This window comes from Lynx canadensis, chromosome C1 (genome assembly GCF_007474595.2).
Source record: "Lynx canadensis isolate LIC74 chromosome C1, mLynCan4.pri.v2, whole genome shotgun sequence".
NCBI lineage: Eukaryota > Metazoa > Chordata > Mammalia > Carnivora > Felidae > Lynx > Lynx canadensis.
In genome coordinates, this window is record NC_044310.1 from 109,859,260 (window position 1) to 109,931,348 (window position 72,089).

The 72,089-nt window shown below is 48.7% G+C and overlaps 1 long non-coding RNA gene across 1 annotated transcript; it reads right to left on the reverse strand.

The window, feature by feature from the left end:
- Positions 1-7,383: 7,383 nt before the first annotated feature.
- On the reverse strand, positions 7,384-36,262 carry LOC115521909. The gene is made up of 3 exons (XR_003971204.1): positions 36,184-36,262; positions 23,095-23,556; positions 7,384-10,468 (listed from the first exon to the last, which is right to left on the reverse strand). It is a non-coding gene; the product is annotated as an uncharacterized LOC115521909 (long non-coding RNA).
- Between the last annotated feature and the right edge of the window lie 35,827 nt (positions 36,263-72,089).

Sequence of the window (72,089 nt, forward strand, 5' to 3'; positions counted from 1 at the left end):
TGGCCATGAGACTAGATGCCAGGAGCATTTTCTTTGACCTGTGTGCAGATGGGGTGGGGGGCACTGATGTTCTTTAGGGAGAGGGAGGAGGAGAGCCAGAGCGCAGAGGCAGCGCACTGGGACCCAGCCAGCAGACTTACAGAGCACTGTTGCAGGACCTGTGACACGGTGTGGCAGGACCAGGAAGCATGTGGTACACTTGGACACAGGACAAACTCCACAGGTTGAGTATGCCTGGGGGCAGCCAAAAGCAGGGAGGTCTCCTCCCAAAAAGGTATATGGAGGCTCAAGCCCATAGCTGGACAAATAAAAGTGGGAACACCTGTTTGCATGTCTTTGCTGGAGAGGTGGGCATGTGACAGCTTGCCCAACTCCTGTCCCTGAGGCACCCTGTCCCCTTGCTCACTCCAGCTTCTCCACTATGGAAACCCAGTCTCAAGAATCATCCTGTTAGCTCTCACAGTGGCAGACAAGACTGGTATTAGATGAAAGGCTATTTCCTCCAGGAAATGTATTGTTGAACATACTGAGACCAGAGGATGGGAGCTCTTACAGTGGCCTGTCCACAGTGAGAAGACAAGGGAGCAATGCTGGGGGCTGCAGGGTCCTTCCATCTGCCCACAGGAGCAAGCCTGGCTCCCACCCAGCCAGAGAGCAACAGAGAGTACATCCAGAGTGCACTTGTCCATCATGATCCCACTGGCTCCCCAAACACTTCTGTGCACCCGATGCAGGGATGCTGGGCCTCCCAGGAGCCAGGGTCATACTCAGCATACATTTCCACATCACCATCTTTCTCACCTCTTCCCCCAGGCTAGGCATTTAACCCCCCTGAGTTGCTGTTTATCCATCAGTAAAATGGATAGAATAATATCAATCTCACCAGGGTGTTATTTAGACTTATTTATTAATGCTGGCAATATACTCAGAACCCTTAAGATTAAAGCAATAGATCACCAGGAAATATTATCGCATCCTGTTGCCATAGAGATGGTTCCATTCTCCTGGCTCCTCCTTGGAGCCCCGCTGCAGCATTAGGCTCCAAGGGTCTGGAGAGCAGAGCTACACCAGCCAGGACATTAACACTAACAACAGTGATAATTAAATTACACAGAGAGGAAGCCCATGAAATATGTATGGGAGAGAAATGGATTTGATTCATTTAGGCAAATGGGCATGTTTTCCCATTAGAAATGGCTCCCCAGAGCCCGCGTCTGGCTCTCTACAGCACGCCTTCCTTTAGACAAGGCAGGGGAACTGGGAAGTTTGGGTAGGAGGCTAAGTTGGAAGCAGAGGTGGGACAGAGATAGATCCCAATACAATCTTCCTGAAAGCAACAGCCACTGCTGGAGCCCAGAGCTGTGGTGGCATCTCTGAGTGCAGAAGTCCTGTGGGTTTGACCCTCCTCTACCACTCACAAACAACTTCCCTAACTTTCCAGTTGCCTCTCACATAAGGTGGGGGTGGTTGGGGGCAGGAGGGTGACCCAGGATTGTTGGAATAATTCAAGGACAGGAATGAGGCACTGGCCTCCTTCACCAATGACCCCTGAGGGAATGGGGTCGCCCACCCCTGTGGTGCACAGAGGGGCTCCAGGTCTCAGAACCGAGTCAGCAAAGTTCTCTACATGTTGTCGGCTCTCCAGTTCACTGTTCCACAGGAGCGGGGGCAGCCACATGAACTGGGCCACGATGCAGAAGCACTGAAGCTACAATTCCAACCACATCTCCCAACCCTCCCTCATGCAGCCCGTCATCCTCACCCTCTAGGCCATCCCAATCTGGGTCACCCCTTCCAGGAGCTGTGTCCACCCTGAGTGGCCCTCCATAGCAGAGGCCCTGGGGACAGGGACCAGCAGTCTCTCCTTCATGCTCTCTTCCTGTCCAGCTTGGAAGTGAATCTTGGCTACAACTCTCTGAGCCCAGAAATAGAAACAGGTCACTGCCCAGTTTGGAGCTGGGGGATGCCTGAGGGAAGCCTGAGGGAAGTCTGATACCAAAGGCCTGGTTCCCTGAAGGGAGGGACTGGAAGCCCCAGCTTTGAGCCAGATGCACAGTGAGTACTTAGTGAATCCAGTATTGCCCCAGCGACCCTAAGAGGAATGCCCCACACTCCCCACCTCTGCCTACCGTCGACGGCCTTTCCCGAGCTAGCTCGGTTCAGTCCCTGTGGGCCAGGCACAGACAGACAACAGACATACAAGTCAACCCTGAGGGCTTCCTCTCCCCAACAACGGCAATACCATGGGCACCTGGGAAGATGGCTGGATGTGTCCTGAGCCACTGCCCTCCTTTCTTGGCTGTGGTCTCCTCTCAAGGTCTCGCCCTTCCAAAAGGACAGAAGAGCTCCACTACCTGTCATTTATACTGTGCTGTGAATTTAATCCCCATGATAATAACAAGAACCAGTAGTATTTAGTGAGTACAGTGCGTGCAAAGCGTGCTCTCCTGAACCTGAGAGCCCCTTGAGGCAGCTGGTGTTAACTATGCCCATTTCACAGATGAGGAAACTGGGGCTCAGTGAGCTTAGTCATTAGTTCACAGTCACAGAGCATGTCATCAGGGACAGGATTCAGACCCAGCATGTTCCCCTCTCCTGGGAAACTTGTATTCTTAACCACATTGCTCATCATTGCGGCAAGGGCTCTTTGTGCAGAGATGGGTGGGAGCGGGTGTCCTGACTTTGCCCCTTTGCACCCCACCTCCCTAGAAGTTTTATAGAGCTCTCTTTTAACTGTGTGCCCTGTAATATCCAGGGGAGAACAGCTCTCAGCTCTCAGGCCTCCCGGGGTAACATGAGTAAGGAGCCTGGGTCTCACAGACACAAACAGAGAAGGTCAGGGAGGAGCCTGCCCCAGGAGCTGCCACCAAGCAGCCATCCGAAGTCCCCAGGGCATCCCTTCCCTGGGAAGTCATACCAGGGCCTGAGTCTGGTGTCATCCTTGATGGCTCACCTCAGTTAGGCTTTGTGTTTCCCCCTCAGACCAGGAGCTCCTCATAGGCAGGGACAGAGCCTTATTCATTTGAGGCCTGGACCACACCACACCCCTCCCCCAAAACACACACACAGAGTGAAACCAGCTTCATCTTCATCTGATGCCAAGCCCAGAGTTTTCTGGGCCCACTTTACTAAGGCTCAGAAAGATTAGCAGAGCCCCTGCCACGAAGACACTAGGCCCTTATTCCTGTAGCTCTGGGCATTAACAAGTAGAGTGCTCATGCCCTTGCACAGCAAAGTTCATCTCAGCAGGGTCCCTTCTCCCCTTGCAATGTCCCAGGCACTGTCCCAGGCATGGAGGAGACCCAGGGAACAAAACAAACCCCAGCCCTCATGAAGTCCACAAATCTACACCAATGGCATTGTGCTCAGGACTGGGGAGGGGGTGGGAGAAAGGGGTCCTCACTGAGAAGGTAATAGCTAAGCAAGCATCTGAAGGGTGTCTAGGAGCTGACCACGGGGCATCAGGAAATAAGAGTGATCCAGACAAGGACACAGCACGTGCCCAGGCCCTGAGGCTCAACCTTCTCACTATGTACAGGTAAATGGAAGACATCTTGTTGATCTCCTGGTGGTCAGATGGTGGCCTGGCACTTGCCAGCTACTTTTAGAGTTATCCACAACCATCTGACAACCATTTTGCTCTTAAGAAAACTGAGACTCAGAGACCTCATATGGCTTTCTAAAGGTCTTTCACTAGTGTGTATGACTTGATCGCTGGTCTGCCTGGTTCCAAAGCTTGTGTCTGTCCACATGCCCTCCTGAATGCCAAGGGTCCAGCTTGCCACGGGCTCACCCAGCAGGCCTTGACTTTGATGTTCCTCCTGGGGAATGAATGAATAAATGAGTGAATGAACTAACCAACACCAAGATACCCCTTCCATGTGGCGGTCTCCTGACCCCTGCTGGCAGGAGAAGCAGCCTGGCTGGGCAGGGGATTGGCTCTGGGGCCATGGCCGGCTGAGCCTGGAGTCCAGCCTGCTGCCCCATAGCCTCAGGCCAAACCTGTGGAAGCAGAACAGTGACCCCAGGTCACTCCCCTTTGCCCAGCTCCAGGCCCAGGATAGGCATATTGGGTTGACCAGCAGGGGCTACACACAGACACCCACTCTTGTCTCCCAAGTTGTTCTGATCCACCCTGTACCGCAGTCCTTGAAGAGTGGCAGCAAGGAAAAGCATCAGAACCCCTAGGACCACCCCTGCCCACCTCTCTAGGCATCCCATCTCCCTCCTTCACCCTTTGGGTCCCAGCCACACAAGGCTTCTGCTGGTTCCCTGCAAAAGACCACTCAGCCAGGCACTGGGTGTGGCATCCCTCTGCCTAACATGCTCTGCATGAGCACTCTTACTTCTGAGACTCTGCTCAAATGCTGCCTCCCCCAGGTGGCCCCCTGACCCCCAAGCTCCATCAACATCCCCTTGGGGGCTCTGCCCACCATGGGTTGACCACACGTTATGACCACAGTACCCAGTGTTGACCTCGTCCTGGAAGCAGCCCCTGACAGTGCATCCCGGTGCCCTCTGTACCCAGACAGCCACCAGCAAGCTGTGCAGAAAGCATCTGGGGATGGAACCAAGCCCTCTTTGCACATCTTGGGCAATGTGTTTTCTTTTTCCGAGAGTGCTGCAAATCCATTTGCCCGACAGTGATGGGAATGGGTATTGTCAGTGGTGGGGAGAGCACATTATGAATGATTCCACTTGAGTCCATTTTTAAAAGGAGGAAATCAATATGCTCTTCCCGGCATCGTCGGCTCCCCTCACCTGACCTCTGTGCTCAGGCCCCAGCGGCTCTTCCCACCACCCTCTCTCTTCCTTCCTTCCCAGAAGGGGCCGTTCCTTTCTCCAAACCACCCACAGAGCCTCAGGAAAACAGGCTTCTCTTCTAGGGAAAGTGCTGGGTGCGGGCACCCACACGGGACACTGGGGTAGAAGCACTTGATCTCCAAGGATAGTCTGTGCTTGAGGAACCTCCACGGACCCCGGTGAATGCACTGCCCCAGCCTGGGGACTCTGAAATCACAACCAAGCATGGGCCTACCACATGCTGGACAGTGCCTGGCATTCCCACACAATGTTTGCAAAAACTCGGGGAACACCAAGAAACAGTCCCAGGATCCGCCCTAGCACCTCCATCTGATGGGCTGGCAAGAAGCAGGCTCAGAGAAGCAAAGTGGTGCCCAAGGACACACAGCTCAAATGTGGCAAACTCTGGATGCTAAAGCAGGCTTTCTGCAATAGCTCCATGGGCTGGCTCCGGGAATGCACAGGTCCTGGGGCCACACCGCCAAGGGTCAAACCCCAGCTCTGCCACCCGAAACCTGGACAAGTCACTTAACGTCTGTAAGCCTCCTCTAAAACAGGGCTGATACAACCTCCTTGAGGTGGTGCTGGGAGGCTGTCCAGGAAGGGCTCAGCCAACACGAACCACGAGCAAGGCAGTCCAGAGCCCACCCCTCCGGGCTATCGGCCGCTGGCCTCTGCCACCTCCCCTCCTCACGGACCTCAGGCCTGTCTGTTCTCTACACCCTGGGTACGAATCCATCCTGGCCTCACCTGGCTGTCCCTCTTTCCAAGAAGCCTGCAGCCTGTGTGGCAACAGCTGTACACATCTCTTGGCCTCAGGCTAACTTTAATAATGAGTGTTCAGTGAAGATTCCTTTTACTTTATTAACTCTCCCTCACCCCAAAGTCAGGCCATTCATTTTCCTGTTTTGCTTTGGAAGCATTTCCACAAATCCACTGTGGAGGCAACATGATTCAGCTAAAAAAAAAAAAAAAGAGTGGGGGGGGCCACCACAACTTGCAGAGACTGGATCCCAGCTATGTCACCGACAGGCTGTGACCTGAGATGCTGTCCTTCCATCTCCAGCCTCAGTTTCCCCCTCTGTAAAATGAAAGGGTTGAACTAGCTAAGTCACCAGGGCCCCTTCAGTGGCCGTGGCTCCTCCTTTCTGGGAAAGATGCAGTTTCTACAGGGCCTGTTTCACTCAGGATAGTGCCTGTCCTGGCACAGGTGACGACCCACATTTAGCAACTTACAAATCAGAGAGACGTAGCACTGCTCACACTGTGAAACCCACAGGAGGGCTTCCCTCATGCAGAGACCCAGGTGGAGGTGTAGAGCTACTTTCTGGAATTTAGCTGGCCACGGGAAGAGGTAAAGAACTCTGAAGGGCCTGACATCAGAAACGAAACGCCCAGCCTGGGCATGACACTCATCACTTCGGCCCTCAGTTAAGCCAGAACCAGGCACTGGGCCTTCCCTGGCAAACCACAAGGGAACCAAGGAGTTTCCACTGCCGTGTGCTGGAAGGTGGAAAGCCAGGCATATGAGGAATAGCCCACTGATCACCACCCACGCCTGAGTCTCCCAGGGACGAGGGGAGCAGATGGGTGCTGTATGGCCCTTGGATAGCATCAGGTCTGAGCCCTGGGCGGAGGGGAGGCAGAGGCTTGGCTACACGGGCCTGGAGTGTGAGGAGTACTCTGGGCCTGGCATCTTGGGTCCCCCCTCGTGCATCTAAGCATTCCCACAAGGACTCTATACACAGGGCAGCTTCATGGGGGAGCAGGAGTGAGAAGACCATGCTGGCAGACACCTGGGAGCCCTGGGAATCCCAGAAATGCAGTGGTGTGGGGGTGGGGAGGATGAGAGAGACCAGTGAGGTCAGAATTAAACCTTGGAAATTAGTGCTGTTCATGTAGCTTCCTCCTCACATGCCGGGACTAGATACCCCAACCCTGTCTGGGGAGGTTCTTCCTGACAGAACGGCAAGAATGCACAGGTGCAGGAGAGATGGCTCCAGGCAGTTAGAGTGACCATCCTAGGGCTGCATTTACTGCACCTTCTAGCATGCCAGCCACAGGCAAAACCCAATGCCTGTCAAAGACTGTTTATTCATTCACCCTTCACTCATTCGGCAAAATAGGTGTCAGACATGAGCAATACCCAGCCCCTTCCCTCAGACACTTGGGCTTGGAGTGGGGACCAAGCTCTTACTTACCCAGGACATCCCTGACCCTGTGGCCCTGACAGGAGCATCATCCTATGTTTTCCAGGACCTTTCAGGACCAGGCCTTGGGAAGAGACGTGGTTGGAGCCTGCACTGAGCTGCTGCCCACCAGCCTGGCGTGACATGGCATCTCCACAGGCCTCTGCACAATGGCACCAGGCTCAGGCCTGTAGCAGCAGGTATGTTACCACTCCGATTATACAGATGAGGCAACAGAGGCCTCCAAGAGTTGCCCAGCAAGGACTAGACCCAGCTGGCCTGCCTCAGGAGAAAAGTGAGTGCACAGCAGCCAGCAACTCCATGCACCTCCTTCAAGGAAGCGGGACAATGGCATGCGTGGGAGGGCCCACGCTGGCCTCAATCCCAGCAAGCTGATGAAATCTTTGGTTTGCCCCTGGGTCAGGTCCTGCTGGCACCTCTTCCCCAAGAAGCTTTCTCTGCACCCCCCATGCCACCTCTGCTCCCCTCACCACAGCTGGAAGGCCTTGTCTTTGGCCACCTGCCCCCAGCACACAGTGGGTTCCCAAGGGCCAGGCCCCACCATCATCCCCTTTGGCCTCTGAGTCCAGCACAGGCTCTGCTTTGATGTGATCAGGACATTCATAGGACGGGAAGCATGAATTCATTTATATCCACCTTATACCAACACAGTAACAGCATTTCACATTCTCTTTTTTTAAATAACTTTTGTCTTAATAGAAAATATGTAAAACACCAAAAAATTTAAAACCCATAAACGCACCGTTGACATATTCATATATTTCCTTCCAGGCTTTTCTCTGTGCTTAGCTTCTGTTTGTTCACAAAGCAAAATTGCCAGGATGGGGTATGATTTTGTAGCCTGGTTTTCGTACTCAGGGTCACATTGCAAGCACTTTATAGTGTTAATTCATGTGTTGAGTAAACCATGTAATGGCTGCATGGCATTCATTCTAATCGCTCCATAATTTAGATGGCCATTCCCCTAATGTGGACGTGAGGTAGTTGACAATTTCAGGCCACATAGAAAAGGCTGCAGGGCCTCTTTCTGGGCGAGAATCGTGGTCTGCATGCCCAAGGCACATTCCCACCTGGCCTCCTTGCTCGAAGCCCTGCCTTTGTTAAAGCCTGTCACCCAGCATCCCACTGGCCCTGTCCCAAGAGGAGGCTCAGGAATCCCTCCTCTGCAGGACCTCCCAACTGCTCCGGGCCTGCTCCCACCTCCAGCCTGAAGAGGGCTGGGTGTTCAAAGGCAGTGTCTCCCCAGCCTGAGCTCTCCCTCGGCCCCCCTCTCCCCTACTCTCCTCACTCCCTCCACAGAGGGCTGGCCCAGGCCAGCCATGCGGGGACTGTGCAAAAGCCGTACCTGACAAAGAGCTGGTTACTGATTTGAGAGAAAACCAAGGCTGCCTTGGGGAAAGGTCTGGAATGCCCTTCTGGAAAGCACATACAGGCCCTGGGAGGGGGGCTCCCTGAGGTGGGCATTCCCCGGCCTCTGGGTGTCTCTCCCTCTCTGTGCATCTCCTCTCCTGCCAAGCCACCTACCAGAACAACAGCCCACTCTCAGTCCCTTTCTCTGCACAGGCTCTGTTGGCTTCTTCAGTTCAGTGTCCACTCCGGAATCTGACTGGCCCAGCCCAAGCCCTTGGTAGCTTTCCCTGGGGCCTAAGTCTCTGGTCGGTCATGGATAGGTTCCTGGTTCAAGCACCCTCCACTGGTCACTTATCTCAGGTGGAGGGAGAGAAGCAGCCCTGACCCCAGCGACCTAGGGCAGTGGACACCCTGAGGAAGGGGCAAGGGAAAGAATGCAGTCAACCACAAGTATGATAGGCAGAAGACACGGGTCTCGACGGTGGTGGCACCAAGGGCTGGGAGGACACGCTGAGCAATGACCAGAGCAAGGAGTATGTCTTACTCATGGTGGTGCCCAGCAGAAGGGACTGTGCTCCTGGGTAAGCAGGGCAGGACCAGCAGAGCCCACAGAAGCTGTCACAGCACCAAGCACTGCCATCAGCAGATTACTGGTCCCACACAGCTAAGCAGGCACCAGAGGCCTCTGCCTGGGGCACCTCTGGAGAGAGGCAGGGCTCAAGGGGAAGAGTAAGATGCCAGACAAGTATCCCTGGGGACCCCTGTGTACTGGGGGCTGGAAAGTGGAGGGCACAGCAGAGAAGGGGACGGCAGGATCAGGGGCAGAGGCAGGACACCCCAAATGGTCTCTAGGCTGCTGGGTGCTGTCAGCTACTGCAAGGTGGACACAGCTGCAGACAGCAGCCTGGCCTGAGGTCCCGCCCTCCTGCGGCTGGTGGAGGCAAGGCCATCTCTCCCCCTCACCTAGCCAGGGACGTCTCTGAAAGCCACTCTGGCCCAGCGCTCCCCGTGCAGCTGGCCTGCATGGCAGCCATCCACTTCTCCCCGCCCACTCTTGCTTCATCCCAAGATTCCTCCCCAAAAGTACAGGAAGCCAGTGTACGAACATCACGTGTGAATCCCAGGAAAGCTGAGGAAGCAGGGCCACCGCCAGGCTGGCATCAGGCCTCTCCCTCCTGAGCCTTCAGCCTGCCCCCCTCTTCTACCACAGCTTACCGCCTACCCCTCTGGGACTCTGTGAACATTTCAGCACCTCCAGACTTTGCTTTCCTTGCTCTTGACCTACACTATGCTTTCCTTCCCTGACCCTGTCCTTCCAGCAGCCTGTGCCATCTGATGACTGCTGCCCACTGCTATGGCCTCTCAAGCCCCACTAGCAGGCCTACCAGGCCCCACCCCACAGCACTCTGAGTTTGCCCCATCCTGCCTCAGCCTTGGCTTCAGCCTTCATGCACAGGACAACTGTGCCACGAGGAGCCTAGATGGGAACAGACCAAGAGCGGGTCCAGTGGGGCCCAAAGTGTGCGGTCAGAGACAACATGAGTAATGCTTGCCAGCAGAGCTTTGATTCGGAATTACTGGGTTGTCCCACCCTGGGGATTTCTCAGCCATAAGACACAGAAATGGAGGGACCAAGAACCCAGCTGCAGTGTCACTTCTGCTTGTCACATGAATGAAAGAGCAAAACCCCACAAGGGACGTAAGGGGTCACAGGGATGGGCGAAGCGTGGTCCTGAGAGCATCATCCTGGAAAGGAGTAGGGCCTAGCTGGGGAGGGGCTCCAGAGCATGGGAAGAGCCATGGACGGGGTCGGAGGGTGGGGGTGGAGTGGATGGGTAACCACACAGGATGCCCAGGAGCGTGGGCCAGTCCAAGCCTGTGGCAAGATGGAGTGCAAAACTGAGGTGTCAGCAAGGCGGGCTCCATCCAAAGGCCGTGGGAGAAGCATGGGTCCCAGGCCTGTCTCCTGGCCTGGATGCTCGTCTTCTCTGTCTTCACATCATCTTCTCTGTGTGCATCTGTGTCCTGGCCGCCCCTTCTCAGGAGGACTCCAACCACACCGGATGTGCAAATAAGGCCACATGCTGCGGTCCTGGGGGTTCAGACTGCAACACAAGAATGGGGGAAAACTCAATTCAGCCACAGCAGCATCGGTGGATTGCATTGCCTCACCAAGGGAGGCCTGGCCCAAGGACCGCAGGAAACCTGCTGGAGGCTTTTGCACATCCTTACCGGCTGCGGGCCACCTGGGCAGTGGGCTGGCTGCTCCCTGTTGCCACCCGGGAGACGACAAGAGGGAAGGAAGTGAGGCCCGGAGCCAGCTAGAGCTCCAGCAATCCTGTCGTCAATCATCAGACACTTCGCTGCCTACTTTGGGCTCTAAAATAACACATTGATTTTTGAGCCAAAGCTAACTTTAGTTACCAGTGATGCTGCTAACAGGGGGAAATAAGTAATCATCATTAGAACTGAATCCAAATGAATGAGCTAGCCTGGGTCTCACTGGGATTTGGGCTTCTTCATCTTCTTCTTCTTTTTTTTAATTGTCACAGTTTGCTGACATAGTTCTTCCTAAACTGAAGCGACATGAAAGAAATCTTTTACAAAATATGACACGTTACCATTTGGGAAATATTAAAGGAATTGATTATTCTGCTTATCTGCTGCTGTTCTACAAACCATCCCAAGATTTAGTGGCTTCGCACAATACCATTTTGTAACATCTCACTATTTCGTGGGTTGGGAATTGAGGTAGGACTTGGCTGGTCATTCTTCTGCTCTGCGTGACATCAACTAGGCTGCTCCATGGTGCTCAGCTGGCAGCATGGCAGGTCCAGGACATCCCGAGTCACATGCCAAATCCCTCCCATCATGGTCTCTGGGCTCCCCACATGGCCTCTCCGGCAGGGCCCAGCAGCAATAGTCTATGCAGAGGTGCTGGGACCCAAGCCCACGGTGGACACCATGGGTGAGAAAGTGCTTAGTCCCTTTGGTTGTGGGGAAAACATCTTGGACAGGAGCCAAGGGAATGGGCAGCAGGGACTAGTTATGTTCTTGTCAGCAACCAGCAGGAGTCTGGAACAAAATGCTCAGCTTACAAAGCAACCCCAGACTCCAAAGGAGACGGCACCACCCTTACCCACACTCACACTGCTTGAACTGCTAGTCTCTCATACAAACTCACCCACACTCACACTGCTCCTACTGCTAGTCTCTCATACACACTCACCCACACTCACACCTGCTCCTATGGCCAGTCTCTCATACACACTCACCCACACTCACACTGCCCCTACAGCCAGTAACTCATACATACTCACCCACACTCACACCTGCTCCTATTGCCAGTCTCTCACGCACACTCACCCACACTCACACTGCCCCTACAGCCAGTAATTCATATATACTCACCCACACTCACACCTGCTCCTACGGCCAGTCTCTCATGCACACTCACCCACACTCATATCTGCTCCTACGGCCAGTCTCTCATGCACACTCACCCACACTCACACCTGCTCCTACGGCCAGTCTCTCATGCACACTCACCCACACTCACACCTGCTCCTATGGCCAGTCTCTCACGCACACTCACCCACATTCACACTGCTTCTACAGCCAGTCACTCATACATACTCACCCACACTCACACCTGCTCCTACGGCCAGTCTCTCATGCACACTCACCCACACTCACACCTGCTCCTATGGCCAGTCTCTCATACATACTCACCCACACTCACACTTGCTCCTACGGCCAGTCTCTCATGCACAGTCACCCACACTCACACTGCTTCTGCGACCAGTCTCTCATACACACTCACCCACACTCACACCTGCTCCTATAACCAGTCTCTCATACACACTCACCACACTGCTCCTACAGCCAGTCACTCATACATACTCACCCACACTCACACCTGCTCCTATGGCCAGTTTCCCATGCACACTCACCCACACTCACACCTGCTCCTACACACACGCTCTCTTATATACACACTCATAGGCACCCACACTCATGCACATTCTCACACAAACACATGATCACATGCACATTGCTCTCTCTCTCTCTCTCACACACACACACACACATACATACACATGCAGTCACTCTCACAGACTCTCACACATGCTCACACCTGACACTGAAGCACAAAGCTATGGACCCCTGATGGAAAGTCATGGAGGATACATGAAAGAGATAACTTTCTCAGAAATTACTAATAGTCTACCAGGCACCAAGCCTATGACAGGTGCTGGGAAGCAGCAGAGTCGGAAGGAGACACAGTGCTGATTCAGATGCTGATTCCTCCTGTTTCCTTGTACAGATTTGGCTTCATAATTCATGGACTCAAGGCCCCAGCCTAGAGGTACACAGTGGCTCCCATAGGACATCCAGCTAGCAAAGGGACCTTGTCTAGCCTTCAATGTTTTGTTTTGTTTTGTTTTGTTTTGTTTTAAACCAGTTATCAGTTTTTGAAACTCAGGAGTTATCACATAAAATCTAAATTCTGGCTTCTCTAGAAAAACTGGAAAAGCTTGGAACTCATGTGAGCCTGAGCGCTGGGTCTGCCCACCTCACAGCTCAGGGTGCCTGTCCAGCCCCCAGTGCCTGGAATGGTGGCCTCCATGTCATAAAAGGGCAGCTCTTAGAAATCATATACCTCAAACCTGTAATTTCCTGCTGCAGATTCAGGGTCTGGAGAGGAGGAGGCCCTGTATGAGGCCACATGTGGGGCAGCCCAGGGCCACTTGGCTCAAACCACCTGCAGCAGGACCAGGGTGGCACTCCCTGTCTTCTCCTTTTCTCTCTCCAGTACCTCGGATAGCCTCAGGCCCAGTGAAGTCTCAGGAATGCAATCGTGGGAGAAAATGCAGGCCAGGTTCTTCAAACTCCACTTCCAAAGGAGCTTCATGGTTCCAGAAGCTGGACAGCCTAAGACAGAAGTTCTGCCCCCAGAAGGATGACTGTCCCCAAGTCCCTTTAGGGGTCCAGATTGTGGGTCTGTGTGGGGCCCAGCCTGATGCCAGTGTCTTGCCCCTTCTGTGTCCCAGGGGCCCTGTCCAACCCCCCCCCCACCCCCGGCTGGGGCTCCCACTCCCTGGAGCACCAGTCTCCCATCCTCACCCCTCCATGACCCTCCTTGATAGCACCCACTGCTCACACAGACCTCATCCACAGTCTGAGTTCTGAGCAACCGAGAAGACCCAGGCCCCACCTCCTACACGAACAAAGGAAGTTCCAAAACCCCCACCCAGGACATCGGGTGACATCAGGTAATGACACCTACCCTTGGGGCTGTCATGAAGACAAAATGAGACAACGCATGCCATGATCTGACACCGAATAGGTGCTTGGAAGATGACAGCTGCTGGCATTATTATCACCAAGGAAAACTTCACATCCTCTCCATACTAAATATGGCCTGCAATGTACAGTGGAAGAGATTCGTTAATTCTACCATATGTCCTAATTGGAAACATAGCTTGAATCACTGCCACTTGCCAGAAGAAAAAAGAGAAAGGCAAGCCAAAAAAAAAAAAAAAAAAAAAAAAAGGTTTTTCTTGACTTCCTACAGACTAGAGCAGTTATCAGGCAAATGTCTTCCCCCTGACTCTGGGATTTTCCCAACATCTCCATCATCTGCCTGCACTGGTTTTCATCTCTGCAATCATCCCACAGGCTAGGGACCCAAAGAAGCGTCTTTGAAACCCAGCAAAAACTATGCATTAATGGTGATCTTTCAGACAATGCACACAAGGAAATTTATTGAGCAAATCTTCACAAAACAACTTTTAGACAGATGGTGATGGGCCCATCACAGCTAAGCCAGACCAAGTACCCACTCCAGGCAGCTCAGAGAGGATGGGGGCGCCTTGTTAGGGCACCCCTGGCAGAACACTCCAACATGACAGAGGTGCTGGAGCCCCTGCAACTGTGAGGTCATGAAGCTCATGGACCAGCTGGGTAGAGGATGCCATGGCGTGACACACGGTCTCACCCTGCATCACAGAAGGCAGGGGTACCTGCCCGGAGCTGTGAGCCAGTTGCTCAGAATGGTCACATTAAGAAACAGAGCCATATATGCCTGAATGTTGAATAAGTGGACCAAGAATAATCAAGCTAGCCACACATGGCACAATGATTTGCATGTGTTCAGCTGAGTCAATGAGGGAAGATAGGAATGAGCACCACTGATGGTGAGAAGGGAGATGAGCCACTTCAGATCCTCTTGGCCTCCCATCTCTGTTCCTGCTCCTTTGGTCTCTGACCAACTTCACACAGATGAAATGAAGTTCCTGGCCCCTGCCTTTGCCCCTGCCACCCCTGCGACCTGAGCATCCCTGCTGACATCCCCAGGGAGGCCATCACATCTACACACATGTGTCTGGAGGAGCCAAGTGTTAATACCCCAAGGACAAACCTTTATCCAGTGGTATATACAAACCAGTGGGCAAGTTCCTTCCCTGCGGCTCAAGGGATACCCTGAGACCCAGGGTACAGCTTCTTAGGGACGCTGTTCTCTTAATCAAGTCTAACTCAGTGATAATCCTCCCACGTTCCCCCTTCTGCCCTCCTCCACTGCCCTGGTCCTCATGCCTGCTCCCTGGGTTTGCACTCACCAAGGAAAACATCCTTTGCACAAAAGCAGTACATAGCATCACCTACACAGAGATCATGTGGGAGATGTGAGCCACAGAATATCACTACTAGAAGGGTCTTCAAGGCCACCTTGTTTGACCCCAAACCTCCCCTTCCATTTTATAGATGAAGAAACTGAGACCCAAAGCTGAGAAGGGAATTCATTGTCCGAGGCCATACAAAACATTTTAAAACAGGAGTGGATATGTTAATATCAGATAAAATAGACTTCTGAGAAGAGGAATTACTAGAGACAAAGAGGGATATTACATAATGATAAAAGGACCAAATTACCAGGAATACATAACAATCCTAAATGTGTATGCACCAAACAACAGAGCCTCAAAACACATGAAGCAAAAACAGAGCTGAAAAGAGAAACAGATAAAGCTAAAATTATAGTTGAGACTCCAACACTCTCCTTTCAGCAACCTGCAGAACCACTAAGCAGAAAATCAGCAAGGATATAGAGGGATTGCTAACAACACAACCACCCAAGGAGCTCTAATTAACATACATAGAGCACTCCACCCCAGAATAGCAGAATACACATTTTAAAAGTGGCTATGGAACATTCACCAAGATAGACCATATCCTGGTCTATAAAACCACTCCTGAATAGGCTGATAATCACTAGAGGGGAGGGGGGTGGGGAATGGGTGAAATAGGTGATGGGGATTAAGGAGGGCACTTATTGTGGTGAACACCAGATGTTGTATGTAAGCAATGAATCACTAAATTGTACACCTGAAACTAATATTACGCTGTATGTTAACTAACTGGAATTTAAATAAAAACTTTAAAAAACCCACTCTCAACAACTGAAACTAATGTAATATTGTGTATTAACTATACTCAAATAAAAAAAAGTTTTAAGTCTCAACAAATTTAGAAGAATTGAAACAATACAGACTGAGTTCTTGGACCATAATGGAATGAAACCAGAAATCAAAATCAACAGACACAGTGAAACTAAACAACACACTTTTAAATAATCCATAAGTCAAGAAGAAAGCCTCAAAGGCAATTTAAAAATACATGGTAGGGGCGCCTGGGTGGCGCAGTCGGCTAAGCGTCCGACTTCAGCCAGGTCACGATCTCGCGGTCCGTGAGTTCGAGCCCCGCGTCGGGCTCTGGGCTGATGGCTCAGAGCCTGGAGCCTGTTTCCGATTCTGTGTCTCCCTCTCTCTCTGCCCCTCCCCCGTTCATGCTCTGTCTCTCTCTGTCCCAAAAATAAATAAACGTTGAAAAAAAAAATTAAAAATACATGGTATACAATGAAATTGAAGACACAACATTTTTGTGATGGAGCTAAAGCAGGGCTAAGGGGGGAACTTATAGCACAATTTATATTTGTATTTATTATTTATAGTGACATTAGATATTAATAGCCTAACCAATCTCAAATCAAATATAAAATCAACCTAAGTTCCTACCTCAAGAAACTAGCAAAGACAGAGCAAAATACATGAAAAGCAAGCACAAGGAATAAAATAATAAAAAGAGAAGTCAACGAAATTGAAGATAGAAAAACAATATAGAAAAATCAATGAAATAATAAATTGGTTCTTTAAAAAAATCAGTGAAATTGATAAACCTTTAGCAATACTAACAAAAACGAAAGATAAAAGACACAGATCACCAATATCACTCCAGATTCCACAGTCATTAAAAAGGTAATAAGGGAATACTGTGAACAGCTTTAAATTCATAAATTTGACAACTGAGAAGTGTACCAATTCATTGAAAACTATAATGTACCAAAACTCAACCAAGATGAAATAGACATCTGAGTAGCCCTATAATCATCAATGAAATTGAATTCATAATTTAAAAGCTTCCAAGAATGAAATGTCCAGAACCAGATGGTTTTACTGAAGAGTTCCATCAAATATTTAAAAGAAAAATCAACACCAATTTTACAAAATCTCATCCATAAAACATAAGAGAGGGGAATACTCTCATCCCAAAACCAAAGACAAAACTGTGCTCCAATCTCTCTTATGGACTTCAGATGCAAAACCCTCAATGAAATTTAAAAGAATTCCAACAATATGTAACAAGAATTATACATCATGATCAAGTGAAATTTATTCCAAGAATGCAAGACTGACTCAACATTTGAAAATCTATCTGTATAATACACCATGTCAACAAACTAAAGAATAAAATCCATACATTATTATCAGTTGATGCAGAAAAAGCTTTTAACAAAATCTAACACCCATTCATAATTTAGAAATAAAAACTCTCAGGAAACTAGGAATAGAGACAAATAACCTCAACTTTTTAAAGAATACCTTCCTCTCCCCAAAAAATTATAACAGTAATATTTATACTCAATGGTAGAAAAAAAACCTGAATATTTCCCCCAAGAAGTTCTAGTCACTACAATAAGGCAAGAAAAGTAAATGAAAGACATCAAGAAGGAAAAAAACACAAAACTATCTGTATTGAAGATGACATGATTAACTACATAGAAAACCTTAAGGAATCTACAAAAAAAAATCCTCCTATAATGAATAAGTGAGCTCAGCAAGGTCATAGGATACAAGATTAACACACAAAAAAATCAATCACATTTCTGAAATGAAATACAGAAAACAAATTTTAAAACACAATACCGGGGCTCAGTAGCCCCGGTGGCTCAGTCTGTTAAGAGTCTGATTTTGGCTCAGGTCATGATCTCATGGTTCATGGGATCAAGCCCCACATTGGACTCTGCACTGACAGCACAGACCCTGCTTGGATTCTCTCTCTCCCTCTCTTTCTGCCCTCCCCTGCTCTCTCTCTCTCTCTCTCTCTGTCTCTCTCTGTCTCTCAAAATAAATAAATAAAAAATAAAATAAAATAAAACACAATACCATTCACAATTGCTCCAAAGAAAGTGAAATAGTTAGATATACATTTAACAAAACATGTATAGGGTCTATATGTTGAAATTTACAAAATGCTGATGAAAACAATCAAGGAAGACTTAAATGAAAGGAGAGATATTACACTTCTTGGATACTCCATGGATTTGAAGACTCAAAATAGTGAGATATCAACTTTCCTTCAAATTGATTGATAGATTTAATGTGATGCCCATAAGGTTTTTTATAGACATAGAGAAACTTATTCTAAAATGTATAGAGAAAGGCACAGGAACTAGCATAGTAAACAACATTGAGATAAAAAAAAATTAAGTGGGAATAATCTATCTAATATCAAGGCTACAGTAAATGTGACATTGGTAGAGAAATGAATACATAGATCAATGGAATAGAATAGAGAACACAGAGTAGAACTAAATATGTCCAAGTAATTTTCAACAAAAGTGCAAAACCAATTAGATAGAAGAATAGCCTTTTCAAAAATAAAAAACAAAACCTAAAACCTCATATCTTACACACACACACACACACACAAAAGTTCATCCAAAATGAATCATAGACTTAAATGCAAAACATAGTACTATAAAACTTTCAGGAAAAAATAAACAAATAAGGAAAAATCTTCAGGATCAGTGCTAGGCAAAGAGTTCTTTGACTTGATACCAAAAGCATCATCTTTAAGAGGAAATTTTAATAAGCTGGACCTTATTTTTTTTTAATGTTTACTTATTTTTGAGAGAGAGAGAGAAAGAGTATGTGAACAGGGGAGGGGAAGAAAGAGAAGGAGACACAGATCCCAAGCAGGCTCCACACTCTGAGCTGTCAGCACAGAGCCCAACACGGGGCTTGAACCCACAAGCTGTGAGATCATAACCTGAGCCGAAGTCAGAAGCTCAACTGAGCCACCCAGGTGCTCCTAAACTGGACCTTATTAAAATGTAAAACTTTGGTTCTGCGAATACTCACATAAAAAAGATAAAAATGACAAGCTACAGACTTGGAGAATATATTTGCAAACAACATATCAAAAAAAAGGACTAGTATCTAGAATACATAAAGAATAATCAAAACTCAACATTAAAAAAATATATATATCCAGTCTGAAGATGAGCAAAAGACGTGAGAATACATTTCACTCAATAGGATATACAGATGGGAAAAAAGCCCACGAAAAGACAGCATCAGCAGCCACTAGAGAAATGCAAATTGAAACCACAAGAGGTATCATCATATACCTATGAGAATGAGGGTATGGTAAAAATAGTAACACCACCAAATACTAGGGGAGCATGCAGGGACACCAGATGTCTCACGCTTTCAGGCACATCAAACGATAGAGCCTCTCAGAAAAGCAGTTTGGCAATTTCTTCGCAAAAGCAAACATGCAATTGCCATAGGACTCTGGACACTATCCTAGAGAAATGAAAATTTGTGTTCTCACAAAAACAATTACACAAATGTTCACAGCAGCTTTATTTGTAATAGCCCAATCTCCAGGGAATTATGCTGAGAGGAAAAAAAAAGCCAGTCTCAAAGGGATTATATGATTTCTTTCATATTTTTGAAATAGTAACACTTAAGAAATGGGGGACAAACTAGTGGTTGCCAGGGATTGGGGGGTGGGGCAGGTGGTGGCTAGCAGTGGATTAGAAAATGCTAACAGGAGGGAACTTTGGAGTATTAACATGGCTCAGTAACCTGACTGTGCTGGTGGATACATAAAACTACACAAGTGATAGAATTGTATAAACACAGGCCTACACACACATACACACACACACACACACACACACACTCATAAATAAGCCAAAGATGGCCAGTATGTATTGCCCCTGAGTTGTTTATTTCTCCAGCTGTGGCTGAGACCCATTAGGTCAAAAGCCCTCAGGCACCAAATTCCAATTTACACACATCCAATTATTTAAAAAAGCAGCCCAAACAAGCAAAGTTTTAGCCATTTAGAGACTGCCTGCTTTGCATATCTCATGGAAACTCTCCCAATAGCTGTTCTTTATTTATAAGATAAAGCCCAGGGGCACCTGGGTGGCTCAGTCAATTAAGCTTCTGACTTCCACTCAGGTCACAATATCAGTTTGTTTCATGGGTTGGAGCCCCTCATTGGGCTCTGTGCTGACAGCACCAAACCTGGATCCTACTTTGGATTCTGTGTCTCCCTCTCTCTCTGCCCCTCCCCTGCTCGCACTGTGTCTCTCTCTTTAAAAAATAAACATTTAAAAAATTATAACATAAAGCCTGATGCCCCTGCTGCACTTCCCAACTCTGTGACCCGGACACGCCTGGGGTGCGGCTAAGTGACACCACCTGGACACTTGAGCCCTCTGCCCCACCTGCTTCTCTCCCAGAAGGTGTCCTGCCCTCCTCTCCTTCTGAGTAGTGACACCCCTCTCTGGACCTCATAGCCTCTGCACAGATTTATGTTGGGAAGGGTTCCCCCACATGCAACCCTGTCTCAACACGACCTCATTGAGCCTGTGGTGTGTTACTGCCCCACATGGTCATATCCTCCCCTTGATCAGCCCCATCCCTCAAACCACTCCTCCCACATACACATCCATGTACAAACACATGCACAAATGAATGAAAGTAAAACTGGGGAAACCTAAATAAGATCAGAGGGTTGTATCAACATCAGCATGTACTGTGTGATATTATACTATAATTTTGTAATGTTACCATTAAAGGAAACCCTGTAAAGGGTACAAGTGAACCTTACTATTTCTTACAACTTCAAGTGAATTTACAATTATTTCAATAAAAAATTTATTAGTGGGGTACCTGGGTGGATTAGTCAGTTAAGCGTCTGACTTTGGCTCAGGTCATGATCTCATGATGCTGCCATGAGTTCAAGCCCTGCGTCGGGCTCTGTGATGACAGCTCAGAGCCTGGAGCCAGCTTCAGATTCTGTGTTTCCCTCTCTCTCTCTGCCCCTCCCCACTCACACTCTCTGTCTCTCCAAAATGAATAAACATTAAAAAAAATTTTTTTAAATTTTCTCTTATGGCCCCTGGGTGGCTCAGTCAGTTGAGCATTTAACTCTTGGTTTCGACTCAGGTCATGATCTCACTGTTTATGAGTTCGAGCCCAGCATTGGGCTCTGCACTGACAGCCCGGGGTCTGCTTGGGATTTTCTCTCTCCCCCTCTCCCTGCCCCTCTTCCCGCTTGCTCACTCTCTCAAAATAAATAAATAAACTTTAAAAATGTTTTCTCTTAAAATATTTCTGGCTACTCGCAAGTTCTGCCCACACCACTCTCACTAAGATAAGTGATAGAATGAACAGACCTTTCCTCAGGCCTGTGTGTTGGTTCCACCACAGCAGCCCCACAGAACTGCTGAGCAGACCCCATGCATGCTAACACAGGCACACACACACACATGCACACACACGTGCACACACATGTGCACACACATGCACACCCTGACATGCCCTACACGGAGGCCCTCTGCCCTCTCCCGCTGGGGGGAACAGAAGCTCAGAGTCCCACTGGTCTGCATGCTACCCTAGGCTCTATTCCCAATTCTGGCCTCTTGAGCTAAACATGGCCACTCTGAGCCCCAACAGTCTTATCTGTAAAATGCGGATATGGCTCCACCCTCCAAGGTGCTTCTTGTGAGACCAGAAATTGAATCTGTGAAGTGTGTATCATCATCCCCATTTCACGGATGGGGACGTTTGGGACAAGGCTGGGCCTGCATCCCTGCCCTGGCCGTTTTGTCCTGTGTGCCTTCTCCCTCCATGTGACTGGGTCATCAGGAACCCCGGTGGAACCTGTGTGCATCAGGACACAGGCTTGGCCCAGATCAAATTCAAACCTGGACTTTGTTAAGCAAATGTTTTCTTTCTTCAAACCTCCAGCCCCACGTGCTACAGCAGGTAGACTTCTGGAGCTGCAAGGTGGGGAGTGAGGGTACACTGGAGAGCTTCAGGGGCAGACCCTCAAGGAGTGGACACAGGAAGGGTTGGAGGGCCAGAGGGGCTTGCCCATGGTCCTACTTCCACCCTGCCTGGGCCCACCCACTCCCCCAGCACACTAAGCCACACAGCACATTTGTCAGACCCCTGACTAGAACTCTCCACCCCCACCCCACCCCAACCAAGGGAATAGCTGTGCTTGGCATGCCTATGCCTAGTTAGTGGGGAGGAAATTCCAGGAGGGCTTCTAAGGCTCTCCAAGCCTTGAATCTACCAACTGGATAAGGGAGGGGACAGATAACCAATGCAGCTCTGGGAAAGACAGGGCAAATGGTTGAGTCCAACCCCTCCTCCTGGGCAACTGCCACAGCCGGGCTCCACACTCTCAGCTTGGGAAGACAAGGTCAGAGGGCAGAGACCCCAGGGTGGGTAGAAGTCAACCACAGAGGGTCCAGAATGCCAGAACCAGGCCAAACTAATGAGAAGCCCAAGTAGCCCCGGTCATAGTGTCCTCAAAGCACTGGCTGAGAGATTGTGTTAAAAATTCCTAAGTCCATAAGAGGCCCCCAATCTCCCTGTACCACCCCACAGTCATGGGCCTCCTTTAGGCAGAACTTGGGAAGGACTGTGACTGGTTAATGTGGGGGCTAGCCCAGCGCTCTGCACACAGACAGGAGACAGCTCTGAGACAGGCTTGGAGAGCCACCCTCATCTATATGCTAATTAGCCCATGCAAGAATTACAGGGTTAATTAAGCATCTCTGCCCTCCTTCCATTTTATCTGCCCTGGACACAGAGGCAAGAGGAGGAAATCACAACCTCTGATCAAATTAGCTGTCCGCAGGCTGCCTGGGCCTCTCCTCTTCACAAGGCTTCAGAAACCAGCCCCCAAAGTCCATCACGTTTATTTCACAAGGCACAAGGGATTTAAAAAGTGATTAGGAATCAAACCCAGGAGCAACCAGCCCCTGACCCCCTGCTCTCAATTTCCTTGGTGCAAAGAGGGTGTTTTATCGCAGCATCCAGGCTACATGCCCCCTGAGGTGGGATGGCCAAGTTGGTAGGAAAATGACTGTCAAGAAGGGAGGCTGGGGGCGGGGGAGGGGGACCTGGCTGTGAGAGGCTTCCTCTTGCTCTCCTTGCTCTTGCCGTCGATGCAGCACCCCAGTACTTAGAACTGTCAGAAGGGTGAGGGTTTCTTCTGTCTCTGCTCCAGTGTGTGTAAGTGATTTGAATGCACCTCAGCTTTCTTATTTATTACAGGAGGACATGGCACAAACCTGGCAAAGGAAGCCCATGACATGGTGCAGGTGACTCGGTGGCCCATGCAATAGGCGTCGAGGGATAACAGGCAGAATGTCGATTTTCTTCCTTCCCTTTCTTGGCTAAGAAAACAGGAAGTTACCCAAATAAGACAAAAGAGTTTATCTGGGGTCTTAGAATCGCCACTTGGGAAGCGTAGATTCAGGCAGCAACCCAAACTTCATCCTGTCGAGGAGCAGTAAACACCCAGGGTCTTTATTAGCAAACTGCAGAAGTCTCCAGAAACTTGCACCGGTTGTCTTCCAAAAATTCTGACTGGAAGACATACATTTCACAATGTACAAAATTATCTGAGTACATTGTGACAGTTACTAGGAAAATATTTTTTGCAGAGTGTCCAATTTTTATCAAGAATGTGGGTGCAGCAGTCCTGTGTTCAGTCATATGCTTTTGCCCAGTTCAATAGTTCAACGCAGTTTCTGTTTCAGGAAAAAACAAAACAAAACAGGATGAAGCTTTAGTCCCCAGAATAGAGTCCTTCGTGCTCGAAGGTTTTACACAAGTTCATGCCTTCCATTTATCCCCTAGTGCCCCAGTCTTGGGTTCCCATTATTCTCTTCTGCAAAAAAATCCTCTCAGATAGCTCAGTGTGAACTCGGCAGCCTGAAATGCTGGGGAAAGAGAGCGTCAGTAAATGTGTGCTGAACAAATGAGCTGGAAGCGTGCGAAGATCAGTCAGGAGATGGCAGGAGGGCCTGTGGGTATCCTTGAGAGACACCAATCACCACCCTCTTCCCCGCCAGGGTCAAGGCCAACCTTACAAGCCTCTCAAGAAGCACCCCAAGCACCATGGCCAACCAGCCAGATTTGGCATACAAGATAAAGCCCATCACTCAATCCCAATATAGCCACTTACAAACTGAGCCCCAGGGAGAGGCAGCTAGTTACTGACAGTGACAGGAGCGGAGCGTGGCTCTCCTAACACTCTCCACACACAGACTGAGTTTGTGTGTGTCAGCCTCGTGTCCCTGGACAGAGTGCAGTTATGAAGAGACAAGCCCAGGCTCCTTCCCCACACTGAGCCCAGTGCATACACACCCTGTGTATGTGATGGGTGCTACTTCCATAATTAGGTATGTCACTTGGCACAACAGACTTCAAGACTGGGAAATTATTGGGGCACCTGGGTGGCTCAGTCAGTTATGCATCCAACTTTGGCTTGGGTCATGATCTCACAATTCATGAGTTCCAGCCCCACATCGGGTTCTGTGCTAACATCTCAGAGCCTGGAGCCTGCTACAGACTCTGTGTCTCCCTCTCTCTCTACCCCTCACCCGCTTGAGCTCTGTCACTTTCTCCCTCAAAAATAAACATTAAGATTTGTTTTTTAAAAATATTGGGGAATTATTAGGACCTAACCTAATCACATGAGCCCTTTAAAAGGAGAGTTTTCTCCAGCTGGTGACCAGCAGAGGAAGTGGGAGATTCCAAGCATAAGAAGGACTTAATGCACCTTTGCTGGCCTAAAGATGGAAGGAGGCATGTGACAAGACTACGGGTGGCCTTTAGAAACCAAGAGCAGTCCCCAGCAGAGCATGTAGTCCTCCAACCACAAGGAGCTGAGTGCTGCCAACAAAATGAATTAGCAAGCAAAGCCCCAAATAGGCACTTCTGGAAAGAAGCCATCCAAATGGTCAACAGGTATGTGAAAAAGTGTTCAGCATCACTCATCACCAGGAAATGCAAGTCAAAATCAATGAGCTATCAGCTTGCACCTGCTACAATGGCTGTTACCAAAAGGACAAAAGATAAGTGTTGGTGAGGAGGTGGGGAAAAGGAAATTCTGTACACTGGTGTACAAATTAGTACAGCCATTATGGAAAACAGTATGAGCTACAATATGATCCAGCAACCCCATTTCTGGGCATATATTCAAAGGACTTGAAATCAGGATTTCAAAAAGATATTTGCACTCCCATATTCATTGCAGCATTATTCACAATAACTAAGACATGGAAATAATCTAACGTGTCCTTAGATAAATGGATAAGGGAAATGTGGTACATACATATAATGAAATATCATTCAGCCTTTAAAAAGAAGGAAATAACCTTTGTTACAACATGGATGGAGCTGGAAGACATTACACTAAGCGAAATAAGCCAGATACATGAAGACAAATACTGCATTATCTCACTTATATGTGGAATCTAAAACAGTCAAACTCATAGAAGCAGAGAATAGAATGGAGGTTGTCACGGGCTAGTGGTGGGTGGAAATGGAGATATGCTGGTCAAGGGTACAAAGTTTAAGTTATGCAGGCAGGATCAGTAAGTCCTAGAGATGAAATGTGTAGCCCGATGACCATAGTTAACAATACTGTGTTGTAAATTTGAAATTTGCTAAGAGGATAGATCTCAAATTAAACCTAACCACACTGTGTGTGTGTGTGTGTGTGTGTGTGTGTACATACCATATATACATATGTATATGGGGGCCATAGATGCCATGCAGGCTCTCAAATGGCTCTCCCACATATACACAATGTGTATATATATATATATATATATATATATATACACACACACATACACATACATACATACACATACACAATGGAATATTACTTGGCAATCAAAAAGAATGAAATCTTGCCATTTGCAACAACATAGATGGAACTGGAGGGTTCCATTATGCTAAGTAAAATAAGTCAGTCATAGAAAGGCAAATATCATGTCTTAACTTATATGTGGAATTTAAGAAACAAAACAGATGAACATAGGGGAAGGGAGGGGAAAATAAGATAAAAACAGAGAGGGAAGCAAACCATAAAAGACTCTTAAACACAGAGAACAAACTGAAGGTTGCTGGAGGAGAGGTAGGTGGGGGGATGGGAGGATGGGCTAGATGGGGGATGGGCACTGAGGAGGGCACTATTGGGATGAACACTGGGTGTTATATGTAGGTGATGAATCACTAAATTCTACTTCTGAAACCATCGTTACAGTATATGTTAACTAACCTGGATTTAAATAAAATTTTAAAAATTTTTCATTAAAAAAAACTAAACACGTGTGCGCGTGCACACACACATACACACACACACACACACACACGATAACTATATGATGTAATGGATGTGTTAACTTGATTGTGGCGATCATTTCACAATGTATGAATATACCAAACCATCATGTTGTACATCTTAAATATATATAATTTTTATATGTCCAAGGAAAAAAAAAAAAAAGAATGAACAAGAGAGCGATTTTTCCCCAGAGTCTCCAGAAGCAAACTCAGCCTGGCCAAACCTTGTATGTCAGCCTCGTGATTCCCTGAGCAGAGAACACAGTCGCACCATGCTGAACCTCTGACTTACAAAGCTGGGAGCTGGTACAGCCACGCAGTCCATGGTAATGGTTACACAGCACAGAAAGCTAACACAGGGAGGATGTACCACAAATGTGCAAGTAATCAATTGAACCACACTTGGTCTGGTTGGGGCAGAGAAAGATCTACCTTGAATTGAATTTTTCTTTATTAGACACTGGGGAGAGAGACACAGGATCTACCAGCATGTGCTTGTCATAACTTATGCAAATCTGACCCCGTGAAAGAAAGTCCTCGTTGCACTCCAGGACCACGTGAACTAGAACTGGCCCTGAGGAGTTCACCCAGTGCTGCTGCAGAGTTTTCTGAGGAGGTAGGAAGTACTCCACAGTGTCTTTGTGGAGTGTGGGTGGGAGGGGAGAAGGAAGGGAGGGCTTGCCTGCTTCTTTGCATGTTCTTTTCACTTTGTCTTTTACAAAGCTTCAAACATCGCACTGTTGAAGGCACGCTCTAGGCCTCACACCTCTATTCATGTCTATCCGGGAGCCATAGATGCCACGCAGGCTCTCAGATGGCTCTCCCCTTAAGCCAGTGTATGACCTGCTCTGGCACCTGCTACCCGAGACTGTCTTCCCACCAGTGTCAGCCCACATGGGCAGGAACTTTCCCATGGTCCTGCCCCATCCCCAGCCCAAGGCCAGGCCCTAGAAGGTACCAATAAACATCCTGTGCACTGCAAATGCCTAGAGACCCAGCAAGCCCCACGTGTAAAATAATTCCACAGGAAACATGTAAGGTGCCACAGGAGGCAGGGGAAAGAGCTTACCCAAGAGGTATGGCAGCCACCATGTTTCTTCCTAATGGCTGTGCATTTCCCTGGAGTCCCTTCCAGACTGCAGGTAAATGTGGAGTCTGATCACACCCACCATTGGCTCTCCCTCACAACACTCCACTAAAATGACATCAGTGGATTTTTTTTAAATATATAAATCCATAAGAACTGAGGGCACAGACGCAGATGCAAAATGGCAGTAACATTTTGGAATCTAGGAAAAGGCTGGAGGAGAGTACCAGCCCCCGGAGGACCCAGGAAGCTGCCCTCAGGGAAGCACAGAGGCAGTGCCCAGGGAAGGAGTTGGCTGGCCCCAAACAAGCCCGTGGGGCCCAGGATAGGAACCCCCAGGGCACACCGGGAGGCTGGAAGGAAGTGTGGGGAGAGGGCCACAATGGGACAATGTGAGAGGGGCACCATCAGTAATTGTGCAGCAAACATAACCCCTGCTGGCCTGGGGAGGAAACCCCAAGGGCCCCAGAAGCTCAGGGGCCCTCCTGTACTTCTGAAAGCCAGTGAGTCAGGACATCAAACGTTTGCTTCTGGAGAAACTAAGCCAGAAGGCTCCAGCCTGGGGGACCCAAGCACAATGGAGGATGGGCGTGAGATGCAGAAGAGAAACAGAGGAGAAGAGAAAGTCTGTACTCAAACAGCAGAACAACCACCACCTAACCCACTCCTGGCTCTGGCCCCAAGAGAGAAGACAGGATTATTGTGCAGAAAAGAGACCCCAAGGTCCAACATCTGGGGATCCCCACTGATAAGTTCTCATTGCCAGCTGCTCACGTAGCCTCTGGTTGACTGGCCCTCCCATACCCCAAGGGCTCCCCACTCACTTTGAGTGCTTCATTGTTAAATCTGAACTGGCAGCCAGCAACCACCAAACATTTGAGGCAATCTTCTAACATGGGGAAAATGAAACCAAAATAGAAAAAAAGGAGGAAAAAATTTAAATCAGAAAGATCCTGCAGGCACAAAACAAGAATAGGGTTCTGTGGGAAAAGTAACAGATGCATGAAGAACTCTTAGAAATTCAAATAATAATGTAATGGCTGAAATAAGTAGAACAAAAAGACAAAAATTAGTACAGAAAGAGACGGAAAGCAGAGAAAGACAAGAAACTGAAAAGGTCAATTCAGAAAATCTGCAATCTAGAAAATGAAAACATAGGAGAGGGAAACTATCAATGAGATGATATTAACTATTTCACAGGTCATCTTAGTCCGCTCAGGTGACTGGAACAAGAATACCATGAACAGCAAATACTTATCCCTTGCAGTGCTGGAGGCTAAGTCCAAGACCACGGCACCAACAGGGTCAACAACACACAAGGGCCCTTTTCCTGATTCACTGACATCTGTCTTCTCTCTCACTGTGTCCCCACATGGTGGAGGACTGACGGAGATCTCTGGGGCATCTTTTCTAAGGACTACTCCCTTTCATGAGCAAAGCACCACCCAAAGGCCCCACCTCCTAATACCATCCCATTGGGGGTCAGGTTTAACATAGGAATATGCAGAGAGGGGGACACAAATTTTAGTCCATAGCACAGGTCATAAGGTTCAGATTGAAGGGGTCCACTGAGCACCCCACAAAATGAAAGAAAAACACCCCACATCAACATACATCATCATAACATCTTATGGTGCCAGGGGAAAGAGAAGATCCTCAAAGCTTCCATAGAGAGGAAAAAAAGAAAGAAAGAAAGTTGCTCATAAGGGAACTAGAATGGCATTAGACTTTCCAACAATGAAACCACAAATTCAAATATAATGGAGCAATGCTCTCAAAATTCTCAGGGAAAAAATTGTTTAATCTAGAAGTGTATATCCAGTTGTATGGCATTCGTATTGCTCTCTAAACCTCCAGTTTTCCCTCCTTCTATTCGTAAAGATTAGATAGATAAAACTCTATTTCTGAGACTTGTTTACAGCCACTGTCCTGTATATTAAGTAGGTTTTGTGTTAGGGGGAGGCAATTTTCATGAAATCCTGGTTAAGAAGGTGTGGACACCAAGCTATGGCAGTGGTAGAGGTGGTTTCTTTCTGTATGACTCAGGCTGCCTGGAAGAATTGAGGGTCTATGCCTCAGCTTGCAGGAGACCAGAGGCTTCCTTAGGGGGAATGGCTCCCTTGTGAGCATTCTGTATCATTCTGAAAATCATCCCAAGGAGACTCACCTAGAAATTGTCTCTTTAGCCCTTTCAACACTGGTGTGAACACCTGTAATGATCCCTATTTCCTGCATTGAATGTTGGACCCTGCCCACACAGCTGCCGAGCTGCCCTGATGACGTTGGTCCTGATCTCTCAGCCAACCTCTCCTGGTCTATGCCACCAACTGTTGTGTGTTGGGCTCCCAGTGGCGTACACCACAGTGGTCTCCAGATGACGACCCTCAGGCCCAGACAGAGTGCCTAGAGCTAGGGTTCCCCTACACCCCACCGCTGCCTTTTGCAGGGCAAACTCTGGGATGTGGTATTCACCCCAGGGCTCCTTGGGAAGGCTGTGACTGGCACTCCTGCTGAAATCAAACTTGGCCTGGCTTCCTCCTCCTTGCCCTGCTTCCCCACCCCCTCCCCCTTTCTCCTAGAAGTATCTTTTTAATGAGTCATCTTCACACAAACCCATGTCCCAGAGTCTGCTTGGAGGAAATATTTTCAGACACATAGGGACTCTTTTCATAACTTTTCATAACTTAGGGAACTATTAAGAGGACATGCTTCAGCAAAATGATGATGTGAAGCAGGCAAGGAAGCCACGAGACCCAGGAGTCCATCCAGAGCATGATGCAAAGTAAGCCCCAGGATGACAGTCTGCTTGGGAATCTGGAGAGCAACCAAGTTCCAGAAACCCCGTGTGGGAGGGTCTGGGAGAAAAGGAAATTGATAGAATGTCAGTTTGACTATTTGGAATATAAAACTGGTTCATATAGAACTGATCTGGCAAAGTGGTTAGGAAAAATAAACATAGGTACATGGAAAACCAAATAAAAGGAAAACATGCCCATGTTAAGTCCAGGAAACATCATCATTGTCTACTTCACTTAGCGGTAAGCAAAATGTACTGTCATAGTAACAGAAACACTGACCATCGATTTAACCAAAAGTTGTGACAAAAAGTACACCGAAGGATGGCGGAAGGGCCAATGCAAGGAAGTCCATGCAGAGCTAAATTGCCATCTTCCACTGCAGTCCATAGACAATGTTTAAAATCGATTAGTCAAGGAATAGCAGTGTCAGCATATTATTTCGAAATATGGAAGTAAATACCAGCTGTGTGCATTGCAAACAGAAATCTATTTGTTATGAATTTGCTTTTTTTTTTAAGTAATTTACCCATTACTTCCAAAAAGATGAAGCATAGCTTCTGATGGAAGGTACATATACACACACATGCCTCCCACACCACAAAAAAAGAATAAGAACAGAGCCATGGAGAAAGGAGATAGAGAGGGGTGATGGGGGACAGAACACATACAGAAGCCCTCTACTCAGGAGTCCACCAGGGTCACAGCCAAGGAAGACTCAGCAGTCACACAACTCTGGATGCTCTCCATACTCAGCAATTTAAAAACTCACCCTCTATCTGAAAACTCTTACCCACCATCAGCCATGGCTGCCTCAAATTCCACAATGCAGACTCTCAGTTATCTGAGTTGAGCATTGCTCTCTCTTTAAGAGTTGTGTTTCCTTGCACACCACATTCAGTATTAGAAAAGCACAGGCTGGGTTCCCGTTCTAAAGTTTGTTTGTATGTTTAGGAAGCATGAGTGGGGGAGGGGCAGAGAGAGAGGGAGAGTGAATCCCAAGAAGGCCCCAGGCTATCAGCACAGAGCCCAACACAGGGCTCTATATCATGGTCCATGAGGCCATGACCAAGCTGAAATCAAGAGTCAGACACTTAACCAACTGAGCCACCCAGGTGCCCCAGGTGGGTTCCCATTCTAGCTGCATGCCCTGGGCAGGCTGCTTCAAGTCTTAGAACCTCAGCTTCTCTGTGTGGTGGGTTACAAAAATGGCCACCATCCTTGACAGCCCCTCCCGCTATTCTGGGCAGCCCCAGTCATTTGCTTTGACCAATAGCAAGTGACAAAAGTGACATTGTGCCCACTCTGAGTCTAGACCTAAAATGAAGCCTTTCAGCTTCTATCTTTGATGCTCTTAGAACCCTCCACTGACATGGGAATGTGCCCGGGCTTTCCTGCCACAGTGAGAGATAGAGTCACCCCCACATCCTAGCCAACTGCCAGCTCACTTCCAGACTTCAGAATGAGGCCACTCAGGATCAAGAGGCCTCCAGTCAACCCACCAGCATCAGTCTGACCCAGCCCAGACCAGAAGGAACCAGCCAGTAGAATTGTGAGCTAAATAGACAGTGATGTGCTCTTTTAAGCCACAGAGTTCTGAGCAGGTTTGCTGTGTAGCAAGGAAAACCAATGCACCTTCCATGTGAAATGATGATGCCAACACTTAGCTCACAGGGTTGTTAAGATGTAATGGTGATATATGAAGTCACCATAAGCACTCAAAAAAAAAATATCCCTTACCTCTTGCCCCCATCTCTAATGCATAAGTGCAAAAGAGTTCCTGGCAACTGTTTTTTCCACTGAGGAGTCCACACAATGAGGGCAGGGCTCCCAAAGGAGAGAGAAGAGCCCCGCATGCAGCCTTCTCACCCTTCCATCCCTGCAGTCAGGGCCACACAGCCACCTGATGCCACAGCAAGCAGCTCAGCTCCACAGGCGGCTCCGAAAAGGCAAAGATTTAACCGCTGTAATTGGCTTATTGATTTTGCAATCACATTTTAAGATGCATAATCTGCCACCATCTACATTGGCCATTACAGCATCCTTCCAGGGGAGTTTTATCTCCGCCACCTGTGGACCAGACCCTGTGCCAGGAGGCACAGAAAATGACTCTTCCTAATCACACTGGAATTGCAGCAAACACGGCTCATGGCAGGCCCACCAGCCATTCCCCAGACGTCAATGGTGAATTAAATGATGAACCAGAACTCAAGAACTCTCTGCACTGACCCTGGATGGCCTACCTCACTTAGCCACTGCACTAAGTTTGTCTACTTCACTCTGACTTACACAAGACCTCACTTCTCCCTAGGGGTAGGCTCTCCTGCCAGAAGAGCATGGGGTTTGGAGTGTGAACACCTGGGCCAAGCCAGTCATTCTACATCTAATAGACAGCATAGCCACAAGATATACACCCCAGAATATATGGAACTGCCCACACAATCATCTATTATCTGCCAAAGACTCATGTCCCTCCAAGAAAGTAGACTTAGACACTGTCTCCCACACAGACCCCCACCGGAGAGAACCAGCAGGTGTCTTGGGTCTGCTAAGAGTGTCCTAAGCACCTAAGCTAGGCCAAAGGGAAGAAGTCAAAGTCTAGAATCAAAGTGTTTCAAAACTGTAAGGACCAGGCAGCTCATTGAGTCCACTCCAGCCCCCATTTTATGGGTGAGTGAACAGTCACCCAGAGAGGGACAGTAACCTGTCCAAGGGACCTCAGCTCCTGAATGGCTGAGCACAAAAGCAAATGCTTGACTGCACACGCAGTGCTCTAACTGCAGGGCTTTCTCATGAGCAGACCTCAAAGCTTAGAGAAAATATGTCATCTCCATGAATAAGAGAGTAGCTCCCTAGGCTTTGCCTGCTCTAGGTACCATAATCTTGACTGTGGGTGAAAAACTGTCCATCTAGAGGGCTTTTTAACTCAGGACTAGATGCAGCTAACCAAGGGATTAATTGGCATTGCTTGGACACATACTACCTGAGAAGATCTATTCACCTACATTAATGGCAGCAACATGAAGGATAGACAAAAGATTTCAAAACCAACATCTAGAATCCGTGGCCAGTCTGTGCTCCTCTCATACCAGATTCTCTGGATTCTCTCCAGGTCCCTTGCAGTTATCGGCCTGTGCTCTGTTTGTGTGATCTCAGTGAGCCCCAGTAACAATTTGCAAGTAATTCTCAAGCTCACTCCATGCTTTTGCCAGAAATTTACTTCAAGACACCAGTTTTTCTCAGTTGGTTTAGATAAGGCTTTGCTTCCTGTATTGTGCTTTGGCAAACCCTTGGTGTGCTACAGCTTCTGGCCACTCCTACCCCACCAAGAGCCGTGGCTTCTCTGAAGTCCCTAGGTCAACATTGGGCCAGAAATAGACAGGAGTCTGATGTGTAGAATCTCAGAACATGGTCTTGATTTCCTGCTGCCCATCAGCATTGTAGGAGAAGGAGATGTGATCCCTCCGCTCAGTGCTGAGGAGTTCATAGCCTGTACACACTGCCCATCCCCTCCTTTCACCATCACAACCCAGCGCCCTTATTGAAAAGGATAACCCAAAGCCCCTCGTCCTGAGGACACATGTGCTAATCTCACCTGCCCCCTTACTGCATGATGCACAGTGTATAGCAATGAGCACCAGGAAATCCCCAGGTGAATCTGCCACCTCACACACCTCAGCACTACTCTTGTTTAGCCCACAGAGATTGTGGGCTATTGGCTCCTGACCTACTCTCTAGATTAGAAAACGCACAGTGGAGCATGACTGCTGGGCTGTCCATGGAGAAAGGGTCGCCCCCTTCTCTAGGCCATCCATAAGCCAATTCTAGCACAACCCTTGCTCATTCACATCAGGTGTGCAGTCTCTGTCCCCCGTGCAGGATCCCTCACACCATCTCTCTCGGCTGCTCCAGCAAAGCTCCTGCCCAGCTTTGTCTCTTGGGCAGGAGGGCTCCAACCCAAAGTGGACACTTCCTTGCAAAGGACCACGACACTTCCTGGGAAATGCCATCACACCACCCCAGCCCACAGCAGTGATTCATGTTGTTCCTGGTTAAAAACTTTATTCTTTATATTGAGTATACTGTGTTAACACATAAAATCTGTCCTGTTTTGTAAAATAAGTATATTCTTTAAAATAAAGGGAGATCAAATTTTGAAGGACTGAGAAGCTGGATTTACAGAGGCAAATCTTACCATCCTGAACACCACAATAACAGCAGCAAAGCCAGATCCTCACAATGAACACACTGCCCCCAGTGAGAGTGGGAGAAGACAGGGAGCCCTCCAAGGTGTCAGGTGTCATGGGTGTCCCTGCCATGATCACTCAGGGACATCTAATATGTTTGCAGCCAGGCCCTCCTTAGACCTGGTACAGTCTGTGATCCCTGCTTCCCATGGGTATCCCCACACCCAGGGTTGCTACCCCATACCTGGTCTCACCTCCCGGCTTTCCCACTGCTGCTTGATATCCGACAGAATGACACCTGGGCCTGGCATTCAGAGCCCACCTCATCCAGCCCCCATTTCACCTTCTGCTACTCCTCTTACCCCAGGGAAGATTCACTCCAAATCCAAGCACCTCATCAGCACATACCACCAAATGGGCTCCCACTTTGCCACCTTGAGAAATCCCACTCATGCCCTATAATTCAGGCCAGATGGCTCTCCAGGGGCAGCTGCCTCCCAGGGGCCCCTCAGTACTTCATCTTCTCCCTCAGCCCCTCAAGAGGTGCTATCCCATGGGATGCCACCTATCTGTCCCCCAGGGCCTGTAGGCCATGGCAGAGTTGGGGTCTTACCTCTGGAACCCAAGTGCCCACGCTGTGCCTGGCATGTAGCAAGCTCTCAATGTCTGGTGACTGGATGGCTGAATTAATGAAAAAATACAGAATAAAACCTATGTGCAGAACAAGAGTCCCGGGGGTAAAACGAGTCCCAATTAACGCAATAAGTGGCATTTTGTTGTCTCTATTTCAGGACACATGAAATAATTAGTGCTTGGTACACAGAGAACTCTGAGTGTGAAGCTGGATGTAATCAGGTGTCAAAACACAGAAACCTAAAGAGAAAAATAAATCATGTGCTTGGTTATGAAGGGGCAACTTCTCTGGGTGTTTTCTCTCTGGAAGAGAGGCATCTTGCTGCAGATTCCAGCTTGTTACAATGGGAACAAAGGCAGCTGAGAAATGTAGCAGTCCCTCTCCAGACGGGTGGCTGAGCAGCCGAGCACCATGTGGCCGGCCTGCCAGCCCCAGGTAGTAACACAGTGTATGTCTGCTGAGTGCCAACCATACCAGGCACTTTACACTCACAAAACTCTCGGAAAGTAACACTCTTATTATGTGCATTCTGTCAATGTGGGTACCGAGGTTAACTAGGCACATAATTTGCTCAAGGGTTCAGACCCAAGTCTATCTAGATCTAAGACATGCACATATATACACACTCTGACAAGGAGAACTGGGCTCCTCCTTCTCAGCCCACGAGTCCATGGCACTGCTCAGTCGTCAGGCAACTGCCCCCTCCTGAGCATCTTCTCGGACTCTCTTGGCCTCTGGTTCTCCTAATCATCAACTCCTGACTCCTTGGACACCAGTGCATCCAACCACACTGTAATTCCAATGCTTACCTCCAACAGGTCACACTCCCAAAGTTTCTGGCTCCTCCCACCACATCCAGACTCACAGATGAGGTGCTGTCAAACACCAGCAATGCAACCCTGCACAGGGGATTTCTGCCCAGGCTCCCCTTCAGTCTTTCCACTCATCTTCCCAAGAAAGCATTAGTTTGTAATCCTTGCCTCAGGCTCTGCTTTCTAGGGAACCCAGGCTGAGACACTGCCTTGGTGTTTGCCTCTACTTTCCTTTGTCCCCAACCCTGCCCTCCATCCTCCTTCCTGCTAGAGGCATCTACTCCCCTATGTGGAGGGACTTCCTGGAATGTGGAGGCTTCCTCCAATCTGTCTTTTGAAGGTTTGCATTGTAATTTACATAAATGAAATTGTACCACAAATTTCATTCCTGTCCTTGACTTTTGCACTTACCCCTGGTTCTCAGACCACTTGCAGTGGTTACCTATGCTCAGCAATGGCATCCACTGCTGCATGGTGCCCACGGCATGGCTGCAGTTCACTTACCCACTCCCCACCACGTTGGTGTGTCTCTCAGAGCAGATCTGGGAGGAGGATCACTGGTCCCATGCTGCACGCAGTCTAAGACTTCTCTCACACCAGCAGAATACAAGGGCTCACTTCCCCACATCTTAGCCAAAGCTTGCCATTATCTGATGTTCTAAGTTCAGTATGATTGGACAGGAAGCAGGACCTCCCTGTGTATCTTATTCCTGGTCAGGTTAGCAGCTTTTCTTCTACTCATCAGCCATCTAAGATTCATTGCTGCTTCCTCAAGTTTTCCCTTTGAGCTCATATTGCCCCAACAGTATTGGCCACCCCGACTGGTCACCCTCAGAGTGAGTTTCCAGAGCTTAGGAAGGAGAAGGAGGGTGCACATCAGGACACAGAGCCCATTGGACCTAACTCCTCCCCAAGTGCCCCCCTGGGGAGTGACCCCAAGTCCTCCAGGGGAAGTTCAGGTTTCATGGGGTCTAAAAAGAATCTTGACTCAACACATTTCAAGTTTTATTTCTTCCACATTCCCCACCTTATTCTCTAGTTCAGGAATAACAGATCAGGTGCATCTGTGTGAAGGCCTCAAGACCAGGATGTTATGGCCACAAATGACCCCATGTGTACCTGACCCCAAACACTGCTGGTCCTCAAAAGATCTCACTGTAGGAGCCCAGAGGTGCTGGGTCACCCTGAGTCAGCCTGGCACCCTGGTGTCAGGCATCCAGTCCTTCACAGGGCCAGAGTCCAGCCAGAGGAGCAAACAAGAAACAAGAAACAGCTCAATGGCTCCTCACTGCCCACAGTATTTCCCAGAGTATGTTCCACAAAACCCATTTCTGTGTTACATTAATACGAATTACAAACTAAAAGTGGCCTGTCAGCCTTGGGTCTGCCAGGAGATTTTCAACCTTTAGTGTTTGGGGGTCCTGTTCCTGGGCTCCCAGGAAAGCTGTCCTTTAACATTTACAAAGGTCAAAATGACTTGGCAAAACCTCAGAGCATGGGGTCTATTTCTGCCTGGAGAACACATTGTATGTCTGCTTCGTTGAATAGATAGATGATAGATAGATAGATAGATAGATAGATAACCAAAAAGGAGCATTCTAAGCACAAGATAAGAAAAAGAAAGAAACCTCCCTGGTTCCCACAAGCTTAAGGTCCAACAGCCTTGATGTACTAAAGATAGAAGATAAAGTCTATAACTTTCTGGAATGTCCTTTGTCTTGATGATTCGTAACTCTTTATGTAAAAAAATGTATATAACACTGCACCAAATGTTCCTTTCTCAAACCACTCTCTTCTTGGTGAGGACTATGTATCCCAGGCAGCTGTCCTAACTTGGGCTCCAGTAAAACCCTCTTCCTTTCTCCTTAAATTTCTATAAAAAGGTTTGCCCGTTTTGCATTGGCACCACCCCCGCCCCCAGAGGGCTGTACTTCTCAGACTACCCAAACCACGGAGCCTCGGGAGCTGCCCACCCAAGTGCACTGTTTGGAGTCAGCATCTCAAGACACAGACCCCACCGCCTGTCACCAGATAACCTTCTTGGTCTCCCATGGCTCCACCCAGGGTGTTCCAGATAACACTTCCCCAAATGCCAGGTTCTCTCCAGGTCCCAGGACCCCAGGAACTTCCACACACCCCACTTGTCCTTCACACTCAACCCAGAGTCCTCTCCCTTTGGAATCCTCTCGGACTTCCCTAGGCAGGGTCAGTGCCTTCTGACTCCTCACCTCGGCAACCCTGCAAACAGATAGGCTTTCTTCCTGTGGTGTACACTCCTGAGACATGAATTAGACACAGTGCAATCGATTGATTAAGAGACGCAGTGTATATTGCACATAGGGCCCAGTGAAATGCGGAGGCGGCGTGGTCCCAAGTGTCACCCGTGGGGGTGACGTGGGTAGTACTGGTTCCGTGTGCTTGGGGGCTCAGGCCTCTTCCAAACCTTTGCTTTGTGGTTGCTGCTGTTTAACTGTGCTGAAACTCTACAATTTTAGCTTGCAGCATCAAAATACACTTACAGCTATGAAGACAAGAGTAGTAAAGGTCGTACAGGGGGATAATGAACTTTATTCCTGCAAGCAAACTCTACAGCCCCAAAGGATGGCCTTGCAAGGGTCCTATTGTGAAAGGCCTTACAGAGTGCCTACCCCATGTAGCTCAGGAGTGATTGCACACACAACATGCCTCCCCCCCCCACACACACAGGCATACATTGCACACAGCATATTATGAAGGAGCTGCATAAACCCCAGCCAGAGGCCCAGACCCTCCTGCTATCCCACCCAGCCCCCAGCCAAGGCCAGCTCAGGTGCTGCCTGAACCCCCAGGACACACATCTCTTCCCCCAGGCCATAGCCCCTCTGGGCACTCCTGAGCCCTGCATTCAGGGTCCGAAGCCCCACTCAAAGCATGGAGGCCTCTGGGAAGTAGCCATGCACGTGGGATGGTGAGTATAAAGATATAGACAGATGGGGTTCCTCGGGCTGGGATCTCAGCCAGCTCAGGGGAATGCCCTCTGCTCCCCAGCCACTCTCTAAGGTTCTCAGGAACTAGGAGCCAAAAGTTGCCCCCTCTCCAGTGGACAAAGCACAGTGAGCGCAGCCCTCCTGTGAGCAAGCTGCTGGACAGAATTATCTGGACTCCAGATGAGGCTATAAGGACATATGGGTGACCATCCCCTTGTTCCAGCACAGGCACAGAGACTGGGGTGCAGGGAGGTACGGGGTCTCTCGCAGGCCACCCCACACAGTGGGTGCAGAGCCACCCCATGTCCAGCCGACTGGCTTTCCACCCACCAACTGCCTCCCAGCACCCAACCACAGCCTTATCCCCAAGGCTGAATGAAGCCAGGCTCCTCAACACAAAACAAGCTGGTTCCTTTATTGCATCTCAGGGAGGGGCGGGGAGGGCATGGAGTGGGGGCAAAAAAGCCTCACCACTTCCTGATGCATTATTTATCAGGAGCGCATTAACCGCGGGTGACATCACAGGCATTAGAAGGTAATTTGTGGAAAGTATTGTTAAAGCAATTGATTTGCAAATTCCTTGACAGGGAAAACGGAGCACTGAGCAGGCGGAGAAGTGACGTGGAGACTTTTTTCTAATGTATTTGGAATAATTGATTGAAAGCTAAGCTGTGTAGCCAGTGAGAAAATGAGATTATTCTGTCTGTTATGCAAAGAAATTGTATATTGTGCAAAACAGCAGATGAGGAGCTGTCAGGGCAGCTGAAAGGCACTTGCTCCTTCTGTGGAAGGTAGGGAGGGAATGTCTTTCCAAATTCAGAACAAGTCCTCATCACTCCCTTACCCCTGAAAGTGGCCACCACCTCTCTTCCTGGCTCCTCCACTGCCCACCAACCCCTCCAACTCTAGGCCCTGGGCCTCAGGCCAGACCCTCCAGGGCCAGGAAGAACATGGTGCAGTGAGCAGGGGCTAGAGAGATTGGCCCCTGCCCCGCTCCCTCTCAGTCTTCACCATCCCTCACCTGTATACTTCAGTCCCCCAGTAATCCCAGCTGCTCCTTCCTAGCCCACGAAGCTGCCACTCTTCAGAACTCTCCTGTGACCCGCTCACGGCCTCAGAATGACCAAAACCCCCTCCTGAGGCCACAGAGCTGGTGTGGCTTCCTCCCCACCACACCCCTGCCACACTTCCTCAACTCCAACATTATCAAACTGCCCCTTGCCTCCTGCACTTGTACAATGGCTCCGACCTTTCTGCCAGAACACTGCCAGCAGCTTGTTCACCCAGCAGAAGAGTCACTGTCTCCAGGCATAGTTCAAATATACCTCCTCCAGGAAGCCTTCACTGACTGCCCCAGGCAGACAATCCTGGGTGCTCCTCTCTCCCTGGGAGCACCAGTGTGTTCACTGGTGGGGGGTCTCCGCCTCTTCAGGTGGTTGGTGAGTGCTTACCTGAGTGAATTAATGCATGCAGGAATGATTGTGCGAATGAATGAACGCATCACTGCCCTAATCGCCTTGCTGGGTCCCTTTTTCCCCAACTCTGAAGAAGCCCTGGGCAATGTAGCACAGGCACCCAGAGGGGCTGCTGGCTTTGCTAGCTGTTCCCACTGCCCTAGGCCAGAGGATCAAGCCAAAGGCTTCCCAGCAGGATGGCCCAACAGTGGTCCAAGAGAAAGCAACCATATGTGTACACCTGGCCAGCCCCCAGAGCCTGGAGTCAAGAAACAGACAAGGGCCCCAGGACATTTGAACAATTGCCTAGCCCTGCCACCTGCGTGTCTGTAACCAGGCTTCTGGTCTGTCAGAGTCATATTGGCTCCCATCTCTAAGACTGTTGAGAGTTGAAACTATAGTGTCTAGCCCCCATTATGTACTAGAGGTACACATGACCACGTCGCTCCAGTGGCTCTATTTATATCATGCTGAAAATTCCCACCAAACTGATTTAGGATTTTTATGCCCATTTTGAGTACTAGGAAACTGAGGTTCCTTGGAGTTAAATTGAGATTACAGCTGAGCCTTGAACAACACCAGGGATTAGGGTCACTGTCCCCACAGTCAAAATTCCCCATATAACTCTGACTTGCCAAAACTTAACTACTAATAGCCTACTATTGACTAGAAGCTTTACTGGTAACAGCCGACTAACACATACTTTGTATGTTACATGTATTTTTTCCCTATATTCTCACAATAAAGTAAGCCAGAAAAATGAAAACGTTATTAAGAAAATCACAAGGAAGAGAAAATACATCTACATGACTGCACTGCAACTTTTTGAAAAAAAAATCTACAAAGAAGTGTTGTTCAAGGGTTAACTGCATTCTCTAAAAGTGGCAGGAACCAGGCCATACTGGCCATGCCAGTACCAAGTACTACTGACTGTCCCCTAGAAAGCACCTTCCTGTTGACCCCACTCTTCACACAACAAGCTGGGCTCTAGGAGAGGAAGGTTAAGAGACCTCACCAGGTAACTCATACTGTCAGCGACCAGCCATCAGGGTTTATGTAGGACACAAGACTTTCTGGCACCAGAGATGGGAAAGCCCCAGGCAAACCAGGGCAAGCTGATGACCCTACTTCCAACCACCTTTAAAAAGCTGGAAAATGCATACCGATTCATTCAAGTATTTTGATAACAGAGAGCATAACATTAGGTCCATTCCTTTTAAATGATCAATGTTTCCTAAGACTTTAGTCTTAGACTAGAGAAACGGATAAGAAACTCTCTGACCATCTCCTCATCTGACTTCCAATGGTCAGCCCACCCCTACAGGCCCATTTCAACACCACTGAGCCCCTACCGTGGCCCCTCCCCAGGCCTGGTGCTGTGCATGGAGAATTCAAGTGTGACCAAGACATAGCCCTTCACCCCACAGGGAGGCCAGAGGCAAAGGATGAGTAGCAACATAGTAAGGGCAGGACAGAGAGAAGCCTGGAGGACTGGGGGACATGTCGGAGGGAGGGGAGGAAAGAAAGGGCTTCCTAGAATAAGAGACACCTGTTTAACATGAGCCACAGGTAGGTATTAGCAAGGTGACAAGTTGGGGAGTGCATCCTAGACAATTGGAACAGTGTGGTCAAGGCCCAGAGGTGTGGCCAAGCCAAGCTCACTCTAAGAATCACAAGTAGGACTGCAGACCAGAGCAACATGGAGGAGAGGGAGGAAGCAAAGACAGATAAATAGACCATACACATTTTTTTTTCTCTAAAATTGGCATTTTTTTTAACTTGGCAGTGTTTACAACATGGAATTTCTCCAAATGAATAGATAGACATCTAACTCACTATTTTTAATAGTTGCATAATATCTTATGATGTGAGTGTATTCTGATTATTCAACCATTCCACTTTTGACAGCTTGCAGGTTATTTCTGGTTTATACTTTGTGATCTATAAGAAATTCCTCAGTAAACATTTTTGTATTATGGTAGAGTCCCAGATATGGGATTTCAACAGGAAGTTAACTTCCAAAAATGCAATAAGAAGTCACATTCCCACTAACAATATGCAGAAGTGCCCTTCCAGTGCATCTTTGCAAACACTGTGTGATATGTTTTGTTTTGTTTTGTTTTGTTTTCATTATTGCCACTCTGATGAATGAAAAATAACTAGCCATTGTTACTTTCATTTTTATTTACCTATTAGTGAAGTTGAACCTCTTCTCACTTGTTTAATTTTTTTTTTTAAGATTTCCTCTGATTTTTTACAAGATTTCCTGTGATTGCCCAATTCAAATACTATTTGCATATTTGGACACATTTGGATTGTTTGTTTTTACAGGGGCTCTTTGTATGTTATAAATAATTATTTTTTCAATTGCTGTAAGTGTTATCTGGCCCCCCAACTGTACAAAATGTTATCAACCCTGACCCTGACAAATCTACCTGCTTTAACTGGACTCTAGACCCCCCAGCAATCTCAGCTCTGGTGGCACGTTGGAATCACCCAGAGAGCTTTGAATCGTGGCACCTGGACTTCGGCTCCAGAGGCAGATTCCAGAGGTTTCTGGTGAGCTCCAGAAATCAAAATATCTGGGTAAAATTTACATGACATAAAATTCATCAAATAAACCATTTTAAAGTGTACAACTCAGAGGGCCAACTGAGTGACTCAGTCAGTAGAGTGTCTGGCTCTTGATTTCGCCATGAGAGGTCATGATTCTAGGGTCATGGGATTTAGCCTCGCATCCGGCTCTGCACTGAGTGTGGAGCCTGCTTAAGAGTCTGTCTCTCCCTCTCCCTCTGTCCCTCTTCCCCACTCATTCTTTCTCTCTCTCCAAAATTAAATAAATAAATAAATAACTAGATAAATAGTACAATTCAATGACATTTAGTTACCTGTAGAATGTTGTTTCATCACCACCTCTCATTCCAGAACATTTTCCTCACCCTATAGGAAATGCCAGCCTCATGCAGTCATTCTTTGAGCCTTAGCCTTTGGCCACCACTCATGTACTTCCTGTGTTCACGGATTTGTCTGTCCTGGACATTTCATATAAATGGACGAAAAGTAGCCTTTTGTGTGTGGCTCCTTTCACTCAGCATAGTTTTTTTCGAAGTGCATGCATACTATGACATGTATACATACTTCATTCTTTTTCGTGGCTGAATAATATTCCATTGTATGGTAAATCACATTTAGTTTATTCATTCACCTGTTGATTCACCTTGGGTTGTTTCCACCTTTTGGCTATTGTGAATAGTGCTGCTGTATCACTTGTATGTCCTCTTTGGGAAAATGTCTATTTCAAGCCTTTGCTTATTTTTTAATTAGATTATTTATTTGGTTTTGGTTTTGGTTTCTCTTCGCTATTGAGTTGAGTTCCTTATGTACTTTACATATTAACCCCTTATCCAAAATGTGGTTTGCAAATATTTTCTCCCATTCCATCAGCTGTCTTTTCATTTTGTCAATGGATTCCTTTACCGTGAAGCTTTCTAGTCTCATGTAGTCCCACTTGTTTATTTTTGCTTCTCTTGTCTATACTTTTGATGTCTTGCTTTAAAAAAAAATCATTGTTAAGACCAATGTCAATGAGATTTTTCTCTGTTTTCTTGTAGGAGTTTTATGGTTTCAAGTCTTACACTTAAGCCTTTAATCCATTTCAAGTTTGTTTTTGTTAGTGGTGTAAGATATGGTCCAGTTTCATTCTTTTGCATGTGCATATCTGGTTTTCCCAGCACCATTTATTGAAGAGACTGCCCTCTCTCCATTCCCATCAAAGACTAGTTGACCATATATGCATGAGTGTATTTCTGAATTACCAAGAAGCCCTTTATAGTCTGGACTTGATTCAAGTGTTCGTGGGGATCCACTGAAGAATTTTAAGGCAGTCAGTGTTAAGGCTCCCAAATCATTAGGTTTGAGGACTACATGTCCAACTGCCTCAGATGACCAATGATGAGACCAAAGCCCAGAGAGGGCAGGAAATCACCCAAAATCACACAGCAGAAGGACTCAGGGAAAAGGCAAACCTCAGACCCAGACCTCCTACCCCCTAGCCCACACTGCTTAGTGAAAAGAACCACCCTACCCTACTTCACATGCCACTCCAACTTCTGACAGATGATCATAATTGTTTAACAAACTTATCTTAAGGTCTTCTACAAATTTGGATAATCTTCATTTGTTTTTCTTTAAAATCCTCTGACATTCCATGGAGAAGAGCTGAATATTCAAATCACCCAGGTAGTTCAAACAGAAGCTGATCTTTCATTTATTTACTTTAATCCTGAATTCTGTTCTATTTTATTTAGCTTCTCCTGGATTTGAGACATGGGTGAAGGATAGAAGCTTTAACTGTCTCAACCATGATAAACATCTCTCTAGATCTCTGTCATTTGGGGTTTTGGGGGATCCCACAGGTCACTTTTAGGAAGCCAAATGACCTCACATAAGCCCTTCCCAACTATGAGCCTCCAAGTCTCTGTTACAGAAACACTGCCCACACACACACCTAGTCAGAGCCCCAGGCATCCTCTCAGCCTCTCTGGCTCTACCCAGCTCAGTTTGTGGCTCCTGGGTAACAGAGCTGGGCTGGGCTTGGGTCATAAAAGGAAATAAATCTCCCTAGTCATGGGCACATGGATGGGCAAACAGGGAGATGTGTGGTGTATGTCCAAGGGCAGGCAGCATAGGGGAGAAAGTATCTCAACTTTGGGCTGCCAAAAACAGGAAACCCTGTGGGAGTCGAGGGTGTTGGGCCAGGTGTGGAAGAGAGGTCCACAACAGAGAAGCCCTCTCCTCCCTGCAGCAAATATTCTGGGGGAGGATACAAGCTGTTCCTACCTCAGGATGCCCTGTGCCAGGCAATAAGAGGAGACGGGGGTACCCCAGTCTTTGGCCAGCAGAGTAGCCTCCTGAGTGAGTTCTCACACCCAACCTTAAACCAAACATGAGAATACTCTGGGAGAATACGCTGGAAGAGAGAGAGAAGAAGCCTGCCCAGCTAGGGAACTTGAGGAAAAACATGGCAGTGATTTCCCAGGATTTTCTTTTTGCCACATATATCTGAGACTGGGTGCTGGAGGAAGTGGCCACCCACAGTACCAATGGGCACAGACAAACAAGGCCCTAAGGAAAGCCTGCTTTCTCTAGCCAAAGGACCAGGAAAGGGCAACCTACCAAAACAGAAAACTTTGAAATTGTAATTGCCCTACTCCGACCAAAGAGAAAAAACTGTGGCTCCACTCCCAACAGCAAAGGCTGACTCAAGACTTCCATGCTCACCTGCAGTAATGAGTCACCCACCTTACTCCCACAGGGTCCTCAGAGTCCATGTAGGGATCCTGGATTTCTACCCCCACCCAGGTATTGAGTGGTATTGAGGTATCTCTCCCTTCTATTCTGGAGTGTGTCAGAAGGGGCCTAGCAGGAAGCTGGCAGTGAGGAACTCACCCCTCATCCCTGTCAGAGGAAATCACATAAGAAGGTGTCCCTCCCCTGTCAGCAATTATGAGGCCCTCCTCCCCACACAGAGTGGGGACCACATGGAGAACCTGGATTCCACCCCCACCCAACAGCAACAAAGCAATATCTTCCCTCCACACCAGCACAGAGTCAAATGAGTCCTGCTGAGACAAAAGTTTGAAATAAGATCCAGAGTCTCTTAAAATACCCACAATACCCAGAGTTCACATGAAAATCACTCATTATATCAAGAACCAAGGAAATGTCAACTTGAATGAGAAAAGACAATCAACAGATGTCAACCCTGACATGACAAAGATGTTGGAATTGTCTGACAAGGATTTTAAAGTAGCCACAATAACAATGCTGCAAGGATGCTACAGAAATGCAGTTTTGAACACATTTGAAATAAATGAAAAGCAGAAAATCTCAACAAAGAAATAGAATATACAAAAAAAGAACCAAATGGGAATTTTAGAACTGAAAACCACAATCACTGGAAAAAAAAAAATCTCAATGGGTGGGCTTGAAAGTAGAGTAGCAACAGCAGAGAAAGTGTTGGTGAACTTGAAGATAGAATAGAAATTGTCCAATCTTAACAGGGAGAAAGGACAGTGAAAAAAATGATCACTCAGGGATCTATGGGACTACAACACAAGATCTAACATTTGTGTCATCTGAGCCCCAGAAGGAGAAGAGAAACGGGGCGGGGGGAGGGGGAATTAAACAGTATTAAAATAAATAATGGCTCAAGTTTCCACAAATTTGGCAAAATGCATAAACTTCCAGATTCAAGAAGCTAAACAAACAGGAAAAACCCAAAGGAACCATGTCAATCATATCATAGTCAAACTTCTGAAAACTAACAACAAATAAAAAATCTTGAAAGCATCAAGACTGAAACGACACCCTACCCTGAGGAATAACTGCTCTGAATGAGAGCAGATTTCTCCCCAGAGACCATGGAAGCCAGAAAGAGGTGACACGACCTGGTTCACGGGATAAGAGAAAAGAACTGTCAACCAGAATTCTATACCCAGCAAATACTTGAGGGGAAAGCAAAACATTCTTAAGTGATGGAAACGCAAGAGAATTTGAGCCAGAGACTCATCCAAAAGAAAAAGGCGAAAGAAAGTTCTGGAAACAGAAAAAAAATGATGAAAGAATCTTGGACAATCAGAAAAGTAAAAAACAAGAGGAAAAAGTAAAAATGTAGGTAAATACAATAAACTTTCCTTCTCTTGAGTTTCCTAAATTATGTTTGATGGCTAAAGCAAGACTTACATTATGGTCTGAGGTGGTTCTCAATGTATGTATGAAGCAGAAGTATATAAGAATTATATTATAAATGGACAAGGATAAAGGAATTTAAAGAAGAAGGTGTTCTACATTTCATTTAAACTAGTAAAATGTTGATACCAGTGACAGTAATTTATAGCACTAAACGCTTACATTAGAAAAAAAAGAAAGACTCAATCAGTAAACTAAGCTCTCACCTTTAGAAACTATACAAAATAAAATAGAGCAAATAAACCCAAAGTAACCAGAAGGAAGGAAATACTAAAGGTAAGAGCAGAAGTCAATGAAATTGAAAACAGAAAATAGAGAAAATCAATGAAGCAAAAGCCAGTTGTTTTGAAAAGATCACTAAAATTGACAAACCTCTATCAACTGACAAAAAGAGAGAGAAAGAGAGAAAAGAGAAAAATTATCAATATCAGGAATGTGACAGGGCTCTCACCACAGGTCTCAAACCTGCAGCCAGCACAAGGATAAGAGAATACGATGAACAATCTCTCACATGTAAATATACAATTTAGCTGAGACAGACCACTTCCTCAAAGTGCACAAATTACCACAACTCACTTAATATGAAATAGATCATTTTAATAACTCTGTAACTCTTAAAGAAATTGAATTTGTAAATCAAAAACTTCCAAAAATGAAATCTCTAGGCCCAGATGGTTTCACTGGAAAATTCTACCAAACATCTTAAAAATAATTAACACCAATTTTATACTACCTTTCCCGGAAAATAAAAGAGGGAATACTTCCCAACTAATTTGATGTTGCCAGTATTACCTTGATAACAAAATAAGACAAAAAGAGCACAAAGAAAGAAAACAATAGTCCAATATCCCTCATGAACATAGATGCAAAAATCTTTACCACTGCATTAACTAATACAATCCATAAACAAATCCAATAAAAAGAATCATACATCATTATCACATGGATTTATTGAACCAGGTATGCCAGCCTGATTCAATATTTGAAAATCAATCAATGTAACTGATATATTAATAAACCAAAGAAGAGGAACTTGGGTGGCGCAGTCAGTTGAGCATCTGATTCTTAATCTCGGCTCAGGTCATGATATCACAGTTTGTGAGTTCAAGCCGTGCATCAGGCTCTGCGCTGATGGTATGGAGCCTGCTTGGGATTCTGTCTCTCCTTCTCTCTGCCCCTCCCCCGTGTGTTCTCTCTCTCTCTCTCTCTCTCAAAATAAATAAATAAATAAATAAACTTTAAAAAAATTCTAAAAAGAAAAACTAAAGAAAAATCATATGACCATTTATTAGTTGATGCAAAAAAGCACTTGTCAAAATCCAGTACCCATTAATGATAAAATCTCTCAAACAACCAGGAATAAAAGGAAACATTTTCAACTTGATAAAGATCATCTACAAAAACCCTATTGCTAACATTAGACTTAATAGTGAAAGAGTAAATGTTTTCCTACTGAGATTGGAACAAAGCAAGGATGGTCATTCACCATGGCTATTCAACATGATACTGGAAATTCTAGCCAGTGCAACAAGGCAACAACATGAAAGGGAAGGGAAGGGAAGGGAAGGGAAGGGAAGGGAAGGGGAGGGGAGGTTGTAGAATATAAGCTGAACACACACAAATCAATTGTATTCCTATATACTAGTAATTAACACATGGACCAAAACTAAAAATACAGTACTGTTTATAGCTGTGCAAAAAAAAAAAAAAAAAAAAATGAAGTACGTATAAATCTAATAAAATTTAAGTTAGAGCTGAAACCTACAAAGTGCTGATAAAAGAAATCACAGTCTAAAATGAAGAGACATATAATGTTCATAGATTGAAAGACTCACTTTAGCAAAGATATCAATTCTCCCCAAATTGATCTATAGGCTTACTGCAACTTCTACCAAAATCCCAGCAAGAATTTTTGAAGACATATAGTCAAGATTATTCTAAAATTTATATGGAAGAGTCAAAGGAAGTAGGACTAAATAACTAATAGCTAAAACAATTTTGAAAAGAAGAATAATGTGAGAGGAATCACTCTACTCATTGTTAGGACTTACATAGCTGCAGGTGTCACCCTGCAGGGTGTGAGCAGAGGGGCAGACGTACATCAGTGGAACAGAACAGGGAAATCAGAGACTGGCACGCAGAAGTAATGGAGGAAGAGTCTTCAACAGGTGAAGCCGGAGCTGTTCTTTATCTATGGGCAAAAAAATTGTCAACCTAAATTTCCTAACTTATATTAAACTTAAAATGGATTTAAAAGCAAACATAAGACTATAAAACCCTTCAAAAGAGACATAGGAGAAAGTCTTCAGGACCTAGGACTTGCTGACCAGTTAGACTTAACACCAAAAGCACACCCGCTAAAGAAAAAAAATTGATAAACTGTACTTGATCAAAATTTAAAACTTTTGCTCTGTGAATGACCCTCATGAAAAAAGCCAGACTGGGGGCAAATATTTGCAAACGACACACGTGACAAACGACTTGCTTTTAGAATGTATGGTGAACACTGTTTATCTTTTCTCAGTGATGGTAAGGTGGGGATTGGGAGGGATCTGGACAAAACTCAAGTAAATAAGTAGATAAAAATCTGAAAGAGTGGTGATGGGTATGAAGGAATAAATCAGGGTAAAAGAACAGTAAATGTAATTTATTAAAAATAACAAACAATCCAACTAGAAAATGGGCAAAAAAAAAAAAAGCATGAAGAGCCATTTCACAGAAGAGGATATACAGGCACCAAATAAGCACATGAAAAGGTGTTTAATCCGCCAACCACTGGGGAAGCCTTGCATACACAATTAAGACCAGGACTCCTCGCCACCACCTGCTCCGTACCCCTGGCCATGAGGTTCTGCTCACCGTCTGGAATTAGAAATGAAGAGAACAAGGATCCCCTCGGTGAGCACCATCACGCTGGGCAGAAGGAAAAGCCAGGGGAATAGGAAAACCACTGCAAGCCCCAGCCTTAGGACTGCCCATGCCCTTCCATGCTTGCACTAGGCGGGACAGGGTTGAGACCACCAGCAAGTCTCCAGAGCACTCCCCATCCTTTTTCCATGACTGTCGAGCAGATTAATAACCTGGCCCTGGAAAAACACCAGTGAGTGGCAGGTGCTCGTTAAGATGTGCTCGTTAAGAATGCTTGGCAAAAGATGCTGTGCTTCCTACCTACCATTTGTTGACAGAGAAATGGGCCAGAACTTGACCAGATGTGTGAACTCCTGAGGAGTCAGCAGCTGCGCTACAGGACATAGGGCAACGGCTGATCACATGGGGAGGGGCTCAGACAGTAAGGCCCAGAGCTGCCCTCTCCACTCTGGGGGCGGGAGTGGGGGGATAACCTGGTGGGAGGAGCAGGAACACCTGTGCAAGGGACATCTGAGTCCAGATCCTGGCAGAGATGCTTTGTTGCTATGTGACCTGGTGATCCGGTGAAACAGCAATGATGAGAATGCCCATTGCACGACACACAGTGTTCAGCTGCGCCCGGAAACAAGCTGGCGGCAGTCACTTACGGGCAGTAATAACTTCCTGGAACTGGACTTCTGCATTCTTTTATTCAGCAGCATTTGTCAGGCTCTGAGGCACCCACTCTGTCTGGTATTTTAATCCCATGGCTTTAGAGATGAGAATACTGAGGCCAGAGAGAACTTAGGTCTCCTGCTCAAATCCCAGGGCTGGGGAAAGACCCTCAGCCTCTCAAGGCCTGTCAGGTGTGTTGTCCCTGGGGGGGAAAAAAAGCAAGAAAGTATGGACACTCAGGACCCACCCACTCACACGTTCCCCAAAATGCCCCCAGCACCTTCAGCTTTGCAGGAACTCTTAACAACTCCAACCTTCAAAGGAGCCCAATTTTAGAATATTCAAAAGATGAAAATAGACACTTTCTAACCAAAACTTTTAATGAAATAATAATTGACAGTATAAAAAGTCCTACTCTAATGCATTTAAGCTTTGAGCCAACATCTTAAATTCTTACTACTGTGCCCACCTCTCCAAAATTTGCGTGAGCCAAGACTGTGGTCCCAACAAGGATTTCTGTCTTGCCCCTCAGCTGCAGCCCCAGCATGGGGACTCCCGGGAGGGATCAGACCAACAAGGGGCCTCAGTGCTTGTTACCCTCAGAGAAACCCTCACTCTGTGTGCAGCCAGACCCAGCACAGCTTCTTCTGGAAACTGGTGCCCAAGGAGCAAAGGAAGGAGATGATTGTTTACCCTCTCAACTGGATTGAGAGGTATCCAGTGCCACTTGGGTACACCTGCAATTGAAATTAAGCAACTTAAAAGTCCCTCCCACAGAAAAGGACAGAAACTCTCAAGCTGAAGAGTACCAGTCTCCAGAGAAAAGCCTGACACGGACTGGAGATCATTTGTCATCTTGTTCCTTTGTTGAAAGTGTTCTTGTTTGAAACCTCAAATTAAATCAGGTTCCTTTAGACTCATTCACATTTGTTAATACTATAAATGGGTCCCCCAAAACTCTTTCTTGTGCGTTATCTTCTTTGACTCCATAACAACCCTGCAAGGCAGGAGTTATGAAACCTCCCTGACAGAACACCAAGCCTCAGAGAAGCTAAGGGATGTGTCCAAGATCACACAGCAAAGGACCAATGTCTCCTGCCCCTGCCTGGTGCTGGTCCCATTGAAACGGACCTGCCTCCACACAGCTGCTTAACATCTTGTCCTCGGCACCAGCCGACTTCTTTCTGAGTTGGCCACTGGCTGGCCAGCACTTCAACTCCCTTCTACCAGGTAATAGAGCCCTGACTGTCACAGAGAGAACAAAAGTCAAAGCTAAACTGAACTACACACTGGGTTTCAATTTCCCCAATTCTTCCAGGTTGCAAAGGGCCAATGAGAAGCTTATTTACTTGATCCAGTCTTCCCTTCTAGTTAGCTTCATTACCATGCTGATGACCTACCTTTCTCCTGAAGCAGGTTTCTGGTTAGCTAACAGGTCTCTGTGGCTCTATAGCCATCTTTATACCAACAACAGAATACTGCCATAAAAAACACAGTGGACTCTCATCGCTTCACAAACCTAGAAATGGCCAGGCCAATTTTTCTGAGGTTCCTTCCAAATCTAAAAACAAAAAGAGATGACCAGAGGAAGTCACACCGCTGAAGTACAGACAGATGCATGGTCTGCCCAAAATCTTTGCTCTCACTGCTCTGGTTAGGATGTAAGAAGAGAATGGCCTCAGAGGCGAAGGGAGGAGAAAGCCAGAAACGTGTTGCTGCCAAAGCTGGGGGTTCATCCACATGTTTGCAGGAGCCTGAAGGACCATGTCTGTCGCTCCAGTTCCTGGGACAAAGTGGGTACTTAATACACACTGACAGAATGGAACTGGATTCAATCATAAATATGGAAACAAAGCTGTGCCGCAGGGAAGCCTGGAGGTACAGCAGTGAGTGAACACGTAGTGAGAACTGAAGGCCCACACTGAGTGAGTGGGATCCAGGTCGAGCCTGTAATGGGTTGCAGACCCAGAGAAGGGCAAACTCAGGGAGAGCCCGCCCACGGGCACAGAGCAATGACTGGGAAGCTTGTCTCTTCCTCTTGGTCTCTGCATACAGATTTCAAATCCTCCCCTGAAAATCTGAAACACAATCCTGAGACTCGTGTATTTCAGCTTTTAAAAATTACCTTAACCTCATGATCCACAAATCACCAACCTAAGAAAATAACATAAAAATGAATTTCCAGGCCAGCGATGTCTCTGGGTCACTGGCAAAAGTGAAGACTGAATCTGGAGGGATGTGACCTCAGCTTAAGTCCATGAGAGCTTCAAAGATGTAGTCACTGCAAAGATCAGCTCACAACAAAAAATACTAACACATTAAATAAAGATCACCTACCATGGGTGAGAATCAGCAAACACCACAAACTAGAGTTTTAACCCAAGAGGCACAAACCTTAAAATAATCTGATAGGGACTACAAATAAATTTATAATTATTCAAGAAGCAAAAGAACACTTGGAAACCAAAGATTATTTTTAAAGGAACAGATCAATTTGGAAAAGAAGATAACCAAAGAATCTCTACAAACAAGCAAAGACATTTAAATTAAAAGCTCATCAAGTGGATTAAATAGTAGACTATAAACGGTTGGAGGAAGAATTTATTTATTGGCTGATTTGTTTATAGATCTGAAGAAATTAAGCAAAGTGCTGCAAAAAGAAAGAAATAGAAACTATGATAGAAAGGTTTCCAAAACAAATTTGAAAATTCAACAACTTATACCAACTCCAGAAAGAGAAAATAGAATGAGAGAAAGGCAGTATTTGAGAAATAAAGAGAATATTCCAAAATGATATTAATCCACATATTTGTGAATCAGAGCCCCACATAGAATAAATAAAAATAAATTCACTGCAGACACATAAAGTATGATTGCTGAAGCAAAAGACAAAGATACCACCTTACAAGCAACCAGGGAAAAGAGGCAGATGACCCACAAAGCAGCAAGAATTAGACAGCCAACTCCACAGTAGTAATGACAGGGACCAGAGGACAATTAAATAATGCATTCAAAGTGCCAAGAGAACATATCAATCAGCTTATCAACTGAGAGAGTTTACTACTCAAAGATTCACTGAAAGAACACTAAAGAAAGAACTTTAAGAAGAAAACCAAAGCCAGAAGAAGGTAATGGCACAAAAGGCAATGGTAAACAAAGAAAGTTCGCAAGATCGTTGGCAAACTGTTCAAGCACTGACTAAATAATACACTGATTGTATAAATCACCGATTTATTATACACTGATTGTATAATACTAGGAGCCCTGTACCCTTAGCCACAATACTACATGGCCTCCTGAATCCCCTTCCTTGCTCTGAGTTCTAGTTCAAGTGTAATGTCCTGAAAAGTGACGTGTCTGCCTGGAAAAGGTTTATGAACAGCCAGCTGCTCAGATCAATAATCCAAGGCCAGTTTGTTCGCACTACAGGCCTCCTCTCTCAGAGATGATAATCACAGCATTAAAATACGTTGCAAGAGGCACCACTCGCAGTGGGCCTGTCATACATTATCTCATTTCATTTTACACTACACCTGCAAGTGGCTGTATCATGACTCAGACGAGGTAGATAAGCTGTCCAAGGTCATACTGCCCATAGTGACAGCGTGGCTGCTGCTTCTGGTAGGCCATCTGCCTCCATCGTGGCCGAAATTCTCTCCCTGCAAACCCAGCCACGGAAAACATCCCCGCTTGTCAAAAGTAAATCCCTCTTGCTAACTACTGATGTGATGTGAGGTCCAAGTAGGCAGCCTCTGCGGGTCTCCTTTTCCAAGGTAAACTGCATTCAGCATGTGTCAAGGATCTCAAGGTGGGTTGGCACAGGGAAGACCAGGTCAGAGAAATAGAGGGGAGCTGACACAGGGGGCTTCGAACCCTGAGAGGAAGAGACCAGGCGTCTCAAAGGGAAGGAGTCACCACCTTGAGGGAAGATGGAGTAACTGTCACGCACTGCCAGGCAAAGAGGGGCAACGTTAAATTGTCTCCATCTCCCAATTCGGAGCATCAACATCTTGCTGGGAAGACCCTCGCCCGACATTACATCCAGTCTTAAAGTTCAGGGCCTTTAAAGATAGCATATGTACTTGGAAAAATGACTCCCCAGTGAGTTCCTTGAGACACCAAAGTGGCCGGCCCATCTCCCATCGCCATGTGTCCAGGCTGTCTCTGGCACAGACAAGCAACAAAGGCTGTGGAGTGCACCACCCTGCTGGGCGGGAGGGCCTTAACACCCATTCACCCAGCCTCTGCTGAGATGGCTGGAAACTGTCTGGGGCCAGCTTAGGAGTCAGGCCAGGTCCCCACTGACTAGAATTCAGGGTTGGGGAGACACACTCAGGGGTCCTCAGCCATACAGAAAATGCCAAACTTCCCAGATGTGATTTCCCCACAGACCCTTCTTACATTTTCTTTTTAATTTCCATAGTCTAGGAAGGAAAATACTCTGCATTTGTTTCTTATTAATTTACAAATCATTAAAAACATATTTTACAAGAATTTTTAACATCCACAAAGCTCTTTTTTTAACCTCTTGTAAGTCATTTAGCACTCTTTTCTCAAGGAAGAGGAAAATGCATTTTTTGCCAAGAATAAACTCCTCACTTTAAGTTGGGTTCGGCTTTTAGTCCCAGGCTCATAAACTCCAGCATGGCTTGGACAAACTGAGAAAGGAAATTCTTCCCCAGCCCCAAGTCCGCAAGATTGTAAGCAGCATGATTTTCACACACACACACTCGCCAAACAAAACTGGGGGTGAAGACTGGATAGTCTTCTGTAAGCTTGGCCTCAACCCTAACCAACAGACCCCCAACAGAGCCATCCAAGGGAATTTAGAAAGGGGTTCTCAGCCAGGGCACCTCCCACCCTGAGCAGCCACAAGCTCCCTGAGCAGGATGCAGCTTTGAGCAATACTGTGCCTCGGAGGATGCACAGCCAGGCTGACCAGGACACCTGAGCTCTCCATGTGCTGTGCTTAAGAGGTGGCAGACAGCATGGTGCCAAGCTGGCACTAAAGGAAGATTGTGCATGTGTGGAACACGCAAGAATTCTGCTTTGTGCATATGCAGGAGAGCACGGTCGTGCAGTAAACCAGTCACCCAGACAGTGTCAGCACCAAAGGGCAACCAAAGGGTGGTGATTTTACCAATGCAGTGGGGCATCATAACACTGCAGTGGTTACTGATCTGGAACTATCCCTGATTTGTGCACACTTTGGTTTTATGGATTCCACATGTGCATTCCCCCCAAAATTCATATGTTGAAGCCCTAACCCCAGAGCAATGATATTTGGAGTGATGAGGTAATCAGGGCAGGATGAGGTCAGGAGGTAGGGCCTTCATAATGGGTTCAGTGTTCTTATAGAAGAGACACCAGAGAGTTTGCTGTCTCTCCATGCACACACAGAGGAAAGGCCATGTGAGCCCACAGCAGGAAGGCAGCTGCCTGCAAGTTTCTTAGTAACACAAATGAACTTCACTAGAAACTACCACCTTATCCAGGGGCAGCTGAGGACAGAGTCTTGTTTCCTCTGCTTTTTAACACTCCAGAGCCAGGAGCACTTCCCCAATACGCGCGCACGCACACACACACGCGCGCGCACACACACACACACACACACACACACGCCAGTCCTTCCCACTACAAGTCAGTGAATCAAACAGCTGACACTTAACCGATTTGATTTTGCCATCTTTTAGCCACAAAAATGCATAGAATAACACAACCTGGGATCATATAAGACAAAGTGGGAACAGGTAAAGTAAAGCTCAAAAGCAGAGAACACTAATGGGAGCCAGGAACAAGGCGGCCCAGCAGGCAGCCCTGGAGCTCCAGACCTTCCTGATGTGTGGCCTCTACCAGGTGACAGGACACTGATCAGGAGCATGGCTCCCTCGGCCCACAACATCTAAACAAATGTGTGGGTTTTAATAGTTTAGGAAAAGCATGAATGAGTAATCACGGGGAGGGGCCTGGAACTCAAGTACACTAGGGAGCCACACCAGCCATGACGTCTTTCACCAGGCCTGTCTCTCCCCTGACAGCTGCATCTGCCTCTGCACTGGAGGCCTGATGCCTGTCCCCCAGCCCCAGCCATCAGGTTCCTGAGCAGGAACAAGGGGATCTCTCACCACAGGGGGCAGACCTCAAGACTTCCCTGCTCAGAGCTAAAGGTCTGCCCCCTGCAGCTCAAGCTAACTCCATGCCCTCTGTGTGGGCTCTCCTGGCACCCAGCCATGCCCTCCTTGGGCCCTTGGTGCTCCAGACACTCAGGCCTGAAGGAGGCTCCCCACTCTGCCCGCTCACTCTCAGGACTCCAGAGGCCTCCCCAACTCAGTAAGGTTCCTCTGCTATACCTGTAGGACCTGTCGTTTCACACACAGCCGACCCAGGGCCTAGATGATGCCTGGCATACAACACATGCACAATAAACACCCAAAGGGCAAGCTGTTTCCCAGAACCCAGCACACCCCCTGGCACACAGTAAGCACTTAACAAGTAGTACTGGAAGCACAAGAACACTTTCCACCCCAAATGTTGCCTGCACCAAGGAGGGTGTGTTCAGTTCTCCAAGGAAAGGGCACACAGATGTAGGGAGGATGTCCCTGGCCAGCCTCCCACAGAGGTAGCATGTGAGCTGGGCCATATGGACGGGAGGACTAGGGGAGGAGTCGTTCCAGGCCAAGAGAACAGGAAGGGCAAAGGCCAAAGAGCCTGGTGTGTTCAGGGACATCTCCCACTGTTGGGGGGAGGGGGTTGAAGTGTGAGGTTACTGTCTTATCCTCGTTTACAGCAGTAAAAGCCACTAGTTTATTGGCAGCAATTGTTAAATATTCATGAATTGTGCAAGCCTGTTGTTAAACCATTGTTAGCTTGAAATCAGTCATGGCTGAATTCAAAAATTGCCAAAGGTGGCACATTGGGGAAGGACAGCCCCAATTGTGCTGCCCCGACCCCCATGCCTTTCTTTTCCTAGGAAAATTGAACATTTGAGAACAGGCATTATCAACCCATATTCCCAATGAAAATATTAACTTTAAAAAGTAGGCATGCATGTTGTAGGTCAGAAATGGATCATAAAACGTGAATTCCGAGGGATGAATTCAGAGCCTCTCTGCCAAGGAGCCCAGCAGGAAAAGCTCCCCGTCTCATTGGTGCTTTCCTTCCCTAAGCCGGTAGCTTTACACAGCCAGTAACTTCTCCAAATGTTCACATCTGCAGCAGGTTGTATTTTCCCAAAATGGCTCACAGCACTGTCTCCAGTCTCACATGCTCATCTTGCCTTGTGACCTTGACACTGCTCCCGTCAGATTGGGGTGGGTCTGCACACCTCCCATAACGCAGGCAGGCCTTTGGACTGCCTCCAGCAGCAGAGCACAGCAGACCTCACGTTACGTGATTGCCAAGGCTGTGCCATGAAAACGCCAGACACTAGACCAGACCAGGACGACACACGCACAGCCCATAGAGAGGCATCCCCTCAAGCCAGCTGACCTCCCAGCCAAGAGCCATGGTGGGGGGGGAGCCTTGGAAAGCAGCCCTGAGTGGAGCAGAGGTGAGCCACCCCAGCTGAGCCCCGCCCAGTGGCAGACTTCTGAGTAGGATCTGTGATAAATAGATCTGTTTTGGCCGCTAACTTTTGAAATGGTTTGTTACGTAGCAGTGTAGAACTAGAATAGATTCCTCATCAGGAAAGTGGGGAAAGATAACATCCTCCTTGTGCAGTTGCTGGGATGGTCCTGTATGGTGAAGTATGACAGGTGCAAGACCAGCCCCCTGCTCCTTGCAAGTGCTAGGCACACGTGCATGGCCTCCTTCCCCCAGCACCCCACCCCCATTCTCTGCCCACCCCTCAGGATTCTTGTTTCCTGCACTACTGTGCTCCGTCAGCCTTGGCCAATGGGAGATTTTATCCTAAGACAAGATTCAGGCTGTTCATAATACGCTCTTGTCTTCCAGACACAAAGAGATCTCAGAGATCTCCATGCAGGTCAGCACACCACCTGCTTCAGAATACATTTTGCTGTCTATCCCTCAGAATCAGAGCCACAGCAGGGCCCAGAAATTCGTATTTTCCACCAATAGGGCCCAACACCCAGAACCAAGGATTAGCACCTTGGACAAGAGCCACAGGATGTTTCCTTAGGTTTCTTGGAGCCTCAGTTTCTTCATCTATATACTGAAATAGCCCCCTTGGGATGCCCATTAAGTAGATAATGTGTAAACATCCTGACACAAAGAGGATGTCCAGCAGATAGCAGTGTCCCTGTCGCCATCTTGCTGGTCTCTTTGGGCTCTTCAGAAGCCCTGGCATTATAACAGTCCCTCTTACCTGTCCAGAAGTAGAGTGGCTTAGGTCTGCACCTCTCCCCACGACAGTGGTTCTCAGCCTGGGCTGCACATTAGAATTGCCTGGGGCTCGTTAAAAATGCCAACCCCTTTGCCCACCCTGAACCAAGAGAGTGAGTCAAAAAGTCTGATGGGTGGGTAGTAAGGTGGAGGGGGGATCTGTTTTGTAAACACCCAGGTAATTTCAACGTACCCCAAAGTGGCGCTGAAGTATGAACAGGTGAAGAGCAGTTAAATGTCTTACTCTCAGTGCCTGCATGCCTAGGCTCTGCACTCTACATACAGATAGTGGTTTAGCTTAAGTCAAAGCAGAGCAGAGCAGATAACAGAGAGACAGAACTGCGTTTCCCAACTCCCCTCTGTTGGAGACACACCTGGTCAATTGTCGCGGGAACTGAATCTAACAGTGTAATGTATGACATGAGTCAGTGTGGTGCTGGCACACGGTGGGTGTGTAAAGAATGCAAGGTTATTTAGTACAGTACTTACTGTTTTCAAACAGGAGCTGTTATCTGTGTCTAAGAGGCCTTCAGTTCCACCCAGAAAGGCCCACACGCTCAGAGCCACTGGGGACCCCAGGCATAGCCATTAGGCAGCTAAGTCTCCGTAAGACAGAACAGCCACAGTGTGAGAGCCCCAGGTACCAGACAGAGGGAAGAGAACTGGGAGCCTGCCAAGGACCCTGAGAAATCACCGCTGGGAGGAGTGGGAGACAGGCACTCCCACACCTGTCCCCCTGCAAGTTTCCATCGGATTTTATAGATGAGGAACTGAACTGTCAGGGTCACAAAGCCCCTGTCCTAGAGGGGCTCCTCCCCTTCTCCTGGCTAATGTCTCCCCTGCTCACTGGCTTTGATGGAGCTGGAGTCCTGAGCCCCTGTGCTGGTACTGCCCACCCCTTCTCAGGCCTGGTCCCCAGATACTGGGGAAGATAAACAGGTTACCTACACAGGTGCCCTGAAAGGGTCCCTGAAGGAGAGCTTCCCTGGATTCAAAGGCCTATCCAGGCTGGTATTCGTGTTCCCTGTCCCCAAGCCTGAAGGTCTGGGTGCCTGCCCTGTGCCACACTCATCCCCTGGCCCCCCACTCCTGGCTCACTTCCTCAGACTGAGCAGGGACACCGTCTGGAGCCATGGTCAGCATCACAGGTCAAGGTGCAGGGGCCCATCCAGTCCAGGCCCTGTCTGCACTGGCCCTGGGCCCACAACTGAGTTCTTGGACCCTCACTGGGGACAAACACCCATGGAATGAGATGCCTTGTGAACTGGAGGAAGAGGGAGACGGCAGGGGCCCCCAGTCTTCTAACCTCAGAGCCACAGGGGAGACAGTGCACCATGCACAGGGCGAGGCAGGAGAGGCCAAACTGTGACACACACCACACACTCCCCAAGGAAAGGAGGGTTCCCTGTCATACACTCCCTCTGATATGTCAGCTGCCATCTAGGGTCCTTGATGCCTTCTAGCTTCTGCAGATGTCAGACCCCTGCTAAGCTAAAAAAGACCCCCAAACTGTCCTAGAGAGAAAACAGGAGCCCAGGCCAGGCTCCAGGGAGCTGGATGGCCTGGCGTGACCCTTCTTCACTGACAGGCCGGTCCCTGGTGTCTGTGATGTCACCCAGGCCCTGAAACACAATCTCTCCATGCAGGGTATCAGCTGTTGGGGCTCTGGAGTGCACAGAACTCCTTCTTCCAGGGACCACTGCAGCACAGAGGCAGGTGTGGCTATCCCAAGTCACAGACAAGGCTGGGGGGCTTGTCCCTTGGCAGGGACCTGCTAATAGCTACCCAGCAAGGGTGCTCAAGGGAGAGGAATAGGGACCACACATGCAGAAAAGGCCCCCATAGGCAGGAGTCTGGGGACAGTGAGGATGGGTCCGAGCAACCACAGTGAAGTATGCAAAGTGTGACTTGTCCGGTGGTGCAGTGGACAACACTCACACCTGCCCAGCAGGCCCACATTGAGGGACCTTGGCTGTAGAGGCCATAAGACTTTCAGGTACTGAAGCGGCCAGAACGCCCAACAATGAGGGTTGATCAGTGCATTATAGTCATCGTAAGGGGGAATATTATGCAGACTTTAAAATGTTATTTAAAGAATTTTTAATAACCCAGACCAATGTTCTCTACAGTGTACCCTTCTGCACCTCATGCCTTTTCCCCTACAACAGACGGCTACCAGCTGTTTGGGGACAAGACCTGAATAGCATGGAGGGGACCAAAGATGCTGGATGAGCCCCAGTGAGTCCCTCTGGCCAGCACCCCCTTTCCCTGGACCCCTGGTAACATCTGCCTCCCCTGGAATGTGAACCTCTGGTTTCAGGGAGGGATTGTGAAGAGGAAGGCTTTCCAGGGCTCCATCCAGCCCTCAGCACAGCCACTGAAGCCACTGAAGATGTGCTGTGTGGGTTCCAGGCCAGCCGGGGACCATCCACAGACCTTGGTGACACAGCTTTGAACCAAGCCAGAGCCCAAGGAGGAGAGAGCAAGGCCTCATCAACCACGAAAGTCTTCAAAGGCTGGTGGGAAGTGCCCTCTGTCAATTCCAACCACATGGCAAATTAAGTTCTATTTAGCCTCTTTCCAAAATATTTTCCTCTCTTGATTTAATAAAAGTTGGAGCAGTGCCACTGTTCGTAGGCAGGCTGGGATGCAGCTCAGTGAAGCAGGAGCGAGCTGCCTGCCCCCACAGACCGGGCCACAGCCACTCCACTGCACCTCCCCAGACTGCTTCTGTTTGCAGGCTGCAAAGATCTTAACGCCAACATGTCCTTTGGCACTGGCAGTTTGTTCTTCCTTTTTTCCTCCCTCACCTTCTTGGAATGTGTAAGGTGGAGAAAAAGAGCATGGAGACAGAAGAAAATGGCCGTCCTGTCCACAGAAGCCCAAGCCCAGGCAAGGCCCTACATCACACACAGGGACACAGCCCACAGTCAGCCTCCCCACCTCTTTCCAGGGCAGGCCGCTTCCCCTGGTGACTCCCACCAACCTCCGATGGGGTCTTCACCCTCTCCGTTGCTTGGTCCCACCACTCCCCTGGAACGAGGGACAGCTCTCTGTCCACATCTCATGTGACTCCCTGCAGCAATAAACAAGATGGGCCCCTTCCTCCTCCTGAAAGTACACTGCTGTCCTGGCCCCTGGAAAGCAGACCTCCTCAGAGCCAGCATACCCAGCCGGCTGCTGGGCAGATGGGCTCAGAGCTGTGCCCCTCACTAGCAGCTGCCCCCAGCCCTGGGGAGCCACCCACCCACCTGCCCACCCCCCGACCTTCACCCTCTTCTGGGGCTGTTCTATAGGCAGTGACCTGATAGAGGGTCTGGAGGCTCGGTCCTTTGCCTCCAATTGGGACAGCTCTGAGGGCTGAGGCCCCAGTAGCAGCCACATTGCAGATTAGTGCCTCCCTCTACCCAGCTCCACTTCCAACTGCCCTGCAGGTGTGTCTCCCAGTAAACGCCCTGCACCTGCCTCTCCATTCAGAATCTGCTTCCCCCACCTAAAATGGTTGGTGGCAGGCACAGTCCTTGAAGGCAGACTTTAAAGAGGAATTTGCAGCCAGCCATCTGGCCAGGCCCCACCGCTGGGCCAGCACTGGTGTAGGGACCACAGGCCAAGCAGCATCCCCGGCCTTTGAGAAGTCGGGAGAAGCAGTGAGCAGAAGGACCAGGGAATGGGTGGCACTTGAAGGAAGAAAATGACAGCTCAGGGTGATTAATTACCAACTCAGGGCAAACATGAAAGCTAAGGGGGCTTCCCCCACTGCTTTTAAGAAAACTCTAATGTCCTGCAGCTAAGAATAGAGTGGGGGTCAAGTTCAGGACTTAATGTAAGAGTGCCAACTTCAGAGAAGATGGAATGTTCAGCCCTGGCCAGTCCCCCACAAGTTCAGGGCCCCAGTGTGCAAAGAAGGGGACCGATTCTCAGGATGGGGCACTCTGGGGATGCAGGTCCAAGGTCCCTGAAACTGCCAGAGGAAGGGCAGAGCAGCTCACTCCTGTCTGAGAAGACAGCACCCCACCTGATGGAAGTACTGCCATGGCTTTAATGAGGTATCACCAGGACAGCACCGCCCCCTGAGAATGTGCCCACCACCCCCTGGCAGCCAGCCTACACACTAGGATCACACTCCACACAGCCTGGCAGGGAAGGTGGCTGGCCTGCCAGAGGAAGGAACATGTGGCATCCCCCATGACGACAGGGCTAGCCAGCACATTCCAGCAGAAGCCACTCCATGCAGCAGTGGGGCTGAATTTGGGGTACTGCATCAAGGGGTAGAGATTTTGGACAGAGAAGGGGTGCTGACCCAGGAAGGTTTTCCTGCAATTCAGGAATTTAGCACCCTGGCAAGGACCCAGGAGAGCAGGGCTCCCACGCGTGTTTCCTGGAAGCTTGCGGGAAGCAGTGGCTCACGCTCAGTGACACACAAGTGTCAGAGTTGCCACAACAGACAGCAGAGGCACAGCAAAAGGTCTCCAAACAGTGGACCTCCATGAGTAGACAGACTATGTAAGAAGGACAACACCAGGTGCCCATGCTCCCCAAGAGGGACACCCCACCTGTCAGTGGGGAGGATGGTGATGGTGAGTGGGCCCACGACCCTAAGGAGCTCAGGGATGGCTGTCCATGCAGGCTGGACGCAGAAGAGGCTGCCACAGAACTGGTAGCATTGGACACACAGGAGCCCGCCCCACAGAGGCCGGGGGGCAGTTGTGAACATCACAAGCTGAGGATGCAGGCTAGTATAATGGGCTGAGTGGCAGCCAGTGGAGATAAAGAACATGGAGTTCTTAGGGGAGAGAAATGGGCCAAGAACAAGGGACTGCTAGTTACACAGAGTAAGTGAGGGTTGGACGACCAGAAGACTGAGGACAAAGGCTCCACTAAAAAGCCCCAACCCCTTGCCCGTTGGCAGGTCCATCTTCAATCCAGAAAGTACAGACCAGAGGGGATGGTGAGTCCCCAGGAGGAAACCCCAGACACACTGTGGCAGGATCCTCAGTAGACTTCCTCAGACCTTCCCCGGAGGCTCCTACAGTCTCATACTCATACGTGCTGGGGACATGGCAGTGCCCAGGCCTGTAGGGTTGTTAGAGCCGCTTCTAGGAGGGGCCACATGCCCCCTGGTCACAGCAGGGTGTGGCCTGTCTCAGCTCACGTCGGGTCCTGAGGTCCCTGGACGGGCCTACTTGTCTCCACCTCTGAGCACCAGGGCTTACTCCAGACCCCGGTCTTTTCTCTCCAAGCCCTCCCTGCCCCCACCCAGGCCTATGTGTGTGGATTCCCAGATACATGTGCACCCAGACCTCCCTCCAGACTCTTCCTCCTCCTCACTCAGCATCTCTCCACCTCTCACGGCCATCTCCAAGTCAACACGTCCACACTCTTCCTTCCTCCACGTGGGCCGTGCACAATAAGCCGCTGCCTGCTCTATTACCTCATCCCAGCTCCCCTGCCATCCAAGATCTGAGTTCCCTGGGCCAGGTTGGCCACAGCGGCTCCCTGCTGCCACACAGGCCCCTCCATGCACCTACCCACGGCAGCTACACCCAGTCTTAAACACCAGTCAGACCTCATCCTTCCCTGGCTCCCCAACCATGTGGGATGAGATCCAAAGGCATGTGTGGCTTTTCAAAGTCCTCCTGACCCAGGCCCTGCCTGGCTCCCCAGCCCAGGAAGTTGTCAGATCTTGTCAGACAAGATTCTGTTGACTGTCCTTGATAAAGGTCAGCTGTCAAAGACCACAGCTTCAAAGGCCTACCTCTCTGTTTCTGATAAAAGCCATTAGGGTTGAGCACTGATACTCTCCCCACTGCATTGTAAAAGACACATAGAAAAGACTTTCTCATGGTGTGATTTCTGGCCCAGAAAAAAAAAAAAGGCAGGGTCATGAGGCAATCGAGTGCTGTCAGGCAAGAATTGCTTCCATAGTTCTTTCAATGGGCACCAGATCAATGTTTGTTAAAAAACAAAATTAAATTAAGAGACCTTGCCTTCCTCTCCCCAGACATCCTGAGGATATCTCTAGCATCATGTTATTTAAAAGTATCTTACCTGTTACCCACTACCTTTTCTGCTCCTCTCCCGAAATTGTGACCTTGCTGAGAACAGGTGTATAACCCATTATTCTCCGAATTTTTAACCTCCAGCCAGGCACTGAGCAGGTGCCCAGGGATTTGATGAAGAAACAGAGGTAACTGATGGAGGCCCTCCCCCGGGCCTTCCTTCCTCCCAGCCTTGCACACGCAAAGGAATCCTGGGCAAGGCTGTGGCCCACACGTCTGTCTCCCACACATCGGTCTGCCAGCCTGTGAGCTCTCCAGCGCAGACATGCCCAGGCCAGCCTGGATTTAGCACCGCTGCCAGCCCAGGTCCTGGCACCCAGAAAGTGCTGGGTGAAGTCTGGCTGGCTGGGCTCCTACCCAATGAGGAAGGAATTACTCACTTCCCTGAGGCTTCATTTTGAAAATGTATTTAGTAACTTCTAAACAAATCATACCAACCCTCCAAGTTTTATTTGTTCAGTTAAATTAATTCTATTTTAATATTTCCATTAGCCATTTAATTTATTCTAAAACCTGGCACTGCAAAGTAATAAAACCTCTCAAATATTGACAGACAGTAAAGTAAATGTCGCCCAGCTACAACCATCTGTTTTTCCTCCGAATTCCTCAAGATGGAGAGTGTGCCACCATGATTTATTTATGGGCCTTCCTCGGCCTGTGGTGTCTGCTCCCAGCCCTCCCTCAGCCCTGGACCAGGGCTGCCGGATGCCACGGTCTGGACCCAGTCAACACAGTATGAGGGAAAGAAGGAAAGAGTCTGGAGTAAAAATGAGAAAATCTGCACAGCACGGAGAAATGGAGTGATCTCAGGTGAACTGTAAAAGCTCACCGTCCCCCACCGCCTGCCCCATGCCAGTGGCCTTCTGATGTCCCTGGTGCACTGACCCCATCTCGCCCCCACTCCTCCCGGCCCTGCCCATGGAATGAGAGGGCCCTCTTCCTGTCCCGCTAGCCTGGACAGGGCAGGGGCACCAGGCTGCACAGCCCACACGGGGCCCTCACAGAGGCAGTGTCTAGCTGGCTGGCAGCTGTGCCTCCCCACCGAGGGTCTGCTTCAGCATGGGGGTGACACTGGTGACCCTACTCAGAGGCAGCTCCCCATGAGCCAGGTGCAGCAAGGTCCGAAGAAAAGGCTTCAGGGGTGACAAGGGGCAAAACGAGGTTCAAATCCTGTACCTACATAGGGCCTGGGTGGGTCAGTCATTTAAGCATCTGGCTCTTGATTTCAGCTCAGGTTCGTGAGTTCGAGCCCTGTGTCGGGCTCTGTGCTGACAGTGCAGAGCCTGCTTAGGATCCTCTCTCTCTCCCTCTCTCTCTGGCCCTCCACCCTGAAAATAAATAAATAAACTTTAGAAAAACAATTCCTATACCCACCACTCCCCTTTCCTAGAGCAGAAGCATGAGATGTCCCACGGGTTGGGGGTATGTCTGCCCAAAGCAGGGGCCCAGAAGGCCATGTCAGCACTCCTTGCTCTCTCCAGACACCCAGCATCTCTGTGAAGGAAGGCTGTCACGTGAACCACTGCTCTCTGAGCCAGGGGTACAGGTTCGACTTCCCCCAGGGTTGGCAGGGAGACAGGGAAAACACACACACCCGCCAGGCACCCACACACCTGCCAGGAGGTTCAAATGTACCTGGTGTTTACTCGGCACACGTAATTGCAATTCCTTTCCTACCCTTACACCAAGCCAAGGCAGCCACAAATATTCCTCTGCACATGTCAGAGCCACGCAGCCCCAAACCATTTGGTCTTCCTCTCCCTAATTGCCTCTTGTTGTGGCCTCCCCGTTCCCACCCACACGCAGCACAGCTACAGGATTGCATCTTTGGTGGAAGAGCTAAATGGGGGGTGGGAATGGGGGCATCCAGGCCTTTAGCCCTGAGCTCCTGCTGCAGCCCAGAAGGGAATCAGAGCCCAGGCCATTCGCTCGTCCCACAAGCAGGTGTGTCAGCCCAACTTACTTCAGGGATGCCAGATGCCTCAAGTTTCCTGGAGCCCTGTGGGGAGAGACCAGCAAGCGAGGAGATGCGCCTGTGTGTCCTGTTTTACAGCAGGGTTGTGCCCACCCAGCAGGGCCCAGGGAGGGGTCAGGGGCCTGCTTGCAGGACAGGAGTGGCTCCCAGAGGCAGTGGCACCAGAGAGGAGTCTGCAGGTTAGAGAGCGTTCAGGAAGAGAAGCTGGTGTGAGCGAAGGGTCAGAGGAGGAAACAGCAGGCCCCACACGGCTCTCTGGACTGGAGCGGAAGTCATGAGAAGGGCAAACACAAGGGAGGTCAACACTGGGAAGAAAGCACAGACTTCTGCCCAAGGGCCGTGGGAGCCAAGTTGTGAGCCTAGGGGAGGGACATGCCCCACTTTTGAAACTGAGACCCCCCTGGGACAGCCATGGAGAGCTGGAGGAACTCAGCCCAGGAGGAAATGCTGGAGACAGTGGGAAACATGAGACTCAGGAAGGGCCTGAAAGATGCTCCCCAGACAGAGGCCTGCTCTGCTCCTTCATTCTGGGTAGTCCCACAGACAGAGTCTCAAGGAGGCAGTTAGCCAGCACCACACAGACGGGCTCAGGAGGGGCTTTGCAGACTTGGTGAGCCCTCCATGGGTGTCATTGAAGGGGATGGGCTCAGGTAAGCCCTCTGACACCAGGACAATAAATGTTTACAGAGCAATTGCTGTGTGCAGGCACCCTGCTGAGCACTTGGGGAGATGATAGTGAGCAGAAAAACTGCCACCTGCCTCGTCCACCCAGAGGCCCCTCTTGTGCAACTCAAGATGGGAATGGAAGAATTGCACAACTCAAGTGACAACTCAGGGAGTGCAGCCAAAGAGGACCACACAACCGGTAGGGCGAAGAGGGAGGCGTCCTCCCGGGCCCCTGGTCTCAGCATCATTACCAGGTCCTCAAGGAGGCCCCCATGCACAAGCGATTCTTCCTGCCCTGGCCCTCCCAACCCTGCCACCCAAGGACCAAAGAAATACATTCAAATAGCGACCCCAGCCAGTGTCCTGCCCGTGGCCATCGTTTCTCTCACGTAAGCTCAGGGCAACCATAGGTGTGGATACCACACAAGCAAGGGAAGGAAGCACAAAGAGGGGAGGAGCCTCCAGTAAGAACACATAGACTCCAGGAGAGTGGCGGGTGGTTCCAGGCTGGATCTGCGGGGTCTAAGCCCCACGCTCTGCACCCCCCAGCCCTGCTCTCAGCCACAGGACAGCTGTGAAGACCCTGGCTGGCTATGCCTGGCGCCCCACTGCGGCCTGCACAACACATGCCTCCCCAGAGTCACTTTACCCCCACCTCCCCACACACTGTACCCCAAAGAACTGCCACAGACACGCCTTGGTGGCAGTTCCCCCATTTTTTTATCTACATGTTTGGGTTTTCAATGATCTCAACAGGTTCTGCCGACATCATCCTGGGAATCAATGAAGGCTGCCAGTCTCACAGCTCAAAGAGAGGAAAAAAGAAGTTGTGTGTTCACAGCCAAAAGAGGAGTTCATAAATTTTCACAAAATTGCTAGATGTGTGTGATTTATAGCCAAGGCAAGACGCTCCAAGCCCCTGAGGAGCGGAGCGATGGCTGGGAGGGGGCGGAACATGGTGAGAAGGCGGCAGAGCCAGCGGGCTCAGAAGGACGGTGGCACTCAGCAGAAAGGCACGTGGGCCCAGGACCAGTGTCTGCAAAGACGGGCAAAGGCGGAGCTTCCTGCAGTTCCTGTGCCTGGGACATCTGTGAACATGATGCAGAGCAAACACCCACAGAGGTGACCGGCCTCAGAATGCCATGCAGGACCCCAGTGCAGTCCTCCAGTGCCCCCTGGGTGAGTGACAGCTGCCCAGCACACCAGGATCCCCTGGAGATTCAACATGGCCCTTCCTGCTGCAGCAGGCATCTGAGGTGCCCTGACACAGGGATACCACCAGGGCCGGGCTGAGGACCATAGGGCAGGGCAGCATGGATACTTGGGGGACAAATCTCACAGCAGTCCCCAGCCCCCACACCTGATGCCCCATGGGTGTTCACTCACAGAGCATCCGAAGGTCCAGAGCCTGACATGCAGGAGCCAGGGTACAAGACAGCCCTCAACAGAGAACCAACCACCAGTCCTGGTGCAGGAGGGGGAAATAAAGGAAAAGTTCTGCAGGGGTCTCAGGACACAGTTCTCCACGACACCCTGAACTCTTTGTCTACCCACTTTTCGGCTGGGCACACCGGTCTGGGCATCTGTGACCTTTCCAAGGGTTAACAGGTGGTAAGTGGTAGAGATAAGGTTCAAAGCCATATCTGATAGACCAACACCCACATTCTCCACCAGCTGCTTCTCCTTACGCTGATGACAATCAGGCAATAGCAATTGGTTCAGTGTAGATGTTCCTGTTTATGTCATGGTCATGCCTTATATATTCCTTTACATGCACCAAATATTTCACTTAGAAAAAATTTTTTAACGTTTATTTATTTATTTGTTTATTTTTTTTGAGAGAGAGACAGAGCACCAGCGGGGGAGGGGCAGAGAGAAAGAGAGACAGAATCCGAAGCAGGATCCAGGCGCTGAGCTGTCAGCACAGAGTCTGATGTGGGGCTCGAACTCATGAACTGTGAGATCATGACCTGAACTGAAGTTAGACGCTTAACTGAGCCACCCAGGAGCCCCCAAATATGTCACCTTAAAAGATAATTTTTTAAAGTTCTCAGAGCCGATGGAAAGAGAATCACTCCTCTCCCTGCACTCTTCACCTGGATGGGCAGCCACCCGAAGAGGAAGCTCAGCAGGGCAGGGTGGGAAGTGTCCAGATCTCCCATCCACCAGACTGAGAGCTTGTCTGCGGCCCATGGCACACCAGATTCTGGGGGAACTGTCCAACATCAGCGCCATCAGCTGGTCCCATCCCCAAAGTGACCGCAGCCACTGTGGGGGACACCCACACTATGCCACTGTGCCTGGGCCCTGGACCTAGGGTAGAGACTGCCACCACTAGGGAATGTTCCAGGAGCTATGATCTGTGGACAGGCTACTTCCTTACAACTCAGGCCCTGGAGCCATGTCACTTCTGGGATGAAAGGCTCTGGGGTAGGGAAGAAAAACATGCCCCAAGGGGCAGCCTGCCCACCCATCTGTCAAGACAGCCTCTCTCTGAGGAAGGTCGGGTCAGGGAAGGGATAGAGAGGGGGAGAGAGGAGGACAGTGAGCTTGATAGAGGGCAGCCACCCGATGACAGGACCCAGTGGCCTGTCCTCGGAGAGGCACAGGGGGGTGGGACCTGGCAGCTGGGAGCAGCTGAGCAGGGACAGAGGTGTTCATCATTTTGCGGGGTCAGCCTGAAGCCAGGGTCACCGGAGGGCCATCTAGGCAGCCAGCCCACCGAGAACAGCTGCTGCCCCATGCACAGGCCAGCACGATCTGGGACATGAAGGCAGAGAAGTAAAACTAAATTGTGAGGAGGCCAGAGGGGCCTTCGGTAACTGGACTTGTGTTCCAGCCTGCCCTTGGGACTTCTGGCAGGCTGTTCAACCTCCCCACAACCGGTTTTCCTCATCCTTCTGGAGGGACTAAGAATTCCTGTCTCTCAGAAGGGCTAGTGGGATGATTTGAGATCCCGTGTCTGCACATGAGACACAGGCATAGATAATACAGCAACTCCTGTCGCTGCAGGCCTCTGATGGGCTCCCATACGAAGGCTGCACGGTACTCACTCCCATTTTACGGATGAGACAACTGAGGCTCAGAGAGACAAGTAGCTAGTGGAAACCCACAGGGCTAGGAAGTGCCAGTCTCCCCATTTCTGCTCTCCCTAGAAAGAAGTCTACAGACACCAGCCACTTCTCTAGCATAAGCCTATTTACTCACATCTCTCCCCAGGCAGAGATAAAAAGCCAGGCCATTTCCAATGTTCACATTTTCATTCCTTGAAATTCTGGGAAATTCTTCCAATGCTGTACAGCGCAGACAGGAGGCCAGGGGGCCAGGAGGCCAGGGCGAGGTGTGGCGCACTAAGATGGTGCTCATCCCTCTCAGATGTTTATGGGGAGCCCTTCTGTGGCCCCGTGACCTTCTCAACCGGGTGGCTGTCAGAAGAGAAATGTTTCATTATTCAGAGATGCCTCCCACCTCTGGTCGCTGCCACCCCTGACCTCACATGGTGCCTTGGGGTGACCCTAAATCCTCCACATTCCTCCTCCCTTTTGCAAGGGATACTTTCAGAGCCTCCCCCAGACTGTTGAGGGACTTAAATCACAAGTATCCCAGGGCAGGACCAGCTGACAGGCCCAGAGTCCCCATCAATCTTCCCACAGGACACTCCAGGCTCCGACTGACGGGGTGGGAGGGACACAAGACAATGCAACCCCACCCAGGCCCCCGCCAGCAGCCTTTTCCCACGGTCAGCTCCAGCTATCCCTACTGGACGGGTCAGAAAGGCTGGCTCAGGGGAACTCACCCTGTCGGAGTAGAGGATGCTTCCCTGCAGGTAGCTCAGGCTGGTGGGCTTACCTACAGCTTCCCTGACTTCTTATTCTTGTCTCCATGTGTCCAAAGTCTCTGCAAAACCTCTGCTTTTTAAATGAAGGAATAAAAGAAAACAATGAGCTTTGTTTTGCTTTGCTCTGCTCTGCTCTATTCTGTTTTGTTTGGTTTGGTTTTTAAGCAACTTGTTCTCAAGTGCTAAGAATCACAAAGGCATCTCCTGCCAGCCTGCAGCGAACGCGGACACGCAGCGGGGAGTCTGGTCATGTCTGATTTCCCAGGGAAGCCACATAAAAAGCCCTTCTCGTCACAGGAACAATGCTGTGCTGAGAGCAGGCACAAACCTCCCCTAGAGAGACCCCAGCAGAATTCCAATCACAGCCCAGAAACTCAGCCTGGGCTGGTTGCCCGCATCTAACACCCCAGCAGAAGTTCTGTGCCCTCTTCCTCTCTTCCCCCTCCACCCCCCGCCAAGCTCCAGCCGATCTGGGCCTGGCCCTCACGCTCTGGCCTAGGTGACAGACCAACAACTGTGCCATTTTGGTTGGAAAAGTCTGGGCTCCCCTTACATCTTTGCTTTTTCTCCTACCTCCCCTCAGGACCTTTGCAGGTAGCTTCAGCAATCTGTGCCTCAGTTTCCCAATCTGTAAATAGGGACCACAATAGCACTCCCCCACCCCTTGTATGGAGGAGTACTGAGGAAAGGGCCCAGGCAGGATCTGTCTCATGGCCGGTGCCCCATGCAATCACAGTTACTACTGTTAATATGGACAGTTTGCATTCAGATATGGCAGATGTGGGGTCCCGTGAGTCCCTGTGCTTGAAGCAGCTGCTGTAGTGAACGCTTGCTCCC